Source organism: Mustela nivalis, assembly GCF_964662115.1.
Source record: "Mustela nivalis genome assembly, chromosome: 9".
Taxonomy (NCBI): Eukaryota; Metazoa; Chordata; class Mammalia; order Carnivora; family Mustelidae; genus Mustela; species Mustela nivalis.
The window spans coordinates 107373531-107430874 of record NC_139028.1 but is presented as its reverse complement, the minus strand read 5'-3'; the positions used below and the strand labels follow the sequence as shown (position 1 = coordinate 107430874).

The 57344-nt window shown below is 52.5% G+C and overlaps 2 protein-coding genes and 1 pseudogene across 5 annotated transcripts; all 3 read left to right on the top strand.

Moving 5' to 3' along the window:
• The first annotated feature begins 9814 nt into the window (after positions 1–9814).
• Positions 9815–31528, top strand: SLC43A3 (solute carrier family 43 member 3). Of its 3 annotated transcripts, none has more exons than XM_082747723.1 (13): positions 9815–9925; positions 10736–11103; positions 11316–11445; positions 18268–18314; positions 19922–19998; positions 20227–20319; positions 22393–22532; positions 24026–24123; positions 25036–25209; positions 25423–25542; positions 28878–29064; positions 29662–29785; positions 30897–31528. In XM_082747723.1, the coding sequence occupies exons 2-13, from the start codon at positions 10920–10922 to the stop codon at positions 30996–30998; spliced, it is 1476 nt and encodes a 491-aa protein (XP_082603849.1). In that variant the 5' UTR covers positions 9815–9925; positions 10736–10919; the 3' UTR covers positions 30999–31528. The 3 variants fall into 3 exon arrangements, with proteins under 3 accessions (XP_082603849.1, XP_082603848.1, XP_082603850.1); XM_082747722.1 differs by lacking the exon at positions 9815–9925 and adding an exon at positions 9967–10113; XM_082747724.1 differs by lacking the exon at positions 9815–9925 and adding an exon at positions 10415–10592.
• A 13644-nt stretch (positions 31529–45172) lies between these two features.
• Positions 45173–48266, top strand: PRG2 (proteoglycan 2, pro eosinophil major basic protein). The gene is made up of 7 exons (XM_082747967.1): positions 45173–45258; positions 45577–45611; positions 45824–45893; positions 46489–46808; positions 47113–47244; positions 47724–47835; positions 48096–48266. Exons 3-7 carry the CDS (start codon positions 45836–45838, stop codon positions 48152–48154), a joined length of 681 nt encoding a protein of 226 aa, XP_082604093.1. The 5' UTR covers positions 45173–45258; positions 45577–45611; positions 45824–45835; the 3' UTR covers positions 48155–48266.
• Positions 48267–53634: 5368 nt separating this feature from the next.
• Positions 53635–56357, top strand: LOC309840397 (annotated as a pseudogene). Its single transcript has 4 exons — positions 53635–53695; positions 53821–53915; positions 55110–55217; positions 56046–56357. The product of its transcript is annotated as an uncharacterized misc_RNA (transcript).
• The last annotated feature ends 987 nt before the right edge of the window (positions 56358–57344 follow it).

Sequence of the window (57344 nt, the reverse complement as noted above, 5' to 3'; positions counted from 1 at the left end):
TCAGGGGCTGGGCTGGAGCATAACTGCTTAATTTGTCACTTCGGTATCACTTCCCCTGAGCCCAGTTACCTATCGGGTGCGCGCTGATGGGCAGCTGGTGACATCCCTGTGCTTACCTCTGGGAGGGATGGGCTTCTCCCCAGGGGACTCTGAAGCCAAACCCTCCTGGATGGCTTCAGCAGCACCCCTTGCAGCTCAGGGAGGGCTTGGGGAAGTGCTTAGTTTGGCCAGCTGGAGAGAATGGTGAAAATCCACAGGATTATTCTGTTTCTTCCCTTCCTCCGTCAGGATGCAGCATTGCATGACCCACGTGTTCTGAGGCTCGAAGGGGACCCAGGCACCTGGGTGCACATGGGTGCCATCTGTTCTATTATACAGCTGGGTTTCAAATGGGAAGAAAGGGAATTATCCTCATTTTGAGGTGTGCAGAAGCTCGGGCTGTTTGTGTCCAGGACTCTTCTGACCTTCAAGAGCTTCTCCAGGGGGAATGCCTCCCTATCTCGGAAAGAGGACCTCCAGTCCTTCAAGGGCTCAGCCTCTCAAGATGGAGGCAGCTGTACTGGGCCCGTTCCTGCCAGGAGAGGGTGGTAGAGTGTGTTCCCATGTTCCTGATGTGAGAATGTGTGAAAAGGAGGAAGGGCCCTTTCCTGGCACTTCCCAAAGGAATGGTCCAGAGAAGTGGGAAACCATTAATCCACTTGGCATCTGGAAACCAAGAGCAATTCAACTCCCAGAGATTGTTAACATGCCTCCCGATGCCCTTTCTCAGAGGGACTTTGTTTGATTAAGCCCAGCACCAGGGGTGACTTCTTGAACAGGAATTGCTTTTTCAAATCCCAGAGAAGTAGGATCAAAGATGGATATTTTCTGTCCTTGGAAAAGCTGGTTTGGGGATGAATTCAGAAATGACTGGGTATAGAATGGGGAGCAAATGGAAGACATGAGGCTCCAAGCCATTTTCCCAGGAGTGGTCCTTGACAGGCCTCAGAATTGGCAGGTATCTCTAGGGGCGGGGCCAGGAATCCGCATTGCCTTTGAAATGAAGGAATATCATAATTCAGCAAAGGGCACACAACCTAAGTGTGCAGCCCAGTGAATTTTCACGTAGGAAGAGAACTGTAGAATAACCTCCTAGATCCAGACACAGGATGCTCCCAGGGACCCCAAGGGCTCTGTCAGGTGCTGACGGTGATTCACCCTCCCCCCCCCCCCGCACGAATCAGCCACCACGCTGGTTTTTGTCACTTCCAATTGGTTTTACCTGTCCTTAGACTTCACACAAATAGAATTGTACCTCATATAACATCCTTTCATGTCCGGTGTCTTCTTCTCCACATCACGTCTGTGAAATTATCTGTGTGGTGCGTACCAATAGTTTGTTCCATTTATTGCAAAGCGGTATCCATTGTGCAAATTGAGGGCAATGTATTTATGCATATTCCTATCAGTGGGCATGGAGTTGTTTCCAGTTTGGGGCTATTGTGAAGAAAGCTGCTGTGAACATATCTTTTGGGAAACATATGCACTCATTTCTCTTGGGTAAATATTGAGGGTGGGATTGCCTGATCCTGGGTAGGTGTGGTGGCTACACCGAATTCCCTTCCGTATGTGTTTCTGGCTAGGGGAGACACGAGGGGGATTCCGAAGGGGATTTGGCGGGTTGAAGGGAAGCCATTCTGTAGCTCACACATGTTGTGGCTGATCGGCTGACACACTTCGTGGGCAGGAAGGAGCAGCTGTTTCCTCCTCCTGAGTGGGGGAAGGAGCCTGGTGCGTCCGTGTTTAGCTGGCGGTGAAGGATTCTGGCTCCTGCAGAACAGCCCCGTCCTCAGTGACAGAGGCAACAAAACCTGGCATGAGCTTCTGGGATTCAGTCCATCCTTGTGGGGTTCCAGTTAGAGCTGAGAGGGGCTCCAGCCTGTTCCTTGATCTCCCCCTCCTTCTGTTCTCTGCTGCCTGAGCAGGGCATTCAAGCTCCAACTTGAGAAGCAGAGACAACAGTTCTGTAAGAGTGCTGAACCAGCTGCCTCGCTGAGTAAGGCCACCTCCCCGTGACAAACCACACACGCTCTCTCTCCTGACTGACCCTGGCGGATTCCATCAGTGGGTTCTCCCTCCGTTAGAAACTGCTGAACCTATTTCCAAAGGGATGGTTCTTACTTACCTCCCAGGTGGCTCCAGGTCCTCGACACACCTTGCTAGTTTCATCCTTCTCAATGTCGCCCGTGCTGGTGGGTGGGTATGGGTGGGTATCTGCGTGTTTAACCAAGCTCCTCTTGAGATCCTTTTGCAGGACAAAGGATAAGAAACCGACTTGGGGCAAAACCTTGGCACTCAAAGGGAGTCTGTTTGCTTTGAATGATCGCTTCGCCACTTACTGGCTGTATGATCTTAGCTGACCTTTTCTCTCTCTGGGTTTCGGTGTTTTCATCTATAAAATAAATTATTAAGCATTGCTAACAAGTATCAAGTGCTTACCAGATGCCAGACACGGTTCTAAGCACTTTACGTGTACTAACTTGTAGTGCTCTCTTGACAAATGATGAGGCCGGGGCTATTATTATCTCCAGCTTTGAGAGGGAAAAACTGATGCACCGGGATTCAGACCCAGGCTGTCTGGCTTCCATGCTTTTTTCCCTTCGGTTGTCCCTCTGTTGCAAAGCAGAGTGAAGAAGAACTCACGACACGGAGCTCAGGGCTCTGCCAAGGGCCAGTGTGGTTCTGATTCTTCCTCTTCAGTGGGTCTCAACAGGAAGTTCTGGCTCAGTTCTCTCAAGTATGCAGAAATCTTCTAAACAAACAAGCTAGCAGAAAGGGTAGGCACAGTCATGATAAATGGAGCCAGAAAGGTAGGCTCTTCCTAGGATCCAGAAAAATCCAGCACTCTCCAGACAAGAGGATACTTGTAGGGCTCCCTGCCTTGGATAGTATGACCCCTTGGCAGGTAGGAAGCTTAGACGCATGTGTCAGGCTTTACCTAAGTGTCAATCCATCAACTCCCTTCACTCTGACTTTGTACCGAGCAAAGAACCTTCAGGTATTGATTTCCTTTCCCAAAAGTCTATCCTTCCTGAAAGACATTGTGCTGACCAGTCAGCCTCAGGATTCCCGTCTGCTGGGCGGTTTCGTTTCTCAGTGTCAATTAATACACTGCATTCCAGGTTTATCAATCCATCTCTTGTGAGTCTGTTTAGTGTAGGTCATCCCCCCCACCCCCATCACAGCAACTGAACTCTCAGGGAGACACTGGGAAAGAAATACCTCCAAAGCAAAACAAGAGAGATATCCAAGGAATAGTACAAAAAGGTATGCTGTGAGACTGAAGAGAACGGAGAGAGGACTTTTGTGTGGAGGAAGGGAGCATCAAGGAGGGCTTTCTGGAAGAGGGTGATGTTGGCAAAGGAAGAAGGCCACTATAGCATCAAAATGTGGTTAAAACACAGGCTCAGGGGCCTGCCAGCCCGAGTTTGGAATCTGTCTCTTCCACTTACTGACTTTGTGATGTGACCAAGTTACTTTATCTCCCTAGGCCTCAGAGTCCTTATTTCTCAAGTGGGCAAAATGATAGGGTTACTGCAAGGATGAAATGATTATATATTGCACATACCATTCTTTTTTTTTTTAATTTATTTTTAATTAAAAAAATTTAAAAATTTCTTTTCAGTGTAACAGAATTCATTGTTTATGCCCCATACGCAGTGCTCCATGCAATATGTGCCCTCCCTAATACCCACCAGCAGGCTCCCCCAACCTCCTCCCACCCCCTCCCCACACATACCATTCTTTTTTTTTTAAAGGTTTTATTTATTTATTTGACAGAGATCACAAGTAGGCAGAGAGGCAGGCAGAGAGACAGGAGGAAGCAGGCTCCCCACTGAGCAGAGAGCCCGATGCAGGACTCGATCCCAGACCCTGGGATCATGACCTGAGCCGAAGGCAGAGGCTTTAACCCACTGAGCCACCCAGGCGCCCCCACACATACCATTCTTAACACAACTCCTGGCCTATAAGCAACCCTCTGAAAATGGCTGTCATTACTGTTGCCAGGATTAATAACCAAAGTGATGTGTTCATTGAGGGGAATTCTAGGAGAAGGGTCACCGTGGAGGCCTGCTGTATCCCCAGAGGCAATTTTGTATCAAAGGGAGTGGAGTCTGTATTTGCGTTAAGACTCAGAGGGCAGAAGGCCGGTTGCAGTGTATGGCTCTTTCCTGGAGAGTGGTCACAGCCCATCCTGTGGTTTCGCAGCCCACGGAGAGAGCTGCTTGTCCAATCTATACGAACCCATCAGCCTCGAGAACATCCGTGGTTTCTGAGTCACTCTCAGGCCCTTGCAGCATCCAAGCAGAAACTCCCAGGGTCATGCATACCTTCTAGGCCTGGTCTGCCCTCTGCTGTATGGGAAGAGGGAGGGAAGCATCAGGAGGCCCCCTTCGACCGCCCGGCCCCGGCGATTCCTGGCTCACTTCCAGGCCCTGCCTGAGCCCTGGCTCCGTGCTCCGGCTGGCTCAGGTGCTCCGACCCCAGGTCTCCTGTTTCTCTGTCCAGTGTTCTGTCTGTAGATTCTGATGGGCCTTCCTAGTCTCCCCACGAGTTTCACTCTCGCTGATGTAGGGAGGAGGGGGAGGGGGGCACATACGTGGAGATGCCACTTGTCTCCGGTTCTCCCCCGCTTCTCCCAGTGGAGGTCTATGTCCCTGTACCCTGCGGCATTAGCACCAAGGAAACTGTCACAGTTTTCTCTCTGACTCTCTTTGCCTTTCCCCGTAACTAGAGCATTCCACTGGCCCCAGCTGTTTCTCGTTCTTTAGACCCTGGGGGAGCTGGAGGTCTGAAAAATCCTGTTGCATTCACATAGGACCCCTGGGCTCCCCTCCTGGGTCCATTTCCTCCCCCCACCCTCACCCCTCCTGAATGTACCTGTGCATGTGTAAGGTGGTCAAGACACAGACCTGTTGCTGAGTGGAAAGCAATGCTTCTCTCTTGTTTTCATCAATGATGCCTTATGAATGAGGTACCCGCCCCCATTCCTATTACTAATAATTGATACTTACTCATAGCTACCCAAATCCAGAGCTCATACTCCATCTCTACTCAAATCCAGAGCTCATACTCCATCTAGCGCTGGGTGGGTGGGGGGACTCCCCTCAGGGAGGCTGGTGGGGTACTGATTAAGAGCATGGGTCACAGTCAGAGCATCTGGGTTCATATCCCAACCCTGCCACTTACTACTGATGGGAGGTTGGGGGACTTGCTTAATCCCTCTGGGCCTCAGTTGCCTAGATCATGGATGCTAATAACACCAGTTTCCAAGGGATTGTGAGATTCAGAGAGAGATTAAGTACAAGGCACTTAGAACAGTGCCCCATAGGTGGTCAGTGCTCAGTGAACCCTGGGTCCTAGCCTTACTTACTCTTCTCAGGGGGCGAGGCAGCCCTCGGTGTGGATGGCATCCCCCAGCCAGGGCCCCAGCCCTGGAGACTCAGAGGTGGTCTGTGTACCCTGGGCCCTCAGTTGTACCAAAGTCTGTGTGGGAAGCTGAGTTAGCAACCCACGGTTGTTTCATGAGCATCGAATTAGAGCTGAGCAGAGTGCAGATGGGCCATGGGAGGCTCTTGGGGCTGAGTGCGGTGGGGCCTGGGGCTCCCATTTCTATCATGGGGCTGGCCCTGACGCTCCCTGTTCTGGGTCGAGTTGGCTGGCCCCTCTCCCCGGCGACTCTTGGGCAGCAGCCTTTAGGATTCACCCTTGGTTAAAGGAAGGTCTTCCCAGAACAAGGAGGCCTCTTCCTCAGTAAGGACTATGTCATGGCCCCCACCCTTGGCAGAACTGTTTTGAAGGCACTAGGAGATACTCCTTCCCATACCTGTTTACTCTGGTTCGTGAATAGATTTCCTTCCTGCAGCTCAGAGTATAATCAACCAGCCCTCCCTCCTTTGGACAAGCCTGGCCAAGTGGGGGAGGGCGCCCGGATGACACTGATCTGTATTTGGGGGCTACCTAGAGATCAGTTCTCTGGGGTAGATCGTCTGGAACAAACGACCCAGCTCACCCAATATATGGTGTTTTTTTTTTTCTTTTTTCCACATTTATTTCTATTCTAGGTTAGGAGCCCTTTGTAATGCCGACTTCATGATTTCCTCTTTGCTTTTCAGTCATTAAATTATTTTGGGGAACAACAATAGCTGCTATGTGTTAAACTGTATTTATTTTTTTCAGTCATTCATACAACCAGCATGAGGCTTGAACTCATGACCCCCAGATCAAGAGTTACAGGCTTTTCTGACTGAGCCAGCCAGGCAGGCACCCTTAGCTGCTATTTATTAATTAGCCAATGTACTGACTGGGTGATTTCCTTGTCTGATCTTCAATCCCTACAGTAACCTGATTCCAATTTCATAGATGAAGAATCTATGGATTCAGAAATCAGAGGAATCAGGAAGATCAGGAACTGGCCCAGTATCAGTGTGTCTATTGTGTCTTGTTTTGGCATTGCCTCAAGATGTTTTAGTATTTTTCAGGGTGCCTGGGCGGCTCTGTGGATTGAACATCTGACTCTTGGTTTCATCGCAGGTCATGATCTCCTGGGTCGTGGGATTAAGCAACAAGTTGGGCTCCACGCTCCGTGGGGAGTCTGCTTAAGATTCTCTCTCCCCTTTTCTCTGCCCTCCCGTGTACTCACGCTCTTTTTCTCTCTTTAAAATAAATACATAAATCTTTAAAAAAAATGAGCAGTATTTTTCTCCTCAGTTGAAATGAAAGAGAAAATGTTTGCTTACACTTGTCTTCCAAAACAAGCTCTTGAAACCTCATTCAAGACCCTAGCTGGGAAAAACAAACATTTTGAAATGCATGAACCCAGATCCTGAAAGGACAAGAAGTTTTATGTTTTGTTTTGTTCGTTTGTTCATTTAACATATCAGTAATTAAAACCCTTTGTATGAATGGCTCAGAGTGTATCCACATATAAAAATTCAGGAAGGGGTGAGGAACCAGAAAGAGTATATGGACCCTTTCCAGAAAGTGATGATTGGGGGTCCAGGGTGGGTCCTACCTAGCTGAGGTTATCTGGAGGAGGCTTGGGTTTTGGGGGCTGAGGGTGAGGGGCAGGGGGAGTGGGCCTGCACTGGAAGGTGGCCCAGCTGAATAACAGCCATTGCTTGTGTTACCGGGGATGGCTTGGGGCAGCTCCTTCATACTGCCTTGTGTGGCAGCCACTCTTCCCTGACCTAAATAAATGTACCCCCTATGGTGGAGCCTGGATACGCAGACATGGTCATGGGAAGGAGAAGCCGCTCAGCACCAGTCCTTGGGTGGGAGGCAAGAGATTCAGCTCAGTGCTCCCTCTTCCCTCCAACGATGTCCCACGGCTAGTATCCCAGGACCCCGACTGGCCCTCACCAGCTGGCTTCCCGGAACTCTGGCCTCTGAGCATTTCTGGGCGGTCAAGTAGTGTCACAGCTGGGAACGATGGAAATCAACTGCTGCAGCAGATCGGGGAGGGTATGGAAGGAGGAAACGTCCGGGCGAGAGATGGCGAGCCTCTGGGCAAGGCAGTGGTCAAGGATGGAGAGGAGGCATATCATGGGGCAGGATCAATAGGACATGACTGATATGGGCTCACGCCCAAATGCCTGCACTTAGCTTGGCCACTCCAGTCTCCAGTGCTGCTACTCCCGTGGCCAGTCTCTGCTCTAGCTGGTTCCGGAATGTTCTCCCTCCATCACGGCTCCATGCTTCTGAATGTGCCGGGCTGGCTTCTGCTGGGGTGTCGTTTTCTGTCTCCCCAACTGAAGAAAGAGATCCTTGAGGGAAGGCGCTGAATTTCTTCTCTCTGAACTCCAACCCCGGGCACAAAGCCTAGCTGTACCACATCTATTTGTTGAGTGAAATCAATCAATCAAAAAAGACGCAGGGTGAAGGGGAAGGAAAGAAGCTAAGAGTAAAGGAATGAAGACATGCGGCTCCCCGTCAGACCTTGTTATAATCACTCCTCTCTCTGATGTTACACATTAATCCTCATCGGAGCGAGGCAGGAGAGGGATGAGAGTAGCGTCTGCCTTCGCTGGCTGCTGGAACTCGAACCGAATCAAACGGGAATGGTTCAGAGAACAATCTAATATTCTGTCCCAACAGTTTCAGTAAGTCTGCCGCGTGGCTAGAGAGAGGCAGTGCTTCCTGCACACCTTGAGGCAGGTGTTGGGGTGAGGGATGCTGAGAACCATCACAGAGACGACAAGAGACGGTGGACAAAGGCCCTGGTGACCTGTGCCAAGTCCCGAGCTCCAGTCCTGGATGTAGAGATAGCCCGTGAGCTGGGCCTTTCCAACCCCTCTTGCCGATTTACATTCTAAAATCTCTCTCTCTCTTTGCTTTGACTTTTTCCTGTTCCTCCCTTGCTACTTCCACACTCACTGATCCCCCAGGTCCTCGGGAGACCAAAATGTAAGCCAGAGCAGGAGAGAGGGCTTGAATTAATTTCAGTGTCTTTGTGTCTGGTAGTAAGAGGGGAAAATCTTCCATCTTAAGGCCCGTTTTTGTCCTGGGCTGCTCTATTTTCTTATGATCGTTTCCATCAATTCGTTTTTTAAGACGAGATTCGTTTTCTCTAATATCCGAATACCGGAATGTTAAGCCTGGGAGGGAGGGTTAAGAGCATAGGTTTGGGAGTTGGGCACACACTGGGGACTTTGTGGAGTGACCTCAGTCAGATTCCTTTGAAGTCCTTGCTCAAAGCTGCTTCTCTGGCTGTTTTCATATCCGGAAACTGCGGAGGTGGGGGGTGGGGACCCAGGACCATCTGCAGTCTGGCCACTACGAACCGTACCTCCAAGGAATGGACAAACTCACCTCATATTACTTGACAAATGTTGTAATAAAGTGCTGCAGTCCTCATTGTACAGGTGGGGCAGCCAGAGAGCTTGCCTGGGGTCGTGTAAGCCGTGAGTCCCTGGGTCCAGGCCCAGAAGGCTCCTACCTCATGCAGTCTGTCCCTTTGGTGGTCACACTTTCTTTATCCTCGGTGCTGTGGTAGCGATCTGGAAGATTCTCTCTGGTTCTGGCCATCCCTGGTTCTAACCTCTTCTTTCTCTCCAAAAAGAAGTGCGCACTTGGAATAGCTTGAGTCCCTGGCTTCAGGGTGAATCTAGAAGGCGGTGCGTGGAGATCTGCAGACTGCGTGGAATATGCGAGAAGCGCTCTCCCAAACTCAGCTTTTGATGCGGGAAATAGCAGCACAGGCCAAGGAAGCTGTCGACTCACTTGCTCTGGGCCGGAATGATAGGAACGCAGCTGGTTCAGCTGCTTTTCTCACGCTGATCCCAAGCTCCAATGGGCAATTATATATGTCTTTGATTAATAAAAAATGGAGCAATGAATGAATACTTAATCAACGCAGTCTGGCGGGTAAAATCTTTCACAACCTGGGCCGGGGTGAGGCAGGGAGTAATCAAAGGGATCTTTGGGGTTGAAACCAGGGAGGGGGAGGGCAGTGGTGTGGGTTCTGGAAAGCTGTCCTTGGCTCTCTGATTCTATGCGGGGTGGGGTGGGGTGGGGCGGCTGCTGGCAGCCCTGAGAGCCAGAGATGAGGACCAGGGTTTGTGCTGGTGGACAAATGGGCAAACATGAATTCTGCGGCCACGCAAGTGGGCAAGGTAAAGCACTGAAACAGGGCGCGTGTGTGTGTCCGCGCGGCCGCAGGTAGCCATCTGTGTCCTCGGTGTGTGCTGGGCGTCTGTGCTTTCCTACGCGGGTCTCCCCGCGTGAGCCACAGTTTTGAAACGAATTTGGTTAGAGGAAGGCGGAGAGGCGAACGGACCAGGAGGCTGAGCGAGGATCAAGAGAGATGGAAACAGGCGCGGCTGCGGCCGGAGAGAGAGAACGGAGCGAAGATCCCAGGCCTGGGCGGAAAGGCGCGCGAGAGACGGTGAGCGGGGGGAGAAAGGAAGTGCCAGGAACCGGGGCGGTGGACCTCCCCCGACGCCGCCCCGCGGGTCAGGGCCCTTCCGGACGCGGCGGGGGGTGAGGGCGGGGCTGGGAGGGGCGGCGAGAGGCGCGAATCCAAAAGGCGCGGGGCGCGGGCGGCGCGGGAGTCCCAGCGAGGAGGCCTGCGGGGTAGGGCTCCGGGGCCGCGTGGCGCGGAGGTGGGAGGCCGGGGATCCCCGCGGCGCCCGGCCGGGGGTGGGGGGTGGGGGTGGGGGGTGGGTGGGTGGGGTGGGGGGGCGCCCGCGTGCGGAGAGGGTGCGCGTGCAGGAGCAGGGGCGCGTGGGGCTGCGGGGGTGCGGATCTCGGGGCGGCCTTTCCACAGAGGGTCACGGAGGGTCCTGTTGGAGTTGGGTGTTTTCAGCTTTAGATTGGTCTGTGTCGTGGTGAACTAGCCCTTGTGACCTTGGGCAAGCCGACAACCTCCCGTGGCCCTTTTATTCCCTTGTTGGTAACCTGGAGAAAACGAGACAGCTAACGTTGACAGGTGGTTGTGAGCCTGCGACGACCTCCGTGAAGTGTCCCCCCCCCCCCCCTGCCCCGCGCCAGTCACCGCTGTTTCTATTTTTGTGGACAGTCTTCAGAATCAGGCTCCGTTTTTGCGTCCCCAGGTGCTGCCATTGTGGGCTGGAGAGGCTTTTTGCAGCTATTTCCAGCAGCTGGCCCCTTTCTGCACCTCTTCCAGAACCCTTCGTCCCCCTCTGTCTTTCCCGCAAGCCCCCTGTACTAAGCGGCCTCTGCTTGCTTTTTACAGGGTCCAGAGAATCGCCCCACCGCTGTCTCTTGCCCAGGCCGGCAAAAAGGCAGAACCGGAGCCTACTTGAACGGAAGGGCTTGGCGGAGGAATTTTCCAAAGGCCCAAAGGCCAGCCGTTGAAGCACTGGTGATCAGCCCCGGAGGCCCCGAGTGAGATTTGGGGACCGGCTCCACCTCAGGCCATGCCAAGCCAGGGTCTACCCCTCCGAGTGGCCACCCTGCTGACCGGGCTGCTGGAATGCCTTGGCTTTGCTGGAGTCCTCTTTGGCTGGGCATCGCTCGTGTTCGTCTTCAAAACAGAGCATTACTTTGAGGAGCTATGTGAACCAGATGGCGCGCTGATGGGCAATCTTACGGGGCAGGCTGGTAAGGGACTCCTCTAGGAAAGCAGTCTGGTTCCCAGGCAGTGGGAAGGGGTTGGGGGGGGATTCTGCACCCCCCTCCACCTTGTGCCAGCTTTTCTGGGGTGAGAGGAAAGGACTGTCACTCTCCTGGTGTAGCAGGTGCCTGGAAGTACCAGCCCCTGAGGGCTAAGTAACCTATTTCAGCTCCCTGAGGTCTCCCTTTCTCTCCTCCAGACTGCAAAGCCCAGGATGAGAAGTTCTCACTCATCTTCACCCTGGGATCCTTCATGAACAACTTCATGACATTCCCCGCCGGCTTCATCTTTGACAGGTTCAAGACCACCGTGGCTCGTCTCATAGCCATGTAAGTCCCAAAGGCCCGGGCCTGGGCACAGATGGGACAGAGGAATTCTTTTGGCAGCAGCCATGCTTGGGGGAGTCACAGCTGGGCAACAGGGCCGCCCTGCCCAGCCCGGTCCCAGCAACTGTCAGAAACAGCCCAGGATGTGGACTGCTTAGATCCATTCTTTTCTCTGCACCCCTACTCCCCTTGCTTCTGCCCTGTTTTTCTTTTGTTCCTTGTGATTGTGTATTTGAATGGAGCTGGAGCCCAGGCCGATTTCCTTTGAGGGCTGGCTTGGTGCCTGGGTTAGAATAGCGGAAGTGAAAATTGTCACTCAGGGATCCTACCAGGCCTCACGTCCAGGTCCATTACCATCTCACCCCCACCCCCATGTCAACCCCCAGAGACCTAGTAAGGTCTCCTGCATACCCCTCATGGTGGGATCTCCTGACCCCCGGACTGGAGCAGAGAAGTGGGGGTTTCACAGAGGGGGAGGCACCTCATCTCACTCAGACAGGATATGCCACAGTAGCTGGCCAGCTTCAGCGATAAGCAGTGGCCTGCCAAGGCCTTAATAGACCTAGAGCAGGTGCCTCCTGGCAGATGTTTGGAACCTGAGTTATCAGACAGAGGGCCTGGAGGGCTGGCTGATAAAGCGGGTTCCTGCTCTCTAAGCCTCTGGGTGTGGAATGACTTGATCTCAGTCTGTCCTTGGCTCCCTGTCTCCTCCTCTTCTTCCCACCCCTTCCTTGGTCCCCTCCCTCGTCTCCAGCCTTAGCATGTTAGGGAAAACTCTGTCTGTCCTGTGTTTCTCTTTTACTTTCACATAGAACACATCAGTTCTGATACACCTGGTCACCACGTGTGTGGGTTTCTCCCCCACACCAAGCAATTCTTTGACATCGGCTGGATGTACTATAATGTAACTCCATTCTGACCCCATCTCCCTGGAGAGTGTGTCAGATCCTGCAGGTTTGGGGCTGTCCCACAAGACTGCCCCCTACTTCAGATGCCCATGGCAAGTTGGTGGGTTCCTGGGTTACCCATGTCTGTCTGGCTTGGCTGCAGATCCAAGGTTCCCATGACCTCTTTGGACTGGATTATTTGCTAGAACAGCTCACAGAACTCGGGGAAACATTGGTGTTTACCAGTTTATGAACAGATATGATAAACGATACAGATGAAAGCATACAGGTTCAGAAGCTCTCTGAGCCCCATCCTATTGGGATTTTGTGGAGTCTTCTTCATGTTGGCTTGATCAGTTATTAACCATTTCCAGCCCTTCTCCCCTCTCTATAGAAGTGCGGTGGCGGTGCGGGGGGGGGGGGTGTTGCTGAAAAATGCCAGACTTCCAATCCTGACCAATGTTTGCTCTTTCTGGTGACCAGTCCCCATTTAGGAGCAATCCGGGATCCTACCAGAGTCACCCCACTGGAACAAAAAATGCGCTTGTGCTCTTATCATGGAAATTTACAAGGGTTTTGGGAGCCCTGTGTCAGGGACCCAGGACAAAGACCAAATATGTATTTCTTTGTGTAAGCCACAATATCACAGGGTAGCCCCTGGTCTTTGAACACTGATCCCTCATAGCAGAAACAATCGTAAAGGTTGAAAGGTCCTGGCCCATTAACAGAAACACATTCAGTCATTAATAACTATGCAGTCCATCATCAGACCATCTGAAAAGGTCTCCCAGGGCCACTTAAGCTCATGGGCTTCTGTTTGATCTTGTGAGGTTCCAAAAGCAGGAGTGATCTCAGCAATACATCCCTTCACCCTTCAGGCATCCAGTATAATTGAGGGAAGAGACAAGATCCTGTCTTGCCCTGAGCCTCTTTCCGAGTCTTCACACTCATTTCCCTCCTTATAGAAGCTGCTTATTCACCCCCTTATTTTCTGATTTTCCTTCTCTCCGTTGATACCAGTAACTGTTCTGCCTCTGGAAGGGATGTTAGGTTTGGCCACTGAGCCAGTCTGCAATACTCACGCAGCAAGTGTCTTCCCGTTCAGGTGAGGTGACGGAGGCCCAGAACCAAGCGGGCTCGCTGTCCCACCAGGCAAGATGGCTGCCTTCCCGGTTCCCTGTTCCAATTTTGGCAGATAGAGGGAAAGCACTTAGGAATTGGAACACAGTGGTTAAGAACACAGTTTTCTTGCTTAGGACTCATCTCTGCTTCCAGTCCTGGTATTATCAGCCTAGTCCTGTGACCCCAGCATGAAGAGGGGGCAAGGTTCGGCTAACCACAGTGCTAATAGGGAACCACTTCCCACTCAGACACCCTGTCCGTTCCCCGTGTGAGAGAGACAGCCACTTCACAGACAGCCTGTTTGAACATATTTGTTCTCCCGTTTTCGTGCACCCCTCGAATGCCACAGTGACTTCCGTAGGACTGTGCCCCATCTGGCCAGGTTTCTAGTCCCCTCCTGTGTGACCGAATGGCAAGGCCATGGGCCACTGCCCCCAGCTCTGTAAGAACCCGAACATACTGGCCTTTTCAGTGATAGGTCTCTTTCCTCTTTTGTAGGACAGCAGCATGAGGGTCATGCAGCCTGCTGAGCTGATCTGTTTTTACCTTTTTGGATCAGGGCAGTAGCCTTCCAAACAGGATGTGGTTGTCCATTCGCCTCGGCACACAGCCAGGGAGCTCTGTGTTGGCCAATGGAGGGTTCTTTGTAGGGCACCTTCCAAGAAGCAGTAGAGTCCAGCTGCTCTCCACACATTCCAGAGTCGGTCACGGGCGGGGAGAGGCTCCCTGGTAGTGGTTTCTCCTCCTCACATTCCCCAGACAACACGATCCTGTCTCACCACGGCTATTTTCAGTTTGGAATTCTTGCCATGGCCATCCCCATTGGAGCATTTCTCCGATATCATCTCAGACATCGTGGGTCTTTCATGTTTGAAGATCATTTTATGTACCTTGGCTATCGTGTGGATTCAATTAATGTCTGATAGCAAGAGGATAAATGCCCCGGAAATGGAAATTCTCTTGTCCAAGCTCCCAGTGGTTGCTGCTGGGAGGTGCCCACAGGCTTTTGCCATAAGCCCCCTTGTGGGCTCCCCACAAGGGTTACGGCACAGAGCATTCATCCCTGACTGACACTCTGCCTTCTGTCCTACACCGTCAGGGCTCGGGCATTCTCACTGGTTCCCAGCGCACAGGTCCAGTTGACAGGACAGGAGGATTTAGGATTTAGACACCTTCTGTTCCAGAGCGCTGGCGGGGGGAAAAGCCTTCCCCGGTCACACCCAGGGTCCAGCCCCAGGATCCAGTGTCAAGGAGACACAGCCCCTTCTCACAAAGCCTGTTCAAACATTCTCCTATAAACATTTCCCTTTCTTCTAGGAACTCTGACTTTCCTTCCCGCAGCTTCCTTAGGACTTGGTCAGCAGGCGATTTCCAACATTAGGTGGGGAAGTGCTCCCAGCCACACATAGTCTCTCATTGTGAAACATCGGGGAAAGGAGACACGACGTCTTTACAGAGAGCGTGTTTCAACACTGCAGCTTTCATAAACCTACCAACTCCTAGGTTTATGTGCTCCTAGTCTAACTGAAGCCCACGGCCAGGCTTTACCAGCAGATTTTGATGCCTCAGTGGGTGAGGTTCCCCTTACCAGGGAGCCCTGGGAACTTCTCTTCTCTACCCCCTGCCTGTTTTGGCTCTTCTGTGCAAAAGGCTTTGGGGCCAAGATGAGGGGTAGAGTCAAGGGAGACTGGTCCTTCTGTGAGTCTGGAACCTGGTGAATCTAACGATTGCCCCCAGCAATTGCTGGTTGGGTTTCTTCCTTCCTTCCTTTCTTTCTTTCTTTTTTAAAGATTTTATTTATTTATTTGACAGAGAGAGATCACAAGCAGGCAGAGAGGCAGGCAGAGAGGAGGAAGCAGGCTCTCTGCTCTCTCTCTCGAGCCGATGCGGGGCTCGATCCCAGAACCCTGGGATCATGACCCGAGCCGAAGGCAGCGGCTTAACCCACTGAGCCACCCAGGCGCCCCACTGGTTGAGTTTCTCACTGTGACCTCTCTGTATTCTGGCTTTTAACGTTTTTCCAAATGGGAGCAAGCAGACTGGACTTGTTTGCAGGCACTTTAATGCTGGGGGCTGGCAGGGGTCCCCAGCCTTTGGCAGTGCCTGTATTAACACCTTCTTTTTAACCCCAATAGCTGTCGGTTTCATTTATCCTACATTTCTATAACCATCTGGAGATTTCCACCCAGCGAAGATGATCCCACGACTCTCCTGTTTCCTCTTTGTTCTACTCCCATCAATATTTGCTTTACTCCCCTTATTTTTTTTTTTTTTTTAAGATTTTAATTGTTTATTTGAGAGAGAGAGATGAGGGGGGAAAAGGTCCGAGGGAGAAGCAGACTCCCTGCAGAGCTGGGAGCCCGATGTTGGGACTCGATCCCGGGACTCCAGGATCACGACATGAGCCGAAGGCAGCCGTCCAGATTCCCCAATAGTCCCCTTATTCTTTTTTTTTTTTTTTAAGATTTATTTATTTATTTAGTTATTTGTCAGACAGAGATCACAAGTAGGCAGAGAGGCAAGCAGAGAGAGAGAGGAAAGCAGGTTCCCTGCTGAGCAGAGAGCCCTATATGGGGCTCGATCCCAGGACCCTGGGATCATGACCTGAGCTGAAGGCAGAGGCTTTAACCCACTGAGCCACCCAGGTGCCCCGCCCCTTATTCTTAATAACCATGTAAAAATTTCTGCCCTACAGCCAGTCTCTCGATTCTCCCCTCTGCCAGTCCCCATTCTTTTGTTAATTAACCTAATATATTTATTAGCACCTAGAAGACCCAGGAAGGGAAAGTGAGCCAGGGATACGGGTTTTTGCAGCAATGGCTTTATGGGGTGCCCATGTGAAAGGGGCCTCCTTCACCACAGCATTTACCACGACCTGGGCACAGGCCACCGTAAAGCCACGCCCACAAGGGCTTGCATACAAAGCATGGGGGCTGCGCCATCTGGGATGTTCCTGGGACAGGACCTTACAGCGGCCCCTATCTGTGCCCCCAGGAATAACCTCCCGTGTGTGTGGATCCCGAGCGAGCTCTAGGTCCTGCGTTAACCCTGGACAGGCCCTTCCACTCTGCAGCATTCAAAACCCAAGACACCACAGCCCCCAAATTAGTCACATTCCCACTCCAACTCAGGAAATGTTCTCTGGGAAGCTGAGATACCCATCCACAAAATGTAGCTGCAACTTCGCACAACAGTCCCCCGCCTGGATTCAGTTTTGTCATCCTCCCACACGGATGACCTTCTTGGGGACCAGAGGTCTTAGAGGGACTTTCGGTGACTCTGCATCATTTTTCCTTGGGGGTGACTTCGAGGCTAATGGCCAGACTCACACTGACCTGCATCTGACCCTGGTCTAGCATGCAGGGCTGATCTGGCACTCTCTTTTAATTTCATGTTAGCTATTATGGGTCACAGTAACCGGGCGCTTATATTTCCAGCTTTTGCTTATTACTTTGCACTTCCTGTGCATCCCGTGAACCCGGTCCCCGGGAGCTGGATCTGTTTTTGAATTCCAAATGGGTAACTTCTCCCTTTAGTGACTGATTGCCGTGCGTGACCCGTGGCCTCCCAAGAGCCAGGGCTCTTCATCCCGCACCCCCCCCCCCCCCGCCCAAGTACATGTTCCTTTGAGCTTGGGCTGTTCTAGCAAATCCCACTTCACTGCCACCAACTCTATTGGAAAGTCCTACATATCTCCTCGACTTTCAGCAGAAAAATTCCCTTCTGAGACATCCAGTCATGAGGTGGCTATGTGGATTCTCCCCACACCACATGATTCTTGGACACCAGCTGGGTGTCCTACGGTGTAACTCAGTTCTCACACCATCTCCCTGGTGAGCACTCAGATCCTACAGGTTAAGGCCGGGTGCCATAAGACTGCCCCCCACTTCAAATGCCATCACCGGGGGTAGGTCCCCAGTTTACCCACAACCTCAGTCTGATGTGGCTAGAAACAAGAGGTTCCCATGACCTCTTTTCCCTTGGGTTGGACTGTTTTCTAGAACAACCACAGAACTCAAGGAAACATTTGCATATGTTTACCAGTTTGCTAAAGGGTATGATAAAGGATGCGGATAAAGAACCAGATGGGCAGATATGTAGGGTGAGGTCTGGGAAGGTCCCGGGCACAGGAAGTTTTGTGTTATCTTCCTGGCAGGTGGTTGTACACACCAGCCCAGAAGTTCTCCTGTAGGCTTGGTCACTTATTAACCATTTCCAGCCCCTTTCCTCTTTTTGCAGAAGTAGACAGGCAGGACTGAAAATTCCAAGTGTCTAATTACAGGTTGGTCTTTCTGGCGACCAGCTCCCGCCAGGAGCCATCCAGGAGCCCACCCAGAGTTACCCAATCAGAACAAAGATGCTCTTAGTGCTCTTGTCACTGAAAACTTTACAGGTGTTTTAAGAGCTCTGTGCCAGGCTCTGGGGACAGGGACTGAATGCATATTTCCTATTACAAATTAGAATATCACACTTAGCACTGCTTCTCTTACCCCAGGCCTTGTAGGATCCCCAAACTGCTATGAAATCCCTGTAACCTTGGGGTTGTGGTCCTGAAATCACAGTGCCCTAGAACTTCTTGATCAGTCCATTCATTTCCTTTTGTAGAAAAGGTTGCTGAGGCCCAGAGAAGGGCAATGCCTTACCCAAGGTCACACAGCAAAGAGGAATTAGAACTCAGAAGTTTTGCCTTGGAGGCCGGGGGGCACTAATCCCGTTCTCCAAGGGATTAGGCTTTTGGGACCCCAAGTGGGAGGACCTTGGCTCTGTCTACTCTGTCCTTTGGACAACATTTCCCACCTCCCGTTGTGTGTTTCAGATTTCTCTACACCAGCGCCACACTCATCATAGCCTTCACCTCTGCAGGTGAGTACCGTCAGGTGGGTGGGAGGGATTTAAGCCTGGGGGCACCTGGTAGGTGGGGCAGGTGCCGAAGGTGAGGAGCGGGACACCCTGACCCCCACAGCTGTTCAGAGAACCACAGGCTTTGAGCTCAAGAGGCTCTTTGAGGGGGTTATTGCTGGTCTGTGAAACCAGTCTAGTCAACTGAGAAATGAGAAAAAATGAGGATAATGAAGAGACTGCTTCAGAGAGAATTTATTTGAAAGATTATATCCTTCCTTTTGTGTGTGTTAATGTGTTCTCTTCTTAAAAACGAAATGATAGGGGCGCCTGGGTGGCTCAGTGGGGTGGGGCCTCTGCCTTCGGCTCAGGTCATGATCTCAGGGTCCTGGGATCGAGCCCCACATCAGGAGGGGCTTCCCCTCTTCCCCTGCTCCCCACCCCCGCCTGCCTCTCTGCCTACTTGTGATCTCTTTCTCTGTCAAATAAATAAATAAAATCTTAAAAAAAAAAAAAACCCAACAAACCAAAATGATAGTGTGGAGGGTTATTTAAAAAAATAACCTTTGTTTAAAAAAAAAACGTATATTTTAAAGAGTATCCTTATGTAGCCTGTATTTTAAAAAAAACAAACCATATTTAAAAAAAATCCTTATGTAGTAGGGCAAACATTGACAGCCTTATTGTAGTCAGAAGTTTTCGTTTGAAATTTTACTTGTTGATGAACAGAGAATACTCCCAAAGTCTGAGAATTTCAGGCTGGTTCATTCTCCTGTTCTCCCATCACGTGAAGGAGAAGCTGGGTGGCAGAGAGATGGCTGGCCAAGACTTGTAGTGGGGAGCCCTCTTTCTGGTGTCTTGGTTATGCTGACCAAGTGTGGTGCCTGGCACGGAGGAGGCACTCCAGCTTTAAGGCACTCCAGAGCAGAGCTGAAAGAAAGGCTTCCTTCTTGGTCCCCCTACCCACTTTTTCTTCTTGAATGTTGTGGTAGGAGGATGTGATGGCTGGAGTTGTGGCAGCCATGCTGTGATTATGAGGCCACCAGCTGGAGGACATTAAGGATGAGTGAGTGGAAGAAATCAGATAATGTGGGTCCTCAACACCTCAAGCTGACCAAAGCTTCCAGGGAAGCACAATTCACGGCCGTTTCTTGCTTGGCTGTCACGGCACCCCATGAGATGGGAAGAGCCAGGACTGTTACTCCCATTTAATGGATGAGGGGACTGAGGGAGGGATTCAGAATCGAGCTCCAGTCCTGTGGTGAATTACAGGAAGCGCTCCGGGGCCAAATCCAGGCTTCTCCAACTGTATCCAGCATGAATGGAGGGGCTGCTTGGGGTTTAATGAGAGAAGGGAGCAGTGGTTTCACTCTGAGTCTTGCCTCTCGTGACGTCCAGACAACCAGGCCGGCCACCCAGGATCGCCTTTGGGCCCAGGAGACCTCCGATAGCTCCCTCTGCAGGGACATTTGGGGGAACCCTGACCACTATCTTAAGGTCCTCAAAGAATGCTAGCAGGCTGGCTAGAATTGGGGCCCTGCTCCCAGGATTGTTGGGAATTTGGGGCAGGTGGGAGCCAGAGTTTGGGACCCCATGTTGCTGCCCTGACACTGCCCCCCTCTCTCTTCCAGGCTCAGCCCTGCTGCTTTTCCTGGCCATGCCCATGCTCACCGTGGGAGGGATCCTGTTTCTGATCACCAACCTGCAGGTGTGAGCTCGCCCTGACCACGGGCCCCTGGCTGGAGGTCAGGTTGCAGAGGGTCGGGGGAGGGAGACACGAGCTCTTCTGCATTGGCCACTTCCAGTGGGGCTGGCTCAAGCCAGGACGGCGGATCCCAGGATGGAGGCGGGTCTGGGTATCATGAGGGCCTGGCACGTGCCCTGGGGACTGGAAGAACCGGCTCAGGAAGAAGTAAGTGACTCCCGTGTTCTCTAGGTTGGGAACCTCTTTGGCAAACACCGCTCAACCATCATCACCCTCTACAATGGGGCATTTGACTCCTCCTCGGCAGTCTTCCTTGTCATCAAGGTAAAAAATACCAGGGAGAAGCATGTATCCCACGCTTCCGTGCGCCAGACGCCTGTCTTGTGAACCTCACATGGTTTCTTTCCGTCGACCGTCCTGTGGCCAGTAGACACGACACTTAATTTGAACTCGAGCCTGGACCTGTCTGGTTCTGGAGCCTCATGTGGTAGTGGTTAAACTCTTCACAGCTGTCTAGGATTTCGGGGGAGAGGCTGTGATGCCCTTGGGCTGGTGTTGGACAGAGGCTGGGAGACCCGTGGAAGGGGGTGTTGCACTTGTGAGCTTCTGGTTTGGACAAGAACATGAGAAGTGGCCTGTGGGAGCGACATGGGCAGACACAGAGGCCTCTCCAACTCTCCCAAAGGCTGCTTTGGGGGGACTAGGGAGATGGGCTGTTCTAGTGCTGTTAGTGGCCCCTACCTGACTGCCTTTCTGCCTTCTTCATTGCTCATAATTCCATCTGGGCAGTGTGGTCCCCAGTCTAGAGGATGAATCCTGATTGACCTTAGCCAGCGGGGGCAATCCCTTTTCCCCTGGTTAGTGATGGCTAGAGGTGGTCATACTATACAGAGTTTAGGGCATATTTTCCTTCCCTGGTGGAAGGTGAGAGCAGAACTGAGAGAAAGGCTTCCTTTTTGGTCCCCCTACCCACTTTTTCTTCTTGAATGTTGTGGTAGGAGGATGTGATGGCTGGAGTTGTGGCAGCCATGCTGTGATTATGAGGCCACCAACTGGAGGACATTAAGGATGAGTGAGTGGAAGAAATCAGATAATGTGGGTCCTCAACACCTCAAGCTGACCAATTTAGGACTTCCCTCCAGGCTTTGGTTAGGCCAGAGGCAGCTGGCACAGCCCACGGGCTATGGGGGAAGAGAAGAGGATCTCTGGACGTGACACTAGCTAGCCTAGTCCCATGAGCACCTTGGCATTGAGGGTCACCCAGACCGCCATGGGCACTTACTCAAGCCTCTCTAGCACGGGTACAAGAGCCAGTTTCCTGGTTCCCCTGGGCATGCTTCCTTTCTCTTTTGCCTCTTTAGAGTTGGAAGGAGAGAGAGCATCAGAGCAGGATCTGAGTTCTTAGTTTAATCTGACCTTGTTGCTGCTGACTCTGACCTTGAACAGTTCCTTGCACCTCTCTGAACCTCGCTTTGACCCTCTATAAAAGGAGGAGGTGGGCTAGCTCAGTGGTTTCCAAACTGAGTGGAGGAGCCCTGAGGGGTTATCTGTGGTGTTAGGTGGTCGCCAAGGAGCATGAGGGGGGAGATGACTGGGGCCACTTCCCACTGATGTGTTTTATAAGTTGAATTTTTGTGTGAAATTTTCTTTGAGAAAAAGGACTTTGCTGCTACTAAAAAAATAAATAAATAAATAAAACGAAAAAGCAGTGGGCTCGCAGATCTCCGAGAGGGCACTTTAGGAGAGTCTCCAAGGCTGTGGGGCTCGGTGACACGCCCCCCTCCCCAACGCTGGTCGAGCCTCGGGGTGAGGGTGAGCCTCTGTGTGCGTCAGGTGTCCCTGATCAACATTCAAGAGCCTGTGACAGGCTGGGGTTCCAGCCCCTGCTGCCTACACTGACTCTTAAGTTTGGTAAAACACAGAACATAAAATTGCCTCTCTTAACCGTTCTTAAGTATACAGTTTAGGGACATTAAGTTCATTTATATTGTGTAACCATGACCCCTCTCCATCTCCAGAACTCTTTGCAACCTTGCAAAACTGAAACTCTGTGCCCATTAAACAGTGACTTCCTGTCCACCCCCTCCAGCCCCCGACAAGCACATTCTCTTTTCTGAGTCTGTGACTTGGACGGCTCTGGGCCCCTCCTGGACGTGGAAGCACGTCGTCCTTTTGTGACTGGCTTATCTCCTTCAGCATGGTGTCCTCGAGTTCGTGCTGTGGCCTGTGTCGGGACTTTTCAGGGGTGAATGCTGTCCCGTCATATGTGCAGGCCACAGTTCCTTTGCCCGTTTATCTGCAAATGGACACTGGCTTTGCTCCTGCTGTTTGGATGTTGTGAACAGTGTTGCCATGAACTTGGCTGTGATGCTGACTATCTTCCTCTTTCTTCTGCAGCTGCTTTATGAGCAGGGGATCAGTCTCAGGGCCTCCTTCATCTTCCTCTCTGTCTGCAGTGCCTGGCATGTTGTGCGTACTTTCCTCCTGATGCCCCGAGGCCACATCCCCTACCCACTGCCCCCCAACTACCGCTACGGGTAAGCACTGTGGTCTGGTGGTCATGGGCCCGAGCCCTCTGCCTGACCTGAGGGGGGAAGCCAGGCATGGGACAGATTGGCTAGTGGTGTGTAGGACAGCAACGCTGGGCCAGGCCTCCATCAGCTAGCAGTCGCTGCGTAACAAGCTACTCCCAAGCTCAGTCGTGTTAACCATTGAGCACTTACTGTTTTTCGTGAGTCTGGGTAGCCAGCTAGTTCTGCTGATCAGAGCTGGGCCTGGATGGTGTCGGTAGGGCTTGCTCAGGCGGCTGGTCATCTGTTGGGCTAGCTGGGGTGGCGGTGAGGATGGCCTCAATCACACGGGGTTGTCTGACAGTCCTTTGGGCTGACAAAGATCTGGGTCACGTGGCTCTCCTTCTTCATCAGGCTAGTGCCAGGTTCCAAGAAACTGTGCAGATGTGCACAGAATTTCTCAGAACTGGCCCAGCATCACTTCTGCTCCCTTGGGTTGGTGGAAGCAGCTCCTGGGGCCAGCCCAGACACAGGGGCTGGGGACCCCGTTGAGCGGCCAAGACCCATTGCAGAGGCTGGAGAACAGGGGAGGAGAAGACATGTGACCGGTTCTGCAGGCAGCAGCATAGGTGCTGGGGGAGGCATGGATTTATTGTTCCCTTACTGTTTGCCTGGTGCCCTCTGTTTGCATGGCATGATAATCCTCTCAGATAAATATCCTTATTTCTGTTTTCCAAATGAGGGAATAAGAGGCTCAGAAGAGCTAAGTGCGAGCCATGGTTCCACAGCGAGAAGGAGGCAGCGCTGGGATTCAGACCCCAGCCTGGCCCACTCTTCCCACATTTCCAGAATTTGCTCCCAGAATTTGCTGCAAGTTAAAATCACTGGAGATCTTTTTTTTTTTTTTTAAGATTTTATTTATTTATTTGACAGGCAGAGATCACAAGTAGGCAGAGAGGCAGACAGAGAGAGAGGGGGAAGCAGGTTCCCTGCTGAGCAAGGAGCCTGATGCGGGGCTCAATCCCAGGACCCTGGGATCATGACCTGAGCTGAGGGCAGAGGCTTAGCCCACTGAGCCACCCAGGTGCCCCAATCATTAGACATCTTTAGAAAATATGGAAGCTTGGGGGGTGCATGGGTGGCTCACTGGGTTGAGCATCTGACTCTTGATTTGGGCTTGGGTCATGAACTTGGGGTCGTGAGATTGAACCCCATGTCGGGCTCCCCACTCAGTGGGGCCTCTGCTTCTCTCTCTCTCTCCTCTTCCTCAGCCTTTCCCCGTTGGTGCTCGCTTTCTCTCTCTAAAACAAATAAATAAATCTAAAAAAAAAAAAAAAAGAATACAGAATCCTGGCTCCCATGCCTAAACATTTAGATTTAACTGGTCTGGGTAGGAGGGCTGCTGGAAGGTGTGTCCAAAGCATGATGAACTTTGGGAGCCCCTGCACTGTTCCCTGCGGCCTGACTCTCAGGCTCCGCTCACAGTCCTTGGGTTGGGCTGGGGGCTCCTGTGTCCGCAGCCTGTGCTCCGGGAATGACACCACCGAGGGGGAGAAGAACGCAGCTGAGTCCGACAAGGTAGAAATGCAGTCGAATGAGTTCCTTCCAGCAAAGGAAGGTGAGTCCTGCTGGCTGACTCTCTGCCCTTCAGGCCCTGCCTTTGCCCTGCGGCCGGCCTGGTTCTCTGCCTCCGGAGCCGCCCCGGGGACACAGCAGCATCAGGAAAGGTCCATCAGAGGACCTGTAGGGGCTTCTCAACGCCTGCCTCAACCCCTCTTACAGAGGGTCCACAGAGGGGCCCAGCTTCTGGGTCTTCTGTCTCTGTCCCTCTTTTCTCTCCCCTCGGCTCCTCATACCTCTGTCCTGCTCCCTGACTCCTCTCCCTGCTCCATCTGCTCTGGGTTTTTGGTTACAAACATCACAGACTGCTGCTGGCAAGGTAAAAGCAAGAACAGGATTCTGGGATGCTCACAAACCCAAGGGAAACATGAACTTGCCAGGCTCTGGGAAGAGGAGCACCCAGATGCCTCTGGGGACCCCCAGACTAAAATCATGGCCGGTTAGCCCTGGGTGAGGAGCAGGGCAGCTCGTTCAGAGTCCTACCTGGACCTTGAGGACTGAGGCAGGGCCCCGTTTCGAGAACAGACTCAGGATCCCCGTACCGAAAGCAGGGGAAGGGTCGTGGGGCTGCTGAGACACTCCCTTCCCCTTGAATGTCCACGTTCTCTTCTCCTTGTCTTTCTCGTCACCACGCCGGCTGAGAAAGGGCTGGTACAGGAAGCGTCATTGAGTCCAAGCTGTGAAAGGGAGACCGGGGTTCAGCGGGACAGAGGAGGGCGTGCGTGGGTCACTGCGGTGGGGGCTGGACAACGAAGATATCCAGGTGGGATGGGCCGGCTGCAGGCCGCGCGGGGAACATGCCGGCTGTGGTCTGGGAGGAAGAGGAGGTGAGCTCGCTCCTTAGCCGGGCCTGCGCGCCCCGCTCCCCTGCTTTCTCATAATCCATGCCCACATCCTTCCATCCTGTCAGAGACACTAGAACCTGGCAAGCAGCAGGAGTCCCGCTCTTTCTGGCGCCACGCACTCTCTCAGCGCTTTGTCTGCCACCTGGTGTGGCTGTCCGTGATACAGCTGTGGCACTACCTCTTCATCGGCACCCTCAACTCGCTGCTCACCAACCTGGCGGGAGGCAACAGAGTGCTAGGTACGTGGTGGGGGTGGGGGGCGGCCCACCTGTGCGCCCAGCTGGGGACTCGGATCCTGGAGGCCAGGGTGCTGAGCTCAGCAGGGGTGCGTGCTCCAAGCAGGGGTGCAGGGAGGAGGGACAGGCAGGGTGGGGGCAGGCTGGGAGAGAGTCCTCTCCTGTGAGGCAGTGCTGGAAACGTCTTACCACCGAGGCCCTCTCTGCCCTCTGCAGTCAGCACCTACACAAATGCCTTCGCCATCACTCAGTTCTTTGGGGTGCTGTGTGCCCCCTGGAACGGCCTGCTCATGGACCAGCTCAAGCAGAAGTACCAGAAGGAAGCAAAAGACAAAGGTGAGGCCTGGGCTGCAGCGGGTCCGGGAACCAGGAAGGGAGGAGTCTTCATGCATGGCCAGAGCTACCTTCTCCTGTGTTCTCAATCTTTTTCTGGCATCCGTCCGTCCGTCCGTCCATCCATCCCTCCATCCACTAGTCGCGGAGTGTCCGTCAGTGCCAATCATTCCAGATTCCACCATGGACCAGACAGATAGGTCCTCGTTCTCAGGCCGTCCTCAGTCTAGAGAATGAAGGGTGAGGAATCAGATGTCGCCAGCCACGAAGTCGGCTCATAGGGGGCGGTAGGGACACAAAGAAGGGCACCTAGCCTATTCTGCGTGAGGGTGGACTTGCAGTCCCGGAAGGCTTCCAGGAGGAAGTGGCTTCTCAGTCGAGGTCTGAAGGGTGAGCAAGAAGTGAGGAGATGAAGAGGAAGGCCCTGGGAGAGCAGCCCAGGAATACAGTGGGGTCAATGTGATGAAGAGAAAGCAAAATATTGAAGAATCCCAGAGAGGAACTCGAGCTGGCTGGGGTGCTGAAAAGGGCCTGACTAGAGGGGAGAGGTGAGAAGAGGCAGGCGGCTGTGCCTAGGAGCATGGAGACAGCCCTTGGATGCTACTGGAGGAACAGAGGGGCGCTGAGTTACCCCGCTTACCCAGTGCAGCAACTCCTACCCTTGCTGGGGTATTTTACGACAAATCACAGGTATCAGATCACTTCGTCTGTAAACACTTCTGTCTGTGTCTCTCACAAATAAGGCCCTTTCTATTGAAACATCACCATAATATCATTACCCTTAAAAAAAAACCCCAGTAATTCTTTAATGCCTTCTAACACGCAGTCCTGTTCTGATTTCCCAAAGGGTCTCAGATACGCCTTTTTATGGTTTGTTCATGTTAGGGTGCACGCAGGGTCCACGCCATACATCTGGTTGATGTGTCCCTCCTCCCTTCTGTTTCAGTCTGGGCGTCCCCTCCCCTCCCCCCACCTTTTGTTTTTCTGGCTGTTTGTTGGAGAAACTGGGTCATTTGTTCTATCACATTTCCTCCAGATTGGATTTGGCATCTTTTGGTATCACTGAAAAATGCTTAGCTGATTGGATATTTCCTGTAAACAGGCGCACTGGAGGCTTAAGGAGATGCCGTTGAGTATTTTTTGGCAAGCAGGCTTGGGAGGCGGAGCTGCGGGCTTCCTCGGGCTCCTGACGGCAGGGCCCCCGGTCCCAACTGTCCCTGTTCTTACGATGTTAGGATTGATCGGTGGGTCCAGACGTTGTCAGTCTGATGCACCCAGGACAGAGTTTCCCATCAGCTGCACGCGTAATGATTTTAGTAGCTACGGGTGATCGCTGCCGGGATCCATTATTTTATTAGGATTGCAAAATGGAGATCTTCTATTTCCGTCTTTCCTTCTGCTTTTGGCTGCTCCAGTTCCTCTGGAAGGACACGCTTTCCCCTATTGACTGCTTCGTCCTCTGAAATAAGCGCTCAGGGGGCGCCTGGGTGGCTCAGTGGGTTAAGCCTCTGCCTTCGGCTCAGGTCATGATCTCAGGGTCCTGGGATCGAGCCCCGCATCGGGCTCTCTGCTCAGCAGGGAGCCTGCTTTCTCCTCTCTCTCTCTCTCTGCCTGCCTCTCTGCCTACTTGTGATCTCTGTCTGTCAAATAAATAAAATCTTAAAAAAAAAAAAAGATTGAAATAAGCGCTCGGTTCTTCCTTCACGTACCGGTTCCAGAATAACGGCTTGGCGCCCTAGCAAGCTCCAGGGGGATGACTTGCCATTTCTCCTTTATTTAGCTGATTTCCTTTTACATGTCACTTCTTTTTTTTTATTATTATTATCACTGCTATTTTTAAAAGATTTATTTATTTATCTTAGAGGTGGGGGAGAGTGCATGAATGCGGCGGGTGGAGGGAAAGAAAAAGAGAGTCTCATGCAAACACCACACAGAGCGCGGAGCCCGATGCGGGGCTCGATCTCACGACCCTGAGATCGCGACCTGAGCTGAAACCAAGAATTGAATGCTTCACGAAAGGGGCCACCCAGGCATCCCCTAACACCATTTCCATTTTAAAGCCTCATTTTAAATATATTTGAGGCGTTCCAGTCCGTGTCAGTCACGATGATTCTGTATGCTCCGATCGGCCCGACTTTGGCTGTTGGGTATGTCCCCAACCCAGAACCAGCCAACCCAGAACCAGGGTCCTTGAACACGACGTCCCCAGCTGTAGAGAGCGTCTTACTCTCGGGCCCAGTGAGACAGCCAGGCCTGTTTCACGGGGTGCGTTTCCTGCCCCGGGCCTGAAACAGCCATTTCCTCAAGCCGTCCTGGGTCCCTTTAAGTGGGAAGCGGTATTTAAAGCCTGCAGTCCGGCTGCTTGGGCTTCCCGTTCTGCTGGGTCATCTGTGTTTTTAGGCCTTGGACAGAGAGGTAGGACGTACTGATATTTTAACTCATAGCTTACTTTGATTTTACTCTTGATTTTATATCTGCGTCTTTTCCTCTGAAGGTCGTAGCTCCTAACGAGGCTACAGATGTGTAGTGTCTGTGGGTCTGCTGTGCTGCCCACTATGCACACATGCCCACATAGAGCATTTTTATTATTTTTTTAAAGATTTTATTTATTTATTTGACAGAGAGAGACCATAAGTAGGCAGAGAGGCAGGCAGAGAGAGAGAAAGGAGGAAGCAGGCTCCCTGCTGAGCAGAGAGCCTGATGCGGGACTCGATCCCAGGACCCTGAGATCATGACCCGAGCCGAAGGCAGCGGCGTAACCCACTGAGCCACCCAGGCGCCCCACATAGAGCATTTAAAAAAAAAAAAATGTATTTTATGCATCACGCTTGGTTCCGCAGTATCTGTGTTATTCGTACCAATACACCTGCTGATGCCACCGCCCCTCCTCCCCTCCCTTCCTCCGTCCCCCCTCCTGGCTCTCAGTCCCGTGGTGGCATCACAGTGATGTGGAGGGAGCCTGGCCCAGGTGGTGGCCGGTTGGGGGCTGTTTGCTGTCGGGAGCTCTCACCCTCATGTGGCATGGCGTGCCCGGCTGTGGGGCAGAGGGGCCAGAGCACGTGGCCCCTGCTGGAAGGCCACTGACACGATCCAGGCAGGTGCTGCTGGAGGCCTGCAGCAGGCTGAGGCACTGGGGAAGAGAGCAGTGGATGCATCTGAATGGCATTTAGGGGGTGAATGATCAGGGCTCTCGGATGCATCAGCGATGAACAGGTGGGCGGGAGTTTCTGCCTGCACAGTGGGTGGGCGGTGGCTCTGCCCCTCCTCCCCTCTATGTGCCCCGTCCCTGCCCTCCTCTGTGCTTGCCTCCACGAAGCCTCTTCTTCCCTTTCAACCAGGGTCCTCAGCCAGGACAGTGGCCCTGCGCTCCGCGGTGCCTTCTCTGGCCCTGACGTCTCTCCTGTGCCTGGGCTTTGCCGTCTGTGCCTCGGTGCCCATCCTGCCCCTCCAGTATGTCACCTTCATCCTGCAAGTGATCAGCCGCTCCTTCCTGTACGGGGGCAACGCCGCCTTCCTCACCCTCGCGTAAGTGGGCTTGGGCTGCGTTACCCTACAGGGGACGCGCTGGCACAATGGGAGGTGTGCCGGAGGGAAAGAAGTCAGGATGGACCTGGGGGTGGTCCGGTGAGGGAGGCGGTATCTGGGAGCAGGTGTAGAGGGTGAGGTAGAGCTAGGGGTTGGTGGGAGGGATAGAGCGTTCATGAACTTAAACCTTCAGATCAGCTCTCCTATCTGCCTCTCATCTACCTGGTGAACTCCTATTCACCCTCCAAGGCCCATTTCTGGTTAATTCAGGGAAGAGTGAGGAAAAGAGTGTCTTATTCTCCGTCCACTTGGCGCTCTGTTCTTGCTTCCTTCGCTAGCACAAAGTGATGTTTATGTGTCTGTCTTTCCCTTGAGACCTCTCGAGGCACAGCCTGTGTCTGGGTCCCCAAATAATGACTTTTCTGTGTTCTGTGGCTTGAGTCAAGGTGAAGGGGGAAGGGCTGTGTGGGCACGGGAGGGTGAAGCCAGGCCTAGGACAGGGGACTTGGGAGCAAGTGGCTGACCCAGGCTCACCATGGCCAGGCTCCTCCTTGGAGGGAAGGTCCTGGGAGCTCACTGGTCTGTCTCTTTCCCCAGTTTCCCTTCAGAGCACTTTGGGAAGCTCTTTGGGCTGGTGATGGCCTTATCAGCCATTGTGTCTCTGCTCCAGTTCCCTATCTTCACCTTCATCAAAGGCCCCCTCCAGAATGACCCGCTCTACGTGAGTACTAGGGGTGGGGAGGTGTGGCCCTGGCCTTAGACCAGCAAGGACATCCAGGTTGGGACACCTCAGTGGGGCCCCAGCAGGGGGCGCCCCAAATCTGTCTGAGATGGTTCCTGCAGGACTCTTTCTGCAGAGGGCTACATCCTTGGTTTTCTTTCAAACTGGAGTGGCAGAGTACCCTGTCCTACGGCAGGGGTCCCCGAAACCACAAGACTAACATGACATGGCTTCTAAGAGAGTCCATATCATTGGAAATTTGGGGAGAAAATATTTTTTATGTGTGGGGAAACACATAGACATATTCTGGAGGAGAATGTAAAATTCTTACTGATTCCAAGTAAAAGCCCAAGATTTTAGAGATATTTCCTGCTTGTGGTGAGTGTGGGCTGAGCCCGGCTCTGGCTCTGGGGCAGCACTAGGCATTGGTTGGTTCCCACTGTTGGTCCGAGGGGCTGGAGCTCTGTAATCTCACCCCTGCATCCCCACACCGGAGGGGGGTATGTGCTTGTGGGCCCAGCCCTGGGAGGAGGGGGTGGGCATGGTTCTCCACCTTTTGGTAGAATGAAGACCTAGGTTCAGTGGTTGGGGTTCTGTGATTTCCATATTCAGAAGCACGTAGCTAAGGAGCAGAAGTTTTTTGACTTTGAATTCAGTATTCTGACCAGTGCACAGCTCTCTTAGCCTCATCTAAAAAAAGATCAGCGATGTGTAGAGCAGGAGTTTAAGTCAGTCATTGGGAGACACACACAGAACTGAACTAAAAACTGGGGAGAATTTCTTGGTTGTGGTGTCAGACAATTCCAACTGTATTCAGGAGACTCGTGTTCTAGTGACTGTCCCCAGCTTCCTGTGTGACCTTGAGCAGGTCATTGAGTGCTCTTGAGACCTGTGTTTCTTCTTCATCTGTGACATGGGCACACGATGCCTCCCCTACTCTGCTCCACAGGGTAGAGTGAAAAATGACTGAAGGCTTTCCCTGGGGCCCCGTAGTGACTGAGGAGAATGGGGAGGCTGCACCCGGTGAAATTCTGGTCCCTTTGGTGGTGGTGGCTGCCGCTCAGAGTGCTAGACCTCACCTGCCCCCTCTCCCCTCCCTGCTCCCTGCCAGGTGAATGTGATGCTGGTGCTTGCTACTGTGTTGACGTTCATCCACCCCTTCATGGTGTACTGGGAGTGTCGGCGGGAAAAGAGCTCTCTTGCAGCCGCCTAGCTTGGAAACTGTCGCTCCTCAGCCCTGACAATGCTCTGTTAATCTTTCCCCACCTTTGAGGACCCTGTGTCCAGGAGCATTTGACCTGCCCAGACTACTTATATTAATTAGCCATTATTATTATGATTTTTTTTTAAAGACATATTTAGCTGCTATAAGACACCGGGATTTGCAGACTGTCCATTGTCACACTGATTGTTGTCCTATAGGCCTAGAGCCAAGGCCCATGGTGGCTCCTGGTTTTGGAGCAGGAAGCGCATGACTTTGGTAGACACTTGGTCTGGGGTGGGGGGAGTGATGGGATGAGGGAGAAAGCGTGTCACCTGCTTCTTTGGATCTCTTTGGCTGTGAAGCCTGTGTGTGCCGAGACCTTCACGCCAGGTAAGCCTCTGGGTGGAGAGTGAGCGGGTCGTGGCCTTGGCCGTCACGCCTGGCACTTAGAGGTGGGTCCCTCTGTGTTTGGGCATCATATAAAGCATTTCTCTGGGGAGTAATCTTATAGAGAAATAAAACCTCTCTGCCGAAGGCAACTCCCAGTGTGGCTTTCTAGGGTTTGGGCTGGAGTGTGAGTGTGCGTGCGTGTGTGCATGTGCGTGTGTATGCTTGCTTGTGCGTCCCTGAGGGTGCCCCCGCCTGGGAGACTGGACGCAGGAGTGGAGCATGGGGATATGGCTACAGCGCCCTGGACCCAGTAGTGGGGCGGACGCCCTCACCTGGTCCCTAGGGTCCCTCCATTCCTTCCGGTGCCTCCTCTTCCTCCCCATCCCCCAGCACACCGCACCTCCAGCTGAGAGCCCCCCCGTGGGATCAGTCTCCGTGCTGCCGCTCAGCAGCTGGGCAGGTCCTGTAACCCCTGTGAATCACAATTTCCTCACCTGCAAAGTACAGCTCATCATTTCTGTCCCTGAGAGCAGTTGTGAGGAATTAAAGTAATTGCTGCTAAAAATAAATAAAAATAAAAAAAAAAAAAACAAATTGCTGCTGCCTAGCACCTGGTGGGAATACATGAGCATTTGTTCCTTTTTGTACTCATGACCAGAAAGGAGAGGGGTGGCAAGCGGGGAGAAGGTGACAGGCTGCGGGGGGGAAAGAGGGGAGGTGGGCGAGGTGGGAGAATTTGGAACATACACCGCCCAGCCCAGCCGGGAGAGGAGAGGGGCTGGCCGGCTGATTGATTGATTGAGTGCTTCTTTCGGTCATTCATTCATTCCGTACATGTTTATCGAGCCGCTGCGGGGCATCAGGTCCCGTCCTACGTGCTGGGGGTACAAAGATGCACGGACGTCAGAAGCACGGGCGTCTGAAGCTTCAGACTGCGGAAGGATCATCTCCGGGGCCTGGGAACCTGGGTCTGAACACCAGACACCAGAGTGTTCACGGATGATGGCTTTTACCTTGTTATCTTGCTCCAAGCCTCCGGTGGCTTCCTGCTGCCCACAGGACACCGCTCAGACGCCAGCCTGGCGTGCAGGCTCTCACAGTGTGATTCCAACCTCTCCGCTACTCTTCCCAGCCTGCATTTAGGAGGACAGAACTCATCCCTGTGGACCCAGGTTCCTGATCTCTGGGTCGATGAGCACACCCATTCCCCAGCGTAGGCTTGCCTCTGCCAGGGCCGTCTGCCTAGTCCCTAGGGGTCCTGCTCAAAATATTGTCTCCTCTAAAAATCCTTCCTTGGGCTCTCCGGCAGCCCTGCATTCCCAGCCCTGGGTCCTACCCTTCCCGGGGACCAGCACCTGTCTCCTTGCATGATGACATCTCATCACCTGGGCAATGAGCCCCACGAGGCGGCCCCCCAGCTCGGTGACTAATGCGTGCTGGGCCCCCCCACATGGTGCCTGCTAGGGCTCCTTCAATGAACCCTCCCTAAGGAGAGGATTCTTTCTTTTTCTGGCCACAGAGCCAACTAGAAGGAGAGAGCAGAGCACACGGGGGTAGGGGACAACTGCGGTGCAATGAGAAGAACATGGACGGGGGTGGGGGCGAGGCCAACCCATCTTTGATTCCTGCTCTGTCACCAGTGCAACCTTGGAGGGGCCGCTTCACCTCGATATCTTGGTTTCTTCATCAGGTGACAGGAGAAACAGCCTTGCCTCCCCCGGGCTGTTGTAAGGGTTAGAACTTGGGTCAAGCGCCTGTAGCATACGGCAGGTGCCCAAGGGTCACTGCTATCATTACAGGAGATATATTAAATTTGAGAAGGATGCCTGGTGTCCACCCCTGGTGAAGGATAAATAAAATGTGGTGGCCTATAATGGAATATTGCTCGTCATTAAAAAGGAATGAAACGGAAACACGCTTCAGCCATAAGGACGTTGTGCTGGGTGGAAGAGCCGGTCCCAGGAGACAGACAGCACGACTCCGTTGTGAAATGTCCAGAACAGGCAAATCTGGAGAGGCAGAAAGTGGGTTGGGGGTTAGGGTTAGGGCTGGGGGAGGAGAAGGGACTGCCGAAGGCTGAAGGGGCTCTTCTCAGGGAGACGACAGTTTTCTAAAGCTGGTAGGGGTGATACAGCTCTGAATGTCCTGAAAGCCATTGAATTGTACACTTTAAGTAGGTGATTTATATCGTAGGTGTATTATATCACAAGCTGTTATTAAAAAAAAAAAAAAGGTGTCTGGATTCCCAGGAAGTGCAGAGAACACTTCTATCCAGAGAGAGTCAGAGATAATGTCTGGGGAAAATGAGTAAGCTAGAGAAGGAGCCCAAGGGCACAGCCTCATATTTCTGTTGTGGGAGCCACCTTCCTGCACCTGCTTCCTCAAAGGGGACCAACCGCCCTTTCAAACGAAGAAAGGAGCAACGCAGTGCTTTCGCAAGTTTTGGTTTGGCTCGGCAACGGGCTCCAAGAGCAACCTCTCTCTCTGGCTCCCAGCTTCAGGGTTGAGGGGCTGATGCAAATCTGCCCCCCGCCTCGGCCGTGGCGCCGAGCCTGGGACAGAGGGCTCTTCTGTTAGGAGAACACCTGCCCTGTAAAGAGCAGGGGAAGGCACGGACTGGGAAGTTGGGGTGACAGTCTTCCTTCACCAGCCCTATTTTACAAACAAGGAGCCTCAGGCTCCAAGTGGGCCATCCCGTCCAAGGTCATTCAAAGGAGCACGTTGTGGAGTAGGTAATTAAATCTGGGGGAGCCTGGTGGTGGGTATTATGGAGGGCACATACCGTATGGAGCACTGGGTGTGGCACATAGACAATGAATTTTGGAACGCTGAAAAAAAAAATAAAAAAAATCTGGATCTGACGCGTAGGTCCTGTTCCTTTTAGACTTTGCCGTTTCTTTATGTTCGTTCTTGCGTAGGAAACGTATAGTGGTTGTGAAACAGATCAGAATACACAGTGCTTGAGAAAGAGGTGTTGTTAATGGCATTGCTCAGAAATGGCCACGGTGAACTCGTTGGCCTGTTTCCGACTGTGTACGCATGGTCATTGAAATAAGCCCTTCTTTATGTCATCAGATAGTTGACCCAAATGCCATTGTGCACGGCTGCTTAAACCCCATCTTCTGGCTGTGTTCCCCCTCAGTTATCCCCCAACCGCCCAACCCTGGGGTGTGCCCTTGAACACATCTTGGAATGTTATGCCCCACTCTGTCCCCCTCTGCTGCCTGAGCTGGGGGTCCCAGATGACAGTGAGCCTTGAGAGCAGCCTAGGCCAGTGGGTGGGGACTGGAGGTAGAAGAGAACTCGGGGCCAGATGTCATCGACAGAGCTACCTTGAGAGTTTCTAAGGAGTGACGTGGCATCCAAGAACCATTGTCCATTAACCTGGTTCCAACTGTTCTTTAGCTAGAGGCGTTGCTGCCCTCTGACCCCAGATTGTTCCTGGATCTCTTTCTCCTGCCAGCCCAGGGGAAGATGATTCCCAAATGTGTTGGGTGTGACTCCAGGAGATAGAGTCTTTCATCTAACATAGTTGGGAGGACCCTTCCCCCTGGGTTTCAAGGCACACACTCCAGTCCTTGTTTGACAGCGAGGAGTCCTGAGGTGGGACGCGTCTGAGGGCTCCCGGACACGCTGCAGTCTGAGTCACACAGGCCACCGTGAGTCACCACAGGGAGGGCTGCGGACAGGTGGTTAAACCCAGGACCACAACTTGTGGTCGCACCAGCCACTCTCCACAGGTTTTGATTTTTTTTTTTCTTTCTAACATATGCTCATGGGTCCCTCAGCCTTCTGTTTCCTGGGCCCAGTGTTCCCTCCCAGGCCCCGGGTGGACTCGTGTACTGGGGGCATGGGAAGGGCTCTGGGCCACTCAGGCACTGGCCAGCTGTGGGACCTCGAGGACCCCAAGTCCGGCAGCCCCTCAGTTCTTCCCCTGTAGTGGAGACGGGAAGCACGGGGGAGCTTGTGGGAGGACCGGAGGGAACATAGGGAACAATGAAAGGCAGGGGCTTGGTCCAAGACCAGCCCAAGAGCCTCCAGCTCTTCCCCACATGAGCTCTGGGACTTCCGTTCATGACGCCTCAGTTTCTTCATCTGTAAAAGGCGGTAGCGACAGGACTGCATCACAGAGTTGTAAGGATTATGTGGGTTAATGAAAGCAGCAGGCTGTGGTCTGGCTTCTGGTGGCACTAGTCACCTCTGTGGGTTCGGGTGGGGGATGGCGGGGGAGGGGCAGGGGGAGGGCAGAGTGAGGAGTGGTCCCGGGTCACTCCTGGTGGGGTCAACATGTCACTGTCTTGGTTCAGGACAGAAAACGTCGTGCAAGCATTTGCCTGGCTTGTTTCTGCCTAAAACAATACAGATTCCCTCGTACTGTGTAGAATGAGAAACTTCAGAGACAAAAAATAGACTAATTACCCCAATTCTTAAGCCAAAGTCAATGAGAAATATCAATCTTTATGTTTAGTTTTTGCTCTACCCTTTGTTTCTCCAGCAGTCAGTGCAGAAATGTCAACTACCAGGGGCAGGGCGGTGTATTCCTGCAGAGCCCAGGGATGGCTGGGGGCGAGACGGACAGCCGTGCGCCGCCTACCTGCCTCCTCAGGCTGGGCGCCCCTGAACCAGGCACAGACTTGCCTTTGCCTGTTCCCTTTCCTGAACCGGGGGTTCCAGTGCCGACCCCAGAGACTGGGGAGGACCAGTGAGGCTCCACATGAAAAGTCCTTGGCCTTGGCACACAGTAGGTCTTCATTAAGAGCTGCTATTGCTTCTTATAAATGAAGAGTCCTAGTAAAAGCTAAGTGCAGTATATGTTTATTTATTTATTTACTTATTTGAGAGGGAGAGAGTGGGGTGGGAGGAGGGGCAGAGACAGAGGCAGCCAGAGAACCTTAAGCAGGCTCCACGTCCAGCCCAGAGCCCAATGCTGGGCCTGATCTCAGGACTCTGAGATCATGACCTGAGCCGAAATCAAGAAGAGTGGGACCCTTAAGTGACTGAGCACCTGGGTGCCCTCAAATGCACTATTTGAAACAAAAATGGTTTAATTCTCCTTGTTTGGAACATGCCCCACCCAGCCATAGTTAACGTCCATGGTTGGCTGCCGGTCCATCAGCCCTCAGCTCCGCCTGCCTTACTCTCCAGCCCTTGACCTAGGACAGGCCTCCGTGGTACCAGGAGCCTGGCCCCTAGAGCTCATAGCTGCAGTCCATATGCAGCTAACATATGGATTAAAAGGAAGCTTAGCATGTGTCTTCCATTGGCTGGGAACTCCATTGGGCAGGTAGTGTATCTTGTACTACCTGCTGTATCCCGGGGGGGGTTGCCCCCTATTTGCCATAGGATGGGGACTCCAGAAATATCGGACAGATATGAGAGAGTGAGCAGGAGAGACAGACAGAGACAGACAGACAGACACCCTCCCCCCCCCGAGGGAGATTCAGAAGAGAGGAAGGATGACAGAGGAGCCCCGAGACTTTGAGACTCTGTCCCCACTCACAGGGACTTGTTTGCAGAAACTGTGGGGTAACTTGAACCAGGAGGTTTTGGAGAAGTGTGGGGTATTTCTGGGGCCGCCCTATGAATGCAGAGGGAAGGAGAGGCAGACACTGGAGTCAAATCCTGTCCTCTTACGGCTGGCCAAAAGAGGATGGCCCATCTCAGAGGAGAGCCCGAGGTCCCCAGTTCCCCTTCCCTGGGGGGTGCTCTCCATCATTTCCAGGAGCTAACTGACAGGAGCTAACCACTGGGATAGTGGGCTTGTGTCCAGCTGTGTGCTGAGACCAGCAAACCCGAAAGCCCATTACTCCAGGACCCATGGCCTGCCCACCTCTCCCATCCATGTCCTCCTCTGGGTGAGCGCTCTGGACACAGACCTCACAGGCCCCCCACCTCCCACCCCAGGCCCCTCTCACCCAATGAACCTTCGATCACAATCACTAGCTCTGTCTTTGTTCTGAGCTCTCCGCTGGGGAGAGCAAAGCTACTGTTTGGGGTTCCGGGAGCTCCTGACCTGGCTCCTCTTGGTGGGCTGTGATGTGTCTGTCCCACGCAGAGATGAGTACATGAAAGAGGCTGAGAAATCTCTCCTCGTGGGTGGCGGAAGACTTAAAATTCCTGTTCAAGCCACCATCATTTGCTACTACATGAACTTTGGACCATCACATCACCTTTCCAGGCCTTACTTTCTTTCTTCCTAAAATGCAGATACGGTCCAGGGTTGCTGTTTGTTGAGGACCTAGTGCTTGCCAGGCGTTTCCTGGATTGTTGCACGACCATCTTCTCGGTTAGGCGCCCCCCAAAGCCCGTGAGGCTGTCATCCCTAACTTAGCTCCTAGAGGGGCAGACAGAGAGTGTGGGACGAGGAGCTTGCTGAGGGGGGCCAGGGTCTTTTCAATTCCAGGGAACTTGTTCCCAAGCTTCCCATCCCATCACCCTTCACCACCTGCCATGCACATTGGGGAACGAGTGGGGGTGCTTCGTGTGAGTCGTGTGCTGACATGGGGGACCGGGGTACAGAGGGGAAGAGGGCAGGCCCTCCACTCAAATCCTGTTTTTTTTTTTTTTTTTTTAAAGATTTTATTTATTTATTTGAGAGAGAGACAGTGAGAGAGAGCATGAGCAAGGAGAAGGTCAGAGGGAGAAGCAGACTCCCCGTGGAGCTGGGAGCCCGATGCGGGACTCGATCCGGGGACTCCGGGATCATGACCTGAGCCGAAGGCAGTCGTCCAACCAACTGAGCCACCCAGGCGTCCCTCAAATCCTGGTTTTGATGCTTCCCTGACAATTACCCATTCGGAGCCTCAGTCCTTCTGTCTGTCCTTTACAGATAACCGTGTTCCCGCCTTGTAGGATCGTAGGATCGTTGATGAGGGTAAATGACAGGGAGCACATAGAGCCCGGAGCCCGCGGAAAGAGCTTCCTGACTTCACTGGTGACATTGTTACTGTTACTAGAATTCCTGCCTGTGATCCCATTTTGGGGAGATGGGCCTGGCTCCGCCTGTGGCAATCTTAACCAAGAATTGCTTTCCGTCGCTCATTCACTTCACCGGCAAACATGGATAGAGCCCCCAGTGCGTGTCCAGGACGGTGCAGGCTCCCAAGATAGGCAGGTGGGCATGCCCTAGTGTGCTGGGGAGACAGAGCAAGACGAGAGCTGCGGGGAGATGCGATGGGGCTGGGACAGAAAGAGATGAGCCTTGACTAGGCTCCCTTCTAACTCTCCCTGGGGGAATCAGGGCAGGCTTCATAGAGGAGGCAGTCCTTGGTTGGAAGGTAGGCAAAGAGGAGGGGTGGAACAGGGGTTAGGGAGGAAAGGATGCGAAATTCCAAGGAAAGATCCAAGGATTCTTGGATGTGAAAGCATGGCGCCACAGAGATCACGCGTGAGAGGAAAACAGGAGGATTTTAGATAGCTCACTTCGGTAGCCTCTGGACAAAGTATTATGGGCAGGGAAAGGTGGTAAGGCCTGGGGCAAGGAGAGTAATTTGGAGCCATTGAAATGATCCAGGTGAAAGACGGTCCGCAGTGAATCGGGAAAGCAGCAGAGGAGTGGTGCTGGGGGTGGACGAGATGCTGAAGAAAGAGATGGCCCCAGTGTCCTGGCGTGGGTGCAAGCAGGTGGCTTCTCTTGGGAAACGGACCACAGCAGAGTTGTGTGTGTGTGTGTGTGTGTGTGGGTGAATTCAGTCTGGCATGTGTTGAATTCGCAATGCTTGTGAGACAATCATTGGGAACTTATTAAGGAGCCATATATGTGTGTCTGTAGTGGTGGCCAGACCTGGCGAGGAGCAGGGCTGTGGTTGGAGCAGTTGGTCCCTATTTGGTAGCTGGAGATGGCGCCATAGAAGAGAAGAGAAGAGAAGGCACCAGGAAGCCAGGTGATTGCTAATGTTTAACTTTCTAGAAGAGGAAGTGCTGCTGCCCCTCGGAACAATTCGTTACTTAAACTGTAACCCCTGGAGGATTTTACTAGTTACCAAGCACATTTAGATATGGCCTTAAGAAATACATATGCTGGCAACAGGTCTTTGGGGAGGAGGACGATGTACGACCGTGAAGCTGGGCAGCCGGGGATGGCCGGCCCGCCCACGCCCGGTCAGCTCCGGGTGGAACGCAAACCGCGGGCTTCCCTTTTCCCGATATCGCTCCTTTCTCTTCCCAGAAGCGCCCGTTGTTAGTTAGAGGAGTCCTTTGAATGTGCTTGTTTAACTAGAAACTTTATCCTCCTCCTTGATTGTCTGCAAGACGGGATTAACGTTTGACCTTCATCAGTCCTTCTGTTGGCTATTGTTTCTATCCAATAAAAGTGAGACGGTGGCGTTGCTCAAGTGGCAGCAGTCCTGTTCGACTGTTGTTTCCTGCGCCCAGTCTTGAGCAGCTGACTTGTTTGTGCCTCATTCTTCTCCTGTCGCCGACTGGAAGCGGCAAGGAAGGCGAGACCACCAGCAGAAACTGGGAAGGAATGTTGCTAAGGCAGTTTCTAAGAAGGAGAAAGAGACGAGGTGTAATGTATGGCACAGGTCAAGTAGGATAAGAGCTGAAGAAAGTCTGAGAGCTTGGCAGTTGGGCGGTCAGTGGGGACCATGGCAAGAGTAGTTCCTGTGGAGCAATGGGTGGGCAGAAACAAGATTACTGTGGTGTAGAGGTGTAGGAGGGGGCTGAGGAACCCGCCACCAAGTCTACACCGCTTGTCGGAGCATGGCTTTGGTGCAAAGCAGTGAAGCCCCTCATGATTTGACTTTTCCTCTAGGAAACACCAAATCATTCATACCCTGGTTCAAATTCCAGCAGTACCAGGGCACGGTTTGGTCTCTAGAAAGGTGTCCCACTCCTCTTCTGCCTCTCCTATCTTGTCTATTCGCACTTCCGAGCCCAGCTGAAGCAACACCTCTTCCAGGAAGCCCTCTCTGCCTGCCTGCTGGTAGCACTGAGAATTTGTATCTTCCAGTGTGTCTAAGTTCTGTCCTTCTAAGTGTCTACTCAATACAATGCCATGTTTTAGGGGTGAATAGATTCATTCTGTTAAGCTAGAGACCATCTCTGAGTATTTGGTGAATGAGCGAATGAATGAGTGAATGAACCAATAAATACATGAATGTCCCAGAACACAGAGGCTGGGTCAGAGTTGTGCCCATGGCAGGTGGAGCTCAGAACATTAATGGGTTTATCTTGGAACGAAACTCAGCTGGAGTTTCTCCAGGTGTAGAGTTCAAGTTGATTAATTCATGCAACATATAATGGGAAAACTTCTTCTGTGCTCTGGGTCGAGTTGCAGGCAGTATATGAGAAAGAACGTCCCTGTTCTCATGGAACTTACTTCGTCCTGAGGGAGGCAGACCATAAACAAGAAACCAATACATAAGATCATGTGATTTTAGCAAATGCTCAGACGGAAATACATGGAACAATATGGAGCAAAGTAACTTGATGTGTGAGTGGGATGGGGGGGGTTTCTTTCTTTTTATTTTATTTATTTGACAGAGAGAGAGTGTGAGAGATTACAAGCAGACAGGTTGGGGGGTGGGGCAGGAGGTAGCAGGCTCCCTGCCAAGCAGAGAGCCCGATGTGGGACTCCATCCCAGGACCCTGAGATCATGACCCGAGCTGAAGGCAGAGAGGCTTAACCCTCTGAGCAAGCCAGGCACTCTTTTTTTTTTTTTTTTTTTTTTTTTTTTAAAGATTTTATTATTTGACCAGGGGGTGGTTTCTTTAGAAAGAGTTCTCAAGAAGACTTTTCTGAGGAGGTGACCTTTGAGCTGAGACCTGACGGACAGAAGGATCCAGTATGAAGGCCCAGCCTGGCCCAGGGAGCAGAATCCAGCCTCAGAAAGATCACTCCTACCACTGAGGTCGGGCAGATCGGCAAGAGCCAGACTACCACTTGTAGGCATCGGGCACGAGTTTGGCTTAGTTGTTAGTGCCGAAGGGAGACACTGAACGGGGGAGCATGGGGACGACGGGCTCTGACGTACGTCACCAAACATGGCAGCCTGGGCTGGGAGGCAGCAGCAGACATGGTGTGAAGTCGGTGAACTGGGGAGATACTGAAGGGTGGCGAGTGGGGTTGGGAGGCCACAGACTGCAAAGACTTAATGTCACCCACCTCATGGCGAGTAGGTGACTGGAGGGGCTGGACGGTCGTCTCTCAGTGGGAGCAGGGAGAGCAGTGAATCTGGGAAAGGGACGTCTGAGTCCAATAGGGGGCGCACTCCATGGCTGGGATGTGGAGACCAGACTGGGTCATCACCAAGGACCCCTCCAGCTCTAGCAGTCTTGGTCAGTGTCCATCGCTGGGGCGTCCACACAGGGAAGGGTCAGAGGGGCTGCTGTGAGGCTGATTTCACAGAGCAACGGCCCGGGGCCCTATCTCCCAGCGGCTCAGCCCTGGGACGATGTTAGGTCTTTCGCCACCGCTTATCTTATCTGCCCCAAAGGGATGTTGGCCAAACCCAGTTATCAGGTGGTTGGTCGCCCGGAGGTCTAACTCCCGGAGGACATCACAGCTGTAGGAGCAGAGCTTGGAACTAGAAGGGACTTTCCAGCTTGTTATGGTCTGAGGGGGAGAAGGTGGGGGGACCTCTGGCCTGGATTGAACCTCTCTCTCTCTGCCCATATTTCTTGACCTGCTGACCCCAGATTCTTTTCCAGGAAATCTTCAAGTCCATTCCTTTGGGACACTCCCCCCTGCCAACTCCCTACCACCAATTGCACTAAGTATAAATTTCCTCCTGGGAAGGAACAGGTCTTACGGCTCCACAACATCCTATTACTCTTCTATGCTGTATGATAAACTGACACAAATTGAGCAACATTTGTAGCTTGTGAGGCAGGGAGAGAATGTGTGCGTCAGAAGGCCCTAAGTGGGTTCAGGTCAACCTAAATGATGTCCTTGGCACCAGATGTAGACATTGGTCTCTTGGGAGTTTGATTAATGTGGGTCAGTCCCAGGGACCTGGACCTGGATCACTTCTAGATCTGTTCACAGGAGCAGCTGTCATTGACTGAGCAGTGACTACATGCCAGGTCCTGGGCTAACATCTGTCTCAGCCAGGGTTCTGGGGCACGCAGATGAACCTCTCCCCACCGGATATAGAGCAGAAAAACGAATTTATTGAAAGGAAACGAGGTAGTTCAATAAAATTGCAGGAAGAGAACCAGGGGCCAAAACCAGGCCTTAGGAGGGGTGTGGGGAGGCCCTGACTACCACTGCTGTTGTGATTCAGACCCTGTGGCTAGCAGCGTAGGGCCTGGACCCTGGATCCCCCCTCTGGCATCATGGACACTGCCACCCCAGGAACTGGGTCTACACCACTGGCTCAGCCAGGAGAGGTCTTCTTGGCCTCCGCTTCTCGGTCACGAGCTCTGGAGGACAAGTCTTCACTGGATGCTCCCATTCGATGGAGCCCCAGTCATATCATGAACTGCAAGGGAGGCTAGGAATCTATTCGGCACTTTCTTTTCAAGAATGAGAGGCCTTCCCTCCACCAAGATTCCCAGGAAGTGGAATTCTAGAAACCAGAAAGCAGAGAGGGGGCCCGTCGGCCCACAGCAAGTCCGCCACACACACACTCTCATTTGTTCCTTCTGACGACCCAGGGAGGTAGGGATAGTTGTCCCCACTTTATAAACAATGATAATGAGGTACAGAGAGGTTAAGGAACCTGCCTAGGGTCACACAGCTATGATGTGGTAGACACTAGGTTCCAGCTTGGACTCTCTGACTGCCGAACCCACACCCTCAGCCACTGCTCTCACCCCCCAGTGGATGTTGACGAAATAGAATTTCTAGGGCCGCTAACCTGGATTATGGGGCCTAAAGGAGAGACTTCCCTCCGGGTTGGGGTGCCTGAGAGCAGCTAGCCTCCAAGAATTGGCCCTATCCTGTCTGATTGCTCTGATTGCAATAGCTTTGTCCAACAGAAAGAATGGCCCTTCGGGAGGCCTGGGGCTGGGGGTGAGCGAATGCAGCTTTTGAAGCTTCCTGTCTCTTTCGGTTTTGAGTCATGTCCTTGATTCCTGCATTCTGTCTCCTTAAGCCAGTAGGCGTGGGGGAAAGGGTCTCTCCATTCTTTGGCTCAAGATGCGATGTCCTTGGGGTGCGTGGGAGGCTCAGTTGGTTGAACAACAGACGGGTTCTTGATTTCTGTTCCAGTTGTGATCTCCGGGTCATGGGATCGAGTCCCGTGTCAGGCTCCGTGCTCCGCAGGAAATCTGTTTCTGTTGCCTCACCCTCTGCCCCTCCCTCCACTCTGTCTCTCTCAAATAAATAAATAAATCTTTAAAAAAAAAAAAAAAAAGATGGGATGTACTCTGTTTTCCCCACCCCCTTCCAATGAGTACTCTGTTAACTTTAGTTAAGTGAGAAAGGACACTGTCCTGTGCTGATGCCAAGGTCATTTCATCATCACACCTTTGCTCACACCCAGAACGCCCTGTTTTCCTCCCTCCTGTTCACTGCCTATCCATCCAGAGGAGAGCCAGCTCCTTGTTCTCATGGAGACTTCTGTTTTTACAAATGGGAAAGCAATACGCAACGTTGTAAAAAGTGTTCTTACTTATAGGTGCTTTTATTTCCAAAGGACAGTCTCCAAAGAGTGAAAATGAGCCAGTGATAGGTACACCTTTAATCTTAATAGATTTATTTCCCAAATGCCTGTGGCAGTCCGCGGTCCCATTAGTGAAGCAGAGGGGCTGTGTCTTCTGGAGAAGCTCCCTGGGAGATTCTGAAGTGCGCCCTAGGACAAGAACCACTGGTTCCAGGCAGGCCCCCAGGCTCCCGAAAGGGGTGTCAGGAGAGAATCTGGAAGCAGATGAGTGGGCTCTCCAGGGAAGTGAGGAAACACTTCTTTTTTTTTTTAAATTTATTTTTTATTTCTTTTCAGCATAACAGTATTCATTATTTTTGCACCACACCCAGTGCTCCATGCAGTCCGTGCCCTCTATAATACCCACCACCTGGTACCCCAACCTCCCACCCTCCCGCCCCTTCAAAACCCTCAGATTGTTTTTCAGAGTCCATAGTCTCTCATGGTTCACCTCCCTTTCCAATTTCCCCCAACTCCCTTCTCCTCTCCATCTCCCTGTGTCCTCCATGATATTTGCTCCACAAATAAATGAAACCATATGATAACTGACTCTCTCTGCTTGACTTATTTCACTCAGCATAATCTTTTCCAGTCCCATCCATGTTGCTACAAAAGTTGGGTATTCGTCCTTTCTGATGGAGGCATAATACTCCATAGTGTATATGGATCACATCTTCCTTATCCATTCGTCCGTTGAAGGGCATCTTGGTTCTTTCCACAGTTTGGCGACCGTGGCCATTGCTACTATAAACATTGGGGTACAGATGGCCCTTCTTTTTACTACATCTGTATCTTTGGGGTAAATACCCCAGTAGTGCAATGGCAGGGTCATAGGGAAGTTCTATTTTTAATTTCTTGAGGAATCTGCACACTGTTCTCCAGAGAGGCTGCACCAACTTGCATTCCCACCAACAGTGTAAGAGGGTTCCCCTTTCTCCACATCCCCTCCAACACATGTTGTTTCCTGTCTTGTTAATTTTGGCCATTCTAACTGGTGTAAGGTGGTATCTCAATGTGGTTTTAATTTGAATCTCCCTGAAGGCTAGTGATGATGAACATTTTTTCATGTGTCTGATAGCCATTTGTATGTCTTCATTGGAGAAGTGTCTGTTCATATCTTCTGAAAAAAAAAATGGGCAGAGGAAACACTTCTTATCAGCCCTCCCATTTCCCTCAGGCTGGAGAAACCCTCCTTTCTCTGGGGAACTTCCTCTGACACCCCTCTATAAAATGTCAAAGGAGAGTCTGAGCTTTGTGAACCCCGCAGGAGCAGGAAGACCTCTGGGCAGGTTAGTGCTTTCCCTCTCACGGGAAATGTGTTCATTTGATTTCAGGGGGGTATGTGTTCACCCTTCGGGGAGGGGTCTGGCCCAGGCTGAGAGGTTCTGGAGGGCTGGCTGGGACTACGTGTGGCTTCTAGGGGTCGGCAGGGGCAAGACTCTCATACTCCTTCTAAGGCCTCCTCGGCTGTGAAGGCGGAGTGTGGAGGACATGGGGGTGCGTGTGTTTGGCTTTCGGAGCTGTGAGGCGGGAACGCACTAGCCAAACACCATTCATTCCTGGGAAGGCCGACGGTCATTGATTCTTGGTTCTCTCTCATTTCACAGACTCTGAGGGGCCCGTTCAGTACAAACCAATAAAGGTAATATTCCCTTTGTCACCTGCAGGCTCACAGGAAAGCCAGCCTCGGCTGCCTGTCACGGTCTGCCTCACTCCATTCAGAAAGGGTCCCAGCATCCTGGAGTTTCAGGGGCTTCTTGTAATACCTTCTCTTTCTCCACCCCACTCCCAAGGTTGTGTGTGTGTGTGTGTGTGTGTGTGTGTGTGTGTGACAAGCTGTGTTCTTCATTGCAGAAGAAAGCCGAGATGAAAGTCCCCCTGCTTCTGGCTCTTCTACTGGGGACAGTTTCAACTCTCCATCTGGGTAAGTCTCCTTGTCCTTCAGTCTCGCTCCACTTTGTTCCTTTCTAGAGTACATGGGGTCGCAGCCACAGAACCATCTCCTTCAGTGGCCCTGCCGTACACCAGGATCTTTGCACACCTGGAGGAGCAGAGGCTCTATAGCCAGGAGCCGAAGGGGCTCCTCAGGGCATCTCTGTTGTGACATTTTTGATTTTGATTTTGATTTTTGATTTTGTCCTCTCTGCCCAATACCAATGACGAATATAATAATAGCTTCCTTCTACCTTGAGCTCACTGAGTGTGTCATGCTAAAGCCTTTTCTATGCATTATGTCCTTTAAACATCACAGCATCCCATGAGGTATGTAATATTGTGTACCCATACCACAGATGGAAAAATAAAGCAAATAGGGGATGGAACCAGTACGCAAATCTACAACTGTCTGAATCTGAGTCCTTGCTCTTAACACCATGACCTCTTATGGGAGGATAAGGAAGGGGAGGCTCCTCCTGTGTTCCAGGCCCCCCCCCCCCCAGGGTCAAGACAGACGCTGTCCGTGGTGCTGGAGAACAAGGGGTCGATGTGAAGAAGGGACACCTGGTCTTTCTCCCTGCCAGGGACTCAAACATCGAACTCTGAGAGCTTCTTAGGAGATGAGGCCGTGCCTCAGGATGGGGAGATGCCAGAAAACGAGGCAAAGGAGGCCCCTCCGGGGGAGCTGACGCTGCTCAAGGAAGAGGAGGAGGAGTACTCTGGAAGTGAAGATGCCCCTGAGGAGGAGGGGTCTGTAGAGTCTTCCCTAGCCCTGAATGCAGAGGACGAGGAATTTCAGTGCCCTAAAGAAGAGGACACGGTGAAACTGGAGGACAGCCCTGGGTGCAAGAACTGTCGCCGCTTCCTCCTGGTGAGGAGAGCGAGGAGATTTGATTCAGCTCAGGTGAGTGGTCTGGGGCTGAAGCTGAGGCCTGTGGAGGGGTGGGGGGACAGATGCCTCCAGCCTCCGCATCCGTATCTGCCTCACTGAAGAGCCTGGGGGTGTCAACAGGGGCTGGGGCCTGCCCAGGTGTCAGGGTAAGATGGGGGGCGGCCCGTGGAAACAGATCTCCAGCCTTCAAATGGCCATGGAGGTGGGCATGGGGGTGGAGAGGATGGATTTTGAGGATTTGGAGACCCAAGGTTAAGGTTGCATGAGTTCCTTTGAGGGGGTCACTCCATCCTTCCTCCTTTCTCCTGTCCCACAGTTTATTTGCCGGAGATGCTACAGGGGCAACCTCATCTCTGTCCACAACATCTACTTCAATCGCCGGCTCCAGTGCTCAGTCAGCAGGCTCAACCAGGGCCAAGTCTGGATCGGAGGCAGGGTCGTAGGCTGCGTAAGAGGGGTCCCGGCTCTAAATGGGGAGCACTCCTGACCTCAACCAGTGCTCACCTTGCTGCAGCTCTGTCTATGCTTCCCCTTTGATTCTCCAAAGAACTGGGGACAGACGAACAGCTGGGGTGAGATACCCAGGAGGCTGCCTAGGCACTGGGAGGAACCAAGGATTCAGAGTGAGGAGGTTTGGGGCCAAATTCTGCTTAGCCTCTGTCTGTCTGTCTGTGTGACTTGGGTGAGACAGTCAGCCTGGTTCTGCATCTCTGGAATGGGTTTGGGCCAGATGGATGAGTGCATCACTGCCATGCATAGAATGTGGTGGTGATGATCACTGTGGGTCAGCATTGCAGCTGACTAGGACAGTGTCCATCAGGGCCCAGTGGTCGAGGGCAAACGTGGGCTGGGACAGTTCCAGCTCTGCCTATCTGCTCTTCCTTCATGCTTGCCGACGCCCACATCTTCTGCTCTTGCCTCCTCCAGGGTCGCTGGAAACGCTTTTGCTGGGTTGATGGCAGTCGCTGGGATTTTGGATACTGGGCTGCTGGCCAGCCCCGGGCCAGGGGTGGCAAATGTGTGGCCCTGTGTACCCGAGGTGAAGTGGGAGTAGGGATGAAGGATGGGGAGGCGGGGGTCGATGGGGGGGTTTAGTGGGGTGGACGCAGTGGTGGGATGGGAGGGGCTCAGAGAGGCGGTGCTGGGACAGGTCTGTGCCTGGGGCGGGGGGCCTGCTGAGTCTTCGGACTCCCTCTCTAAGGAGGCAGGAATGGGGCGGGGTGGTAGGGGGGAGGCCCTCTTGGGGCAGAGTCAGGGGGAACCAGAGGCTGAAGGCCCCTTCCGGTTCTGCCTTCACAGGAGGTCACTGGCGTCGCACTCATTGCCGCAGGCAACTCCCCTTCATCTGTTCCTACTGAGCGAGACCCAGCCAGGAGTCCAGAGCCACCCACTCCCGGGTAGCTGCCTCCCCTCCCCACCTGCTGCCCCTGCTTCCAGCCCCCAGCAATAAAACTGCTTTCCTGAAACTGACTCCTTTTTCCTCTGGTCACTGATTCTCTCGGCTTAGCTCCACCCACGAACTTTCTGCCCTGCAATGACCACCCTCCCCACTCCACCGTCTCTCCTAGCAAGGCGGCTGGAGCATGGGGTGGGGTCCGGAGGGTCTTCTTGAAGATGGGAGAAAGGGCTCAGGGAGCTCTTCACACGACTTCTAATGACTGGCACATGCACAGCAGGTGCTGTCAGGACCCCCACCTGTTTTCTTCTTTCCAGCGGGACTCACTCTCCCAGTCCTGCGCTGGCATCTCTAACGCAGGGACTTTTCCTCCTCCTTACAGAGTGCGGTTGCCTTAGTGGACCAGGGAATTAACATGTCCCCGGGAACAGTCCACAACAGGCAGGAGTGGAAGTACGAGTGTCCCAGTCTCTTGCCCTTCAAATGGATTAATTCTAAGGCATGTATTGGGTACTGTTTCCTAGGGTTACCCAGGGGGATCAACTGCCAGTTACCCTCGGAGGCAGCTGGCTTTATAATGCACATGTTATTGGCTGTCTCCTGCGATCCCTCTGAATTGTCCTCTTCCTTACAAGTGTCCTTGTGCCTCCCAAATAAGCCACTTGTACTCAAATCCTTGTCTCAGGACCTGTTTCTGGGGAAACCCAATATAAGACAGCATGCTGTAGGGCCAACTCTCTATAAGACCTAGGAAGACCCAGCTTCCAGCCATTCGGGAACATACAGTTGTTTATAATAGAAGCACAACAACATCTACTAATTGTTACTGCTTATTGCACACCCATGAAGTACCCCCTGCTGACATTGTGTGATCGATAATTATTACCCCGTCGCACAAAACCAGGCTCAGAGAAGTTACGGGCCTATGCAAAGATGGACCCAAGGCAGAACCTCTAAATGAGGCCAGTGTTGTGACTCAGCCCTCTGTTACGGTTGAATGTTTTTTCAACCATTAGGATCCTGTGGCTGGTTGCTTCCAGAACACGGTCACCTAGGGATGAAGCACCATGGAGAGGCAAGACACACTCTCTTACCCTTGAGTTCATCTTGGGGCATAGAACTCCAATCCAGTTGGACAGGAGGGAGTCCCAGTCGGAGGCGGGGAAGGAAAGCATTCCAAATCCTTACTCAACCAAGGAGGTTAGCAGAAAATAAGGAGTCAATGCCCTAAAGCGACTTTTCCTCCCGGACTCTTCAAATACATAGAATTACAGGTGGCTTCAGATTTCCAGAGGCAAATCAGGAACCTGAATTTTTTGAGTGTGGCCCAGACGGGGGAAGCTGCCTGCTCAAGCTTGCATGGTTAGTTGAGAAAGACAGAAATCAGAATGCAGCCCATTATAGCTGCTGTTCTGTGACAGTCTGCTGACTTCAAAGATGGTGGAATTCTGGGACACTTCTGGGTTCAGCCTGGGGCTGCGGGTTGCGGAGGATGCCGCTGAAGTAGACCTTTCACTCCTTATCCTCATAGACTATATTCTGCTGTAGGAAAGCATAGCTTCCCTTTATTCCAATATGCATAATAAAGAGTAACGCTATTTCCCATTGATTAAGCACTTACTAGGTGCCAGGCTTTATGCTAAGTGGTGGTGGACTTTGTCTTGGTCCTCATCCATCTTGTCTGCTGGGGCTGTGTGTTGTGACAGAAGTGGGGCTTCCAGTCCATGGAGATCTCCTGTGAGGGATTCATGCAAGAAAGAGCCGTGAAAGAGGCGTTTGGGTGCCTGGGAACCTTCTGGGTCTGGATCTGGGCATGACTCCAAGAGTGCATTCTCTCTGTGAAAATCCCATGAGCAGTCCACCCTCTAGTACATTTTACAGGATGCATGTTATATGTCCACAAGAAAAGTTGTAAAAAAGTAAAAAATGAAACAAGAGGACTGGCCTTGCAACCCCAAAGGTGGGTTTGTGTGTCATTTTTTCATCTCCAACAAGATGCTAACTGAGCTCTGAAGAAGCTAACTTGCATCTTTAGGACGGAGTCCTCGGAGTTCGTTTCACTGTGTAACGCACACAGCAGGAGTTCAATCAACACACAGTGCTTACTTGTTGATTGGGGTCGCAGTTCTAGTCCTGGCTTCCTGATAAGGGCCGCCTCCCAACCCCATGAGCCAGGCACTGTTCTGGGAATTTGGCTCATTAGATGGAGGTCCTGCCACGAGCCTCTGCTCTTGGAGGAGAAAACGGAGCCACAGATGGGCTGACTTTGGACTCAGGATTCCAGGATACATCACACCACGCTGTCCCTCCAGATGGAGAGACCCGCCCTCTGCACAATGTGGGGCAGGGCTGAATCTCGAGACAAGAGGCAGTGTTTGGATCCTGTGAATAGAAATGTAAACAGTTGGCCAGAGGATTGGAGTCTCATGTGTGCTGGAGATGTTGGCCCCACTGGCCGGAATGTCTGGGGCTAACACAGCTGGGCCTATCAAAGAAAGCAGGGATGTGGGAATCTGACGGCGTCACACGTGCCGCTTCTTACTAGTTGTGTCAACGCATTTAAACTCTTGTGCGGTAGATATGGAGGTTAGAGAAGACAATTCCTAATTTGCAGGATGATTATAAAAATTAAGTAAGTAGGATCACGGAGATTAAAGCCTTAGTGGAACATGGTGTTTGGTCTATGGAGGATCTTCAACAGTATTATTTTGGAATCAGACAAGCTTCACTCGTCAGTGAGGAGGTCACTGAAGTCAATGGACTGTCTTTGCATTTGTCTTGGTCCTCATCCATCTTGTCTGCTGGGGCTGTGTGTTGTGACAGAAGTGGGGCTTCCAGTCCATGGAGATCTCCTGTGGGGAATTCATGCAAGAAAGAGCCGTGAAAGAGGCGTTTGGGTGCCTGGGAACCTTCTGAGTCTGGATCTGGGCATGACTCCAAGAGTGCATTCACTCTGGGTTTGTGTGTAAAGAAAATAGGGTGAGTGTGAAGAGGGGCCAGTTGCAGAGGAGAGGTCTGGGAGAGGAGGCAGAGCGAACGGAGCCGTGGGCAGGCTAAGAGGCTAGAAGGCCTGGGTTTAGGCCTGTCACTGATTTGCTGTGTCTTAAGCACTCTGAGAAGCCATTGTCTCATTATGAAATGGATGTTCCAATGAAAAGACACATGTAAAGCTTATCATGGTGCAAGCTGTCTTTGCTGGTCACCCCAAACACTAAGGAAATGATATCCTTGGCTGGGCCCAGGATGGGCAAGAAAAATGGGAGGGGGTCTAGCTCTCCCACTAGGGAGATCTCAAGTTCAAAATCTGGACCAGGTTTTGGGGGCATGAAATTGACCCAGCTCCCCGTCCCTGAGTCAGGAAGAGAAGCTGAGAGTCAAGTCTGTTGGGCTGGGGAGATAGTGGGCAAGACCGTTACTCTGCAACTGAGCACAGAAATGATCTCTCAGGTACTTCTCCATTTGTAGGTCCCCTGAGACCACAGAGGAGGGGAGGACTCAGGCCTTTTCACCTTCTGGGCTACCTCTCTGGTATTCTGGGTACTGGTGTGCTGGGCTGGAATCCAAGAATCAGATGTGTGCTGCCTGGTTGGATGGCACAGAGTTGAGACAGACACCCACCCCCACAAGTCCTCTAGCTCTTGATGATGATATCCAGAAAAATCAGGGCTCAGCGCTTGGTGACCTCTTCTTGGACTGCAATGAATTTGGCCAGAGCTCGATTGATTCAAAGTTTGCTATTTTGTTAATTGTGGATTTTTTGCATGTATTTTTATTTTTAATAAAGATTACATTAAAATAGTGTTTCTCTTGACTACTGAATTCTTTAGTGGGCTCTTCAATTTTGCAACTGAGGCAAGTGCCTTGCTCACATCCCTCTAGTCCCACCCCTGGTGGTGATAGAATGCTGGTGGGAGATGGGGATGGAGAGGGGGCGGCCTGGAGTGTCTCAACAACTCTGCATGAAGCTTTCCATTCTGGCTGCTGCCTCCTGGCCATAAGATTATGCCTTGAGATTGGACAAAATGGCATGTTTTACATGTTCTAGATCAGTGATCTAGAAGCTGATGGGGTGACAGAGGACATTTGGGCATGCACGGAGACATTTCTGATCATCATGACTCAGGGAGGTGATACTGCTAAACTCATTCCAATGCACAGGACACCCCCCAGCCCCCAACAAAGAACTATTTTCCTGCAAGCAGGAAGGTTGAGAACCTTGATCTAGAGCCACATCATAAAAAATGAGCATACAATTTTAAAGATGCGAAAGAGAGGGAGATTAAAGATGTGGAGGAGAGGGGGAAGGAAGAGGACATGGAGAGAAAGGAAGTAAGTGAAGGAGAGAGAGAGACAGAGAGTCAGGTAAAGACTGAGACAGAATCAGAGAGAGACAAGGGTTTCCAACCAAAAAGACTTAGAAATCCCAGTTCTCCTACTTCCTGTGCAAACTTGGCAAGTTGCCTTCCCTCTCTGAATCTCATTTCCTCATCTGTGAAGTAAGGATCAGCGTACCTTCTCATGGAATGAGGTGAAGATGAGGAATCAGGGGTGTGATGCATATAGAGGACTTGGTTGAGATAAGTGAGTACTCAGGAGGGCAGAGCCTCCCTTGGCCTCCTACCTGCTCCCCACATGGTCTCCCAGCTCCCTGGGATTCCCCACCTCATTAGCTGGGATACTGACCAGGGGAAGGCTGCTCCTGGGGTTAAGGAGTGTTGTTCAGACTAGGACACTATAGGGGCAGGAATAATGCCTAGACAACAGTCAGCTGGGGTACTCTTGAGCACAGCAAGGTGTCTGGATACGCACATGGGAAGAGAGCCCTGGGACATAGGTCTCCGAAGTCTCAAAAGACAGCAGTTCTCAAAGGTGAGAGGACTGAACAAAACTCTTATTATCAGCTCCTCTGTGCTCCCCCGCAGCAGGGGGCAATCATCCTTGCCTCTTCCAGCTTCCCCAGAAGCCCAGCATGAGAGCCTTAACCCAGCCTCCTCTGGGGCCCAAAAGCCAGAAGCACTGAGAGTGGAGATCCAAGATTCCCAGAGGTGAGTGCTTGACCCACTTGGAAGCCCGTCCTCAGGACCACCGTGGCCAGCATCCTTTCCCCCTTGTTTCCCAGTATGAATGATAGTGTCCCTGACTCAGAGCAGGCCCGTTCTTGCAGGGGCAAGGGTCTGAGCTAAGGGCCGTCTGGGGGAGCAGGGACGGGGCTTTCAGGAAAAAGGGACTTTTGCACCTGAGCTGACATCCCACATCCTTTTCTTAATTCTCCAGTTCAGTGCCTGTTCTCTGGGGAGGAAAGAGTGCTCTAACCAATCTTTGCCCTTTAATCAACTGGTTAAACAAGGATTTTGTCCCCTGTCTGCCAGGGGCTGTGCAGACACACAAGGCACCCACAAGGAGGGAAGGGGAGCTGTGTCCCTGTCCCAAGCCTGGGTGGAAATGAAAGGCCCCCTGCTCCTGCCCTTTCTCCTGCTAGGGACAGTTGCTGCTCTCCATCTGGGTAAGCCTCCCCTTCCTGTCTCACCAACCTTTCTTTTTTCTCCTTTATCTTGCAGGTATTTTGCCTCACAGGGCCAGGGCCACAGCTGCCCCCCTTGGGTTGACCCCCAGCCCATCTCTGATTAGATTTCTCCTGGACTCGGAACTGTGACCCAAACTTTCTGCCAGGGTTACTTCAGAGGAAAACCCCACCACCTGTGAAGAGGAAGGACTTCTCCGAGGTGCCTCCTCCCAGAATACACACCTGTGGTGTCAGCCAGAAGTCAGGATCTTACCCACTTGTGTCTACGACCCAAGTGTTCTCACCTCACCCCGTGCTAAGGAGATCCTTCCAGTATCGGTTACAGATGGTGGCTCATGTGGGCCTTCAGAGCTGTCCATGGTCCTGGAAGAAGGGAGGACCCCCGCACCCCCGAGATCGTTTTAGGTTACCCCTTCTTCCCAGAGAATAATGCTCCCAATCTGGACGGCTGGGAGGCACAGACAGACCTGAGTCAGAATCTGGAATGTTTAGGGGAGCAGGAGGGAGACTCTGCCTTGACCCAGAAGGTGATTCAGTCAGAATGAGAGGAGACCAAGTCTTCTGGCTATTGGGACACATTTGAGGGTGACTAGGCCATGGATTCCAACCCAGCTGCCCTAGACAAGGACTTTCAGTGCCCCGAGGAAGTGGACAAAGTTTAAACCCAGGCAGTCCTGGGTGCAAGACGTGTTGCTTCCCGTTGGTGCGGAACCTTGAGAAATTTGTAAACACTCAGGTAAGTTGCAGAGATGCTACAGTGGATGACTGGAGGTGAGGAGGAGATCAGATTCAACCTCTTCCTTTTGAGATTAGTGGTTCTTAAAGCATAGTGTGTGTCAGGATCTCCTGGAGGTCTTGTTAAAATACATTTATGGCTTTGCAAATCTGGGGCAGGACTTGAGAGTTTACACGTATAACAATTCCCAGGTAATGGTGGTGTTGTAGGTCTGGGGCCTGCACTTTAAGAACCACTGTCTGCATGAGTGGCTTTGGTATTTGATATACCCGTGTTTAGTCCCGGCTCTGCCTGACATTGGCTCCGTTGCTGGGATGGTCAGCTCACCTTTTGGGGCTTCTTTGTCAACTGGAGATATATAGTACCATCTTGTTAGGGATGTGGTTGAGGATTAAATGAGATAATACATGGAAGTATTTCGAATAGTCCCTGGGTCATTAAAACTCTCACAAATGGAAGTTTTGATTATTCTGAGTATTATTAGTTTTTGCAAAAACTCCTGACCAAGGGACACAAGATGGGATTGAGAAGGGCAAGTAGGTCATTGATATCTGACCTACAAAGAGATAAGAAGCTCTCTCCTGGAGGCTCAGAGACTTGAGAAAAACCGGCGAATTCTCTACCCTACATTTTCTTCTTTCTGCTGAATGTCTGCAGAAGGTGTTTGTCTCCATACACAACTCCCACTCAGATCATCACGTCCTGCGCATGGCCAGACGGGTCAATGAAGGGCAGGCCTGGATTGGAGGCGTGCTCAAGGGCTGGGTAGGTGAGGTACCAACCTCCCTGGGGACAGGAAGTTCTCTCTGACTGTCTCCAGGGACCCCCTGCTGGCGTCTAGCCGCATCTCAGCCCTTGAGGCCAGCCTCAAGCAGCAGGCAGTGTGGCACTGGAGCTGGCTTGGACTGGGTCTGGGGGACCGATGATTTTGGGCATCTCATCCCAGCTCCACGCTCACGGACTTCATGCCTGTAGCTTGAAATCTGCTCCAGAGGAGGTACGCACTGGAAATGGGCAATTGTAAATCCGGGTTCTTCCTGCCCTCTGTGTTCTCCCCTTCCCCTGGAGCTGGCCGTTGAACATTTCCTGGTGCATCACTGGAGTCAGGAGATAGGCTCCACGCCCCGCTTAGTCACCTACTAGCTGAATGACTTCCTTGGAGTCTCAGTTTCTTCATCTCTAAAATGGAGCCCCTCTCTCAAGGCAGCTCTTGGATTGTGGATGAATAAATGCCATGGAGTGTGCTACGCGTGTGTGGTCCCTGGCCAGCAACATCGGCAAACCAGGTAGCTTGTCAGAAGTGCCCAATCTTGGGCCCCACCCCAGAGTTCCTGAACTGGAATCTGCATTTTAAGAAGAATGCCAGGAGATCGTATGCACTGTGAAGATGGAGAAGCGTGTTCTGTGTGATGGGGGAACGCTGGCCGCGCTTGCATCAGCATTGCCTGCAAACTCTCAGGCACGGGTCTCTTGCAGATCTGGCTCCCCACTGGGTGGTGAGAGGGGAAAGGAGCACTCAGTGGGCCCTCTCTGGGGTCCCTGGGTCTGTCTCCTGGGACCTCTGCCCTATGACCCAGCCTATCACTTCTTTAGTTCCCGTGCGGGAGATTTCAATGGACTGATGGGAGACGCTGGAATTTTGGATACTGAGCCTCAGGGCAGCCTGTGAATGGGGAAGGCAACTGTGTAGCCCTATGGACCAGAGGTGAGGGGGACTGGGGCCAGAGCAAGGGAAAGCAGTGGCAAGGCACCCTCTCACACGCTGTCCCTTTGAGTTCTCTGAATATACCTCTCCAAACTCACACCTTCCCCCAGCCGGAGAAGCCACATCATCTGTGAGGAGGGCTGAAATGTAGGGATCCCTCGAAGTAAAACCAGGTGATGGGGTACCCTGTATGGGAGACAGATGGGGGCTCTCCAGCCTCACCGACCGCGCTAGGCTTGGGGCTGGGGGGCTGCTATCCTTCCTCTGATATGAGGGCCACAAGGAGTGACAGAGGAGAGGAGGAGATGTGAACGGAAGGTACGGATGAAGGACGAAGGGAAGCTGTGGGAATTAGGGCTGGCTGACGGGTAATTCGCCAGCTTTGAGCAGCATGGAAGCCAGATGTGAGGGAGCTAGCTCCAAGGCTAAGACCATCTGTGCTGGAGTAAGCCTGCCGCCATCCACATCCAGCTCTGCCTCTTGCAGGCTGAGACCCAGGCAAGTTACTACCTCCACTAAGCCTCACGTTTCCCGTCTGTGAGATGGGGATGATGATAACATCTATCTTTTGGGGTCATTGCGACGATCATGTGCAAGAAGCATACTTTAACCAGCTAATTCATGAAGCTCTTAGCACACTGCCTCCCCCCCCCCCGCCCCGGGAAGAGCTGGGTGCACCTTAGCTAGAAGGGGCATGTGGGAAGCACCCTGATAGTCCTGGTCCCCGCCGGCCAGCCAAGGAGGGAAGGAGAACCGCTTGCCACACAGGCGACCGCTGACGTACCATGCTTTCCACTGCTGGCAGCTGACTTCATGTGAAAGGTGTTTGCCCTTCGTCTGCTCCTTCTAAGCCTGAGGTGTGGAGCCCCTGCCTCGGAGCCCCCTCCCTTCAGACCTCCCCTGGCAGTCCCTGGACCCCTCCAGGCTCTGTCTTCCAGCCTCTCCTGGCCCAAAACTCAGACTTCCCACAGCATTTCCCAACTCCATCTCATTATTGCACACGCTGGAGGACTGCCAGTGGAGCCCCGGGCTGGGTGGGGAAGCCTCGCGGGAGCGGCCAGGCACCCACTGGGCTGGTGAGCTCCCCGTGGGCCTTCCCCGTCCGGCCTCCTCCACTTCCACTGCCGGAGGACTGCCTCATGGGGGCGCAGTGGGGCACTGTCCCTCCTGCTTCGTTTGGCTCCCAT

Excerpts from the sequence above, each read along its gene's own strand:
- SLC43A3 (XM_082747723.1), top strand. The coding sequence starts at position 10,920 with ATGCCAAGCCAGGGTCTACCCCTCCGAGTGGCCACCCTGCTGACCGGG. Across the intron at positions 19,999-20,226 it reads TTCTGATCACCAACCTGCAG|GTTGGGAACCTCTTTGGCAA; the intron begins GTGTGAGCTCGC and ends CGTGTTCTCTAG. Across the intron at positions 25,543-28,877 it reads GAAGGAAGCAAAAGACAAAG|GGTCCTCAGCCAGGACAGTG; the intron begins GTGAGGCCTGGG and ends CCTTTCAACCAG.
- PRG2 (XM_082747967.1), top strand. The coding sequence starts at position 45,836 with ATGAAAGTCCCCCTGCTTCTGGCTCTTCTACTGGGGACAGTTTCAACT. Across the intron at positions 45,894-46,488 it reads AGTTTCAACTCTCCATCTGG|GGACTCAAACATCGAACTCT; the intron begins GTAAGTCTCCTT and ends TCTCCCTGCCAG. Across the intron at positions 47,836-48,095 it reads TGTGGCCCTGTGTACCCGAG|GAGGTCACTGGCGTCGCACT; the intron begins GTGAAGTGGGAG and ends CTGCCTTCACAG.